Source organism: Mobula hypostoma, chromosome 9 (genome assembly GCF_963921235.1).
Source record: "Mobula hypostoma chromosome 9, sMobHyp1.1, whole genome shotgun sequence".
NCBI lineage: Eukaryota > Metazoa > Chordata > Chondrichthyes > Myliobatiformes > Myliobatidae > Mobula > Mobula hypostoma.
Genome location: NC_086105.1, coordinates 107,203,147 through 107,268,425, shown reverse-complemented (window position 1 = coordinate 107,268,425; position 65,279 = coordinate 107,203,147). Strand labels below are relative to the sequence as shown.

At 41.9% G+C, this 65,279-nt stretch overlaps 1 protein-coding gene across 2 annotated transcripts; it reads left to right on the top strand.

Annotated features, from left to right (window-relative positions):
* Nucleotides 1-13,923: 13,923 nt before the first annotated feature.
* On the top strand, nt 13,924-39,736 carry lfng (LFNG O-fucosylpeptide 3-beta-N-acetylglucosaminyltransferase). Of its 2 annotated transcripts, none has more exons than XM_063057422.1 (8): nt 13,924-14,468; nt 27,901-27,949; nt 29,050-29,149; nt 30,541-30,694; nt 31,954-32,039; nt 32,815-32,980; nt 33,076-33,161; nt 37,751-39,736. In XM_063057422.1, exons 1-8 carry the CDS (start codon nt 14,004-14,006, stop codon nt 37,815-37,817), a joined length of 1,173 nt encoding a protein of 390 aa, XP_062913492.1. In that variant the 5' UTR covers nt 13,924-14,003; the 3' UTR covers nt 37,818-39,736. The 2 variants fall into 2 exon arrangements, with proteins under 2 accessions (XP_062913492.1, XP_062913491.1); XM_063057421.1 differs by having other exon boundaries at nt 29,047-29,149.
* Nucleotides 39,737-65,279: the final 25,543 nt, after the last annotated feature.

The window sequence follows — 65,279 nt, the reverse complement described above, 5'->3', positions numbered from 1 at the left end:
AACAACTAACAGGACTTCAGCAAGTTGAGCACTCGCAGACCTGGTAACATCATTTGATACGACTAAAAGAAAGACTTGCATTTGTATGGTGTCTTTTATGACTTCAAAATGCCCCTGAGGGTTTTACAGACTTATGAACTGCAATCACTGCTGGAATATAAAAAGCTTGACAGCAAACCTAGTACAGCAAGGTCCAATAAACAACAGGACATTTGTGTCTGTGATGAATGAAGGTTTAAAATTAGCCATAACATTCAACAGAACTTCGAAACTCCTCTAAGAAATTGAGCGATGAAGTTTTTTGCATCTGCTAGAGAGGGCAAACAGGGCTTCAATTTCAGAGAATAAACATGGGAAAGTCTGCAGATGCTGGAAATCTGAAGCAACACACACAAAAGGCTGGAGGAACTCAGCAGGTTAGGCAGCATCTATGGAAATGAATTAACAGTGTTAATACATAGGGCCGCAAACTTTCTTCAGGACTGAGAGGGAAGGGGGAAGGTGCTAACATAAAAAGGTAGGGGGAGGGGAAGGAGGCTAGCTGGAAGGTTAAAATCTTTCCTAAAATCAGTGAATCAGTGTCTAATATATATATACAATGTACCTGGACCCGTTCCTGTTTTTTAATTTTGTGAAATCAGCCTGAATCCTCACCGTAGACTATTAAATAAGCCATTTTCCAGTGGGTCAATCCTCTGTTCATCATCTCTCTCCCCAACCAAACTAGAAACCTGCAAATACATGTGGGTACTTAGCACACAATCCAGCAGTTGTCACCGAAAAAAATGACCCAGATCTCAGTGGCTGGGAATAGTTCCCACCATCACCTGGTTAAAATCTAACCCATGGTCTCATTTAGTTAATCTTATTGTTCAGCAATTCATATGATGCACTACCAGACATTACCGTGCACCCCACAACATCTTACTGAAAGTTTCTTTATTGTATTTTCAAATGAAGCAAAGAATAGTAGAAGGAAACAATGTGGAAGTTTGGGTTTACTCTCATTTGACTTGAGATATTGTTTGCATCATAACCTATGTCTGAACTCAGATTAAATTACAATCTTTAATTTACTCCACACCATTTTATTAAAAAGTGCATATAACTACCATACGTAGTTTGTTCCCATTCTGCAGTATATTTAGCTATTTTCATTGAACATAAGCATGATACATACTGCAAAATATCTTAACAATGTTTTGACAATGGCAGTGGTTTTGATGAGTTTAAGACACTGTGGTTTAGCAGGCTTAGCAACTTCAGTAGACCATACAACGTGAAGCTCTTATATTTAACTTCTCTGCTTTTAGGCATTTTGTGAAACAGATGGATTGTGGTAGTTCCTAGGATCTAAATATGTGACCACAACAAATGAGACCATTGAAGAAACATACTTCCTGTTTGCATGCTCTTGATACAAAGTATTGTTGTTCGAAATAAGCAAGTTCTTCTTAAAATGTACTGTATTTATTTTAGTTCCTCCTTTCCATCTTCCCCCAGTGATGGATATTGACTGAGAGTAATATTGAGGACATAAAAACAGCAGTAAACCTGGGCAATGCAGCAGACAGTATCCCAGTTGCTGTGTCAGGCTACTTCGCATTCTTCAATGATGTAAGAATTTGTCCTTTAGTTTTCAACACGCTAAACATTTGTTTGCACCAAAATGGATTTATGATTTAGTTAGCATGAAATTCTTATTTGCCTTGTTCATAATCTTGTTTATCAATAAACTTTGGCCAATTTGTGTTATATTTTGGAATTTTTCTGACGTCAATTCTTGATATGAGAAATAAAAGTATCTGTGATTAATTCTATGGAAACTAAGACAACATGATATTATCAGCAATTAATATCTTCAATGACGTATGTTCTACGGTGAATATTTGTTGTGTTTAAATAAAATTTTAAAAAAACACTAATTTATCATTTGCAGACAAGTGTGGACATAACTCATCACAATGTGAAGTGTAGACATTTAGAGGTTAAGGTACTGAATGCGGTCACTGCGGGCTAACAAGCAGGTGAAAGCTTCAAGCAAATAAGGGCAAATAGACAATCCTCACAGCAGCGCATTCTTCAGAAGCGACAATTTTTCCATTGGATGCACTTGACTTGAATAACTATTTCACAGATCCACTTGGTCGGAAACATCGATAACAAAGATGTTTAAGCTATTCTGGGAAGAGAAGTGTCTTTCCTGAATAAGATGGGGAAGAAATGGAGATTCGTAGTGAGTTTTCCAATGACTAAATAGACTACACTGAAAAAACCAAAGCAAGTTTACCTTTATATCCTTTTCAGTTTTATGCCATTCACAACAATCCAATACCTTTTTTTCTAGCATAATTACTGCAGGAAACATAACCATATAATAATTACAGCACAGAAACAGCCATCTTGGCCCTTCTAGTCCATGCCGAACTCTTACTCTCACCTAGTCCCACCAACCTGCACTCAGCCCATAACCCTCCATTCCTTTCCTGTCCATATATCTATCCAATTTAACTTTAAATGACAACATCGAACCTGCCTCAACCACTTCTGCTGGAAGCTCTTTCACATGCAGCCACTTTTCACATTGTAAGCTCCCACTAATAATAATCCTGGTATAACATACATACAATTATATTGACCATGGCAACTTAATAATTAGGATACCTGTAAACTTGCTAATTAATGCAAATATCTAATCAGCCACAGTTCCTTAAGGTTGTCATACCTGAAGGAGATAGTGAGGATAAACTCCTACTAACTATTAAATGCTGTCTATGCCGTGCATCTCAAATAGCCTCTGACAATGAAGTCCAACTCCTGGCCTTCACATGTGGCTTAGCTACTAAGTCCAGTAGAACAATTTCTATTGATGGGAGAAGAGGCAAAGGCCAATTACAAGTGCCTTAAAACCTGTCGCTTTGGGCAGATGAGACTCACCTAGGAGACGGGGAACTCTGATCTCATACCTCCACTGCCTTGTGGCTATAGCCACACATGGGGAAGGTTTCGGGAGTAAACCCTAAAGAAATGTCCAGAGCTGAAGCCCCTGAGGTAGTCTCATGTTATGTTCAAAACTGGCAGGCAACTCCTGTGTGATACCACTGGTGCCAAACTAAATCCGTCTCAGCCGTTCCCTTGGATTCATCAGCTGCATGGACAGGGGGAGCGTGCTGCATGGGCAACAGCTTGTTTCCCATATTGTACTGCCCTGGCCTGTGTAACATGAATACAGCTACACATTGTACTGCCCTGGCCTGTGTAACATGTATACAGCTACACATTGTACTGCCCTGGCCTGTGTAACATGTATACAGCTACACGTTGTACTGCTCTGGCCTGTGTAACATGTATACAGCTATATATTGTACTGCTCTGGCCCGTGTAGCATGTATACAGCTACATATTGCACTGCCCTGGCCTGTGTAACATGTATACAGCTACATATTGTACTGCTCTGGCCTGTGTAACATGTATACAGCTACATATTGTACTGCCCTGGCCTGTGTAACATGTATACAGCTACATGTTGTACTGCCCTGGCCTGTGTAACATGTATACAGCTACATATTGTACTGCTCTGGCCCGTGTAGCATGTATACAGCTACATATTGCACTGCCCTGGCCTGTGTAACATATATACAGCTACATATTGTACTGCTCTGGCCCGTGTAGCATGTATACAGCTACATATTGCACTGCCCTGGCCTGTGTAACATATATACAGCTACATATTGTACTGCTCTGGCCCGTGTAGCATGTATACAGCTACATATTGCACTGCCCTGGCCTGTGTAACATGTACACAGCTACATGTTGTACTGCTCTGGCCTGTGTAACATGCATACAGCTACATATTGTACTGCTCTGGCCTGTGTAACATGTATACAGCTACATATTGTACTGCTCTGGCCCGTGTAACATGTATACAGCTACATGTTATACTGCTCTGGCCTGTGTAACATGTATACAGCTACATATTGCACTGCTCTGGCCTGTGTAACATGTATACAGCTACACGTTGTACTGCTCTGGCCTGTGTAACATGTATACAGCTACATATTGTACTGCTCTGGCCCGTGTAACATGTATACAGCTACATATTGCACTGCCCTGGCCTGTGTAACATGTATACAGCTACATGTTATACTGCTCTGGCCTGTGTAACATGTAGACAGCTAGGACACAACATCCATGGTCGACTCAACCTCAGAATCAGTTAATCATGTGGCAGCAACTCAATGTATAAAAGCATGCAGCCGTGGTCAGGAAGTTCATTTGTTGTTCAGACCAAACATCAGAATGGGGAAGAAATGCGATATAAGCGACTTTGATCGTGGAATGCTTGTTGGTGCCAGACGGGGGTGATTTAGATATCTTAAAAACTGCTGACCTCCTGGGGTTTTCATGCACAATAGTATCTGGAGTTTACAGAGAATGGGGCAAAAATTTAAAAAATCCAGTGAGCGGCAGTTCTACGGGCAAAAAGGCCCTGACAGTTAGAGAGGTCAGAGGGGAATGGCCAGATTAGTTCAAGCCAACGGGAAGGCAACAGTAACTCAAATAACCATGCATTAACAGCAGTGATATGCAGAAGAGCACCTTTGAACACACAGCATGTCGAATCTTGAAGCACCAGGCCATTTTGTTTGGGTACATGAGGTACTTAATAAAGTGGCCACTGGGTGTATATTTATTGTCGTATCAAGTGAGGCACAATAATTGCTAAAATTAACAGTATAATCCCTCAGTTCTTCTTCAAAATTGTGGCATATGATCTTTTACATTCACCTGGGGAAGCAGTTGGTGCCTCTGTTTAACACTTCATCTGAAAGACTGATTCTCCAACACATAATGTGGAGACACCAACTGCACCAACGTAATCTAGAGACACAAGAGATTGCAGATGCTGGAGAGTGGAGCAAAATGTTATCTGCTGGAGGAAATAAACAGGTCAGACAGCATCTGTGCCTGGAAATGGACGGTCAATGTTCGGATCAAGATTCAAGCACAGACTCGGCCACCACTTTTTCAAATACTTGTGCATGTTCTCCCATGGCTTTCTGGAGCTCCAAGTTGCCAGGGAAACTAGAATTCCCTTTCCCATTCCCATAATGTCATGTGTGCCCTCTGCCTCGTCTACTGTCAGGGTGAGGCCAAAAGCAAACTAGAGGAACAGTGTCTCGTATTCCCTATGAGTAGATTACAACTGACTGCAGGAATATTGAATTCTCCAGTTTCAGGTAACTTGCTTCCTCCACCCAGCCCCCACCCCCGCCATCCCATTTCTTTTCTCTCTCCTCTTGATCTATGCAGTTCCTCCTACATATACCACCATCTACACTCCTCAGCTCCCGCCCCCCCATTATCCTATTTCTTTCAATTCCTCCACCCACTTGATCTATCCAACAAGTACACAGTCTTTCCACTGGGACCCCTCCCATTACTGTTCCCATCTGCCTACCCCACCTCCCTTATTTAGTCTCATGCTCCACTTTCCTTTCCCATCAGATGACATCATCCATGACTCTTTGATGCCTCCACCTATCACCTCTCAGCCTTTCATTCCACACTTCCGTCCTCATCTGGATCCACTTGTCATTTGCCAGTTCTTGTTGCACCCCTTTATAATGGCTATCTCCTTTCTATTCTTTCAATCCAGATGAAAGGTCTTGACTTGAAAGGCCAACTGTGCATTTCCCTCCGCGGATGCTGCCTGACCCTCTGAGATACTGGAGTAGTTTGTATATAGCTCCATTGTTCCCCCTGTACCGCTGATGCTGAATGAACTCACAAGAAAGACCCCATGTACAAATCATTGTCCTAATAACCTCCTTGTTAGAGAAGTGTGTGTGTGTGTGTGTGTGTGTGCGTGTGTATGTGTGTGTGTGTGCGCGTGTGTGTTTGTTTGCATATCCGTACATGGGTTCAGAAAATCTCAGGATCTTCTCGGCCATTTTTCTATGGCAAGGTTATACCAAAGGAATACAGAGTTAGAGTTATTATGTTAAACACCAGAGAATTGGTGCTGCCAGCAGAAAAGAAACAAGGGAAGAGAATGCAAAATGAAAATAGCCTTGTTAATTGAATCACATGTCTGCCTCCTGATCTTTATTTCACATGACCGTAGTAGCAATCTGAATGTTGCAGTCCAGTCTTAGACCTAGGTTTAACCTGCCTGTTGTCGCTATATGAGTTCTGGCCATGTGTCCTAATAAAAATTAGATGGGAAGCCTTTGATGATATGTTTTATTATTTGGCTATCCTTGCAAGAGATGAAATCCAGTGACAACCCCACGCTGTTACATGCATGTATATACTTGAAGAGCATTTCCATAATTACAATGCCATTCAAATTTTTCAAAAGATTGGGCGTAAGTGCCTTGTTTATAGTAGATATTGTCAGGTTCACTTGTATCGATAACAGTCATTGTTCACAGCGTGTCTCTACATGTAGCTAACTAGAAAAGAACATAATAGCCTACCTCTCCTATAATGAACTGTACTTGTCCAGACTTAGGTAATAAATGTTTGCAATTTGCAGACACTTCTATCATTCATTTCTAGCCACAAAGATCTGTAGGTTGGAGCAATTACTACAATTTCTGATCAACTGGATGAGAAAGCAAAATATTTTGTTCTTGTCAAATTTCATCCTGTAATAAGAGATCACAAATGGTGAATTCATGTCTAATTTATAAATCACAAACTTGGTTCATAAAATCAACTAGGTCCAGTATTTCCAGGTTTACAACAGTGATTATACTACAAAAGTCACTCCAGCCCTTTGGAATGCCCTGAATTTGTAAAGCCTGCTAAATAAATTCATATTCATTTCTTTCTTTCTCATAAGTTTGGTTACATTTGGAGTACTGCGAATATTTAGCTCATATGAAGAATATCATTAAACTGGAGAGGGTGCAAAAAAGATTTATGAGGACATTACCGGATCTGGAGCCCCTGGGTTATGAGGAGAGGCTGGATAGGCCAGATTTTTTTCCATGAAACATAGGAGACTGAGGAGTGACCTTACAGAGGTTGATGAAATCATAAGTGGCATAGATAAGGTGAATAACTTTCTTTTCCCCCGGCTAGTGAAGCCCAAATCTGGAGTGCATAGCTTTAAAGTGAGATGGAAAAGATTTAAAAAGGCTTTTTTTTAAATACAGAAGGTGGTGAATGTATGAAACAAACAGCCAGCGAGAGTGACAAAGGTGAGCACCATTACTACTTTTAAAAGGCATTGGAATCGGTTAACTGGATATAAGGCAATGGAAAGTCTAGAGGGGCATTGACCAAACACTGGCAAATTGACTAACTCAGTAACTTGATCAGCATGGACAAGTTGGATCAAAGGGCCTATTTCTGTGCTGTATAGCTCTATGGCTAAGTATTCCCTACTTATTGAAAACTCGTAATGACTTACTTCTTTGTACTTACATTACACTGAGTATATGTGAATAAAAACAGTTTAAAATGACTAACAAATTTTGGAAAAATGTAATCCTTGCCTTGCCCTTCTCAGATATGTAGCTGTCATTGCATAACTGGAGCAATTTATATGAGCTGTGCCACTGAGGAAAAGCCATTTATCCTTCCCTTCGTCTGGTCAGGAAAAAATTCAGCAATGGCTTTTGGAAGATGCACATGATGTAAACTACACAGCAAATGAACAACCAACCTGTATGAGCTTTAACAAGAGCTATTGTCAACATACCGCAAGGATCAGTCGCTGATCACTATTCGGGGAGGGAGGAATTGGAATACAAAATAATAAGGATAAAACGTCCACTCATCCAAAAAAGACAAGGTAGCAGGGGGTGTTGCTTCCAGGCTGGTTTCTCATGCTTGTTTTTTTAACAGTTCTGGTAAACTCCTTGAAAGGAATGAATGAATCACATGCAGTGGAAGATTTATTACTTAAGACAAGCATTGTTGCTGTTCATCAACATATGTTTCACTGCCCTTTGAAACAGTTCTTCCACTGTTTAATAACATCTGTAGATATTTCAATGTAATTGCAATAAATTGGTATGCAGAAAATATAATTTAGGCTTGTCCTTCAATCTATTCTGCTCCTGCCCTGATGACAAGCATATGCACTACTGTGATGTTCTACAGTGGTTACCAGCCCCATACCTATTCAATTATGGAATCATAGCCAAGTCTATTCATGTCTTTGGTTGGTGTTTGAGTTTGTACATCTTTGAGCAGGAATTATAAAGTAGTGAACGGAGAGTGAAAACCTAATTGATTTTCAGCTTTATGTTCTCAGAGTCTGGGAGAGACTGAAGCCAGCAAAGCATTATTGTTGACACCCTCAACTAATTCAACTGCTTTTCTACTGGCGCATTACACTGATCAACTTCGGCTGCCAGAGGAAACATTAAGTTTGCAGCTAGAAACTTACAAGCTTCATTTGGTGCCCCTTTGCTGCTATGCTCGGCACCATTGTCAAGATTTCTCAGATTCAATGTTGGTATTAAAGAATCTTCACAGTTTCAGTAAAAGCAGCAGAGAGAAAACTAAGTGGAAGGCTCGTACCAAATGGAAGCAATAGTGGATTGGGTTTAACAACCTCCCTTGTATCCTTCTCCTTCTTCTTCTCTTCTTCGGCTGTCCATCGATTTCCATGTTGACTGAGGCCTGGGCAAGGTCGTATAAAAGACCTGCAAGTCTCCCCTCTCTACGCCACCGATGTTGGCCAAGGGAAGGGCCTAGGCCGAAACAGCTTGGCATCAGTGTCGTCGCAGAGCAATGTGTGGTTAAGTGCCTTGCTCAAGGACAGAACACGTTGCCTCAGCTGAGGCTTAAACTAGCGACCTTCAGATCACTAGACCAACGCCTTAGCCACTTGGCCACATGCCTCGTATCCACAATTGAAATGAAACGCAGAAGCACTAGGTAGTCTTTCATCCGTTCCATTCTTAGAGGTAGAAGACTAATTAGGAAGCTATTATGCATAAAAATGTCAGCTATGTCTCTGTCCCATCTCTGCTTTCATAGGTTGTGGCCCAAGTCCCAATCCAGGTCGAAATAAAAATGTCAGCTCCTACTCCAGTGCGGTCCTGCAGGACTGTCGTAGTGTTAGAGATGTTTTCATTCATCTGAGAAATTGAACAGTGACCTTGTCTGATTTTCAGGTTGATCCCATATGCTTATTCTAGATTCAAACAAATTAGGAGGAGGATGAGACATTTACCCATTCAAGGCCGCTTTCACATCTATCAAGATCGGGGCTGATCCTCCTTTCCTATCTGTTGATTCTCTTCACACTGGGCAGCACAGTTGTACAGTCAGCAGAGCTGCTACACCACAGCCCCAGTGACCAAGTTTCAATTTTCCTTTCCAGTGCTGACTGTGTGGAGTTTGCACGTTCTCCCTGTGACCACATGGGTTTTCCCCGGGTGTTCCGGTTTCTTCCCTCATCCCCAAGACATGACGGTTGGTAGGTTAATCGGTCACCATAACTTTCACCTTGTGTGTGAGGTAGGATCACGGGGGAATTGGCTGCAATGTGGGGAGGATAAATGGGATTAGGGTTTGATGGCTGACATGGACTCAGTGAGCAAAAGGACCCTTTTCTGTGTTGCATTACTCTGACTTCATCCAAAAAAAACCTATCAGTCTCAGTTTTAAGGGAATTCCATGGCTTAGCAGCTTCCTAAGACTCACCATCCTCTGCAGAGATTTCTCTTCTCGGTCTTTTAGTCTATCCTGGAATTTGAGACTGCATTCCCTAGCTCATCGCAGGGAAACAACTTCCCTGCATCCAGCCTGTTGAGTCCTGTAAGAATTTTGGAAGTTTCAATGAGATCTGGATTTCTTCTTCTAAACTGTAGTAAATACAGGTATGTGCCAGCCAATCTCTCCTCGTACAGCCAACCCACTAGCCCTGGAACTAGAAAAATTAATCTTCATTTTGCTCACTCCGTGGCAAGTATATCCTTTCTCAGGTCAGAAGACTAACACTGTACATAACATTACAATATTACAGAGCCAGTGGTCCAAGATAGATGCAGTAAGACATATTTCATAATAAAGCCCAGCATGCAATTTGCCTTCTAATCACTTACTGATCTTAACTTTTCTAGCCAATATTTACCCTTCAAACAATATTGCAAAAACAAATCTCCTTATCATTAACACACTGCAGTTTGTGGGAGCTTCCTGTAGGCACATTGATTGTATTTCCTATATTACAATAGAGACCACACTTCAAAAGTAATTGGTTACAAAGTGTTTTTAAATGACCTAAGAATATAAAAAGTCCAGCGTAAACCCAAACTTTTCTTCTACAAGCTTTACTAAGTGAAAGCTGTGAATAATGTATAAGTGTTTACAAAATTCTGTGACTACCACTATAAAAGTAATTTCCAAATTCCCCTACTGACTAAACAGGCTTTCCCAGTGATTAGCTGCTTCATAGATCATAAAACATGGGAACACAAATTAGGCAGGTGGCCCATAGAATGTGCTCCACCATTTGATCATAGCTGATTTACTTTCCATTTTTACTAGCCCATTTTTTCCTGCCTTCTCACTGTAACTTTACTAATCAAGAACGAATCAACATCCACTTTAAATATACCTATTGACTCAACCTCCGCAACCATCTGTGACAATGAAAATTCCATAGTTTCGCCACCCTATGGCTGAAGAAATTCCTCCTGATCTCTATTGTAAAGGGTGCTCTGGTCCTAAACTCTGCTCTCGGGTCCAGATTCTTCCAATATTGGAAACATTCTCTCCACATGCACTCTATCTAAGCTTTTCAATACTTAAAAGGTTTCAGTGAGATCCCTCTACCTCCCCCCCACCGCAAGAATGATCCCTCCAGGATCATTCTTGTAGTTCTTCTCTGGACCCTCCCCAATGCCAGCACATCCTTTCTTAGATATGGGGCCCAAAACTGCTCATAATACCTAAATTGCAGTCTGACCTATGCTTTATAAAGCTTCATCCACAAACTTGGCCACAAATTCTGTCGAACATATCATCAACATATAACATGAAAATCAGAGGACCCAACACTGACCCCTGCAGAACACCACTAGTTTAAAGTTCAAAGTAAATTTATTATCTAAGTGCAAATATATATATATATCCATATACTACACTGAGATTTATTTCCTTGGCACTGTCAGCCAACCAGAAAAGGCTCCCTTTATTTCCACTCTTTGCCTCCTGCCAGTCAGCTAATCATCTAACCATGCTAGTACCTTTCCTGTAATACCATGCACTCTTATCTTGTTTAGCACCTCGTGTGTGGCGCTTCATCAAACACCTTCTGAAAATCCAAGTAAATAACATTCACTGACTTTCCTTTATCTATCCTGCCTGTTATTTTCTCAAAGAATACCAACAGATTTGTCAGGCAAGATTTCCCCTTAGAGAAACCTCTGCCTATTTTATCATGTGCCTCCCTGTACCAGGTAACCTCATCCTTAATAATGGACTCTGCAAACTTGCCAACCACTGAAGTCAGGCTAACTGTTCTGAAGTTTCTGGTCCCGCTCTCTCTCTCTGCTTAAAGAATGGAGTGATATTTGTGATTTTCCATTCCAGAATCTAGTGATTCTTGAGGGATTACTATTATCTATCTCTTCAACTTCCTTTTCAGAACTCTCCAGCGTAGTTCATCTGGTCCAGATGACTTTTCTGCCTTCAGACCTTTCGGCATCCCAGCACCTTCTCCTTAGTAATCGCAACTACACTCACTTCTGCCTCTTGATACTCTCAAACTTTTGGCATGCTATTGGTATCTTCCACAGTGAAGAATGATGCAAAATACTTATTTATTTCATCTGCCATTTCATGTTCCCCATTACTATCACTTCAGTATTATTTTCCAGCTGTCTTTGTCCACTCTTCCCCCTCTTTTACTCTTTTTACATCTGAAAAATCATTCGGTATCCTCCTTTTATATTATTAGCTAGGTTACCCTCTTATTTCATCTTTTATTTCCTTATTGCTTTTTAAGTTGCCTTCTGGTGATTTTTCAAAGCTTCCCACTAAATGTTGCTGTATTGTATGCCCTATCTTTTGCTTTCATTCTTTTTTTGAATTGCCCTGCCCCATCTCTTGCTTACATGCTGTCTTTGAATTTCCCTGCGAAACACAGTTGCCTTACCCTCCCTTCAGAATGCTTCTTATTCTTTGAGATGAACCAATTCTGCACCTTCTGAATTACTCCTAGAAACTCCAGCTATTTCTGCTCTACTGTCATTCCTGCTGGTGTCCCCTTCCAATAAATTTTGGCCAGCTCCTCTCCCTTGCCTCTGTAGACACCTTTACTTAACTGTAATACTGATACATCTGATTTTAGCTTCTCCCTCACAAACTACAGTGTGAATTCTATCATATTATAATCATAGACTCCTAAGGGTTCCTTTACCTTAAGCTCCCTGTCAAATCTGGTTCTTACAACATTCAATCCAGGTTTGCCTTTTTGCTCTGGTGGTCTCGACTATAAGCTGCTCTAAAAAGCCATCGCATGGGCATTCTACAGAGTCCTTCCCTTGGGATCTAGCACTAACCTGACTCTCCCAATCTACCTGCATATTGAAATCCCCCATGATCAAGAAAACAAAATCAAATAATGAACAACTTATCCCAAAATGGTGCAGGTAATAATAGCTGGACAGCAAAAATAGAATAAAACTGGCACTGGAAATCTTGACATTGTCAGGGTTTCTCAGACTGTCAAACCGGCTGGAGGAGCATTTATTCAATATAACCGACATCTGTTGGTTGTCCGTTGTATCCAATGATAACAGGAGATTTACGTGGGAGAGTTTTTAAAATGGAAAAGCCATTGCACTGGGGCAGTTCCACTCTCTTAATCTTGTTAGTCCTGATCCAGTGGTACAGGTAGTTGTCACAACTGGGCCCTTCCTTGGTTGCAATGAATGATCTATGTTCCTTACTGTGCTGTTGGCTCTCCACAAAATGTTGCAGAACTGCTTTCCTGGCAGTTGAATCTCACTGTTCATCTCATCTGCCCATTCGCCAGAGTCGACTTCACATGCTAGGACAAGCATGTTCCTAACTCAATGGGGTCTGAGATCCCCCGGCTACCTCACCTGGTTTTGTCCGTCTGTCGAAGCAGTGTACCGGGGTTCGGCTGCTGTCAAATGCTACTTGAAGCCACAGATGAGAGTTGAGTGTCCAGTAGGACCAAAGGTGAGTGAGCTGCCCCAGAAGGGACATGGTAAGTCCTTCACCAGAGGTGCTAGCCCTCCCTGGACACCCCAAACAACCATAACTGAAACCTAAAGAGAGAAGAAAATACTAAATGTAATTGAGTAATCTCTATATTCCATACTTGGACCATTCCTGTTTGGATTCAGACTCAAAGTCAGAAGAGTTGTCATTAAATGAAGAGATAACAGACAACAACTGATACTAAAACAGGGCGGAAATAACCAGATGAAAACGTTGTGTAATGATACGCTTTGTACGTGCTGCTTCTACTTATACATAGTGAACTATATTGTAAGTAAAAACATCAAAACTTTAAAAAATATGGCATGGGCTGTCTCACGATTGCATCCTGTGCACATTTACTGAGCAAATTCCCTTCCACTACCTTCACTCACTGTGACTCAATTCCACTCACTGTCAGCGTATACGCAAGGCACACTCTCTTTGCGGGCTTTCACCAACCTCACGGCACACGTGTTACACTAACACGGTGCATTTGCCACCTGGCATTACAAACCTGCCCACTACCGCTTAGCTTTTCACTCTCTCGGTGTACAGCATCGCGCAGTGCCTGCTCTAAAGCGCTCTTGGGCTCGGGTTTTCCCGTTACTGGGCGCCGCAGTTACAGCGTCGTTAGCGACCGGGAGGCGGGGCTCCAGCGGCTGACATCAGCCGTATGTTTTATAAGGGACAGAGGAGTGGTGCGGAGAGCCAGTGACTGGGGAGTCACAGCGGGCTCCGTGTACGGATATCTCCCAGTGTGGTTGGTTTCCCCCAGCAGGTGCAAAGGATTCATCACGATGCCGCGGGGCTGCACCAGGAAGCTGCTGGCCTCGCTGCTGGGGGCTACGTTCACCTGGCTGCTGGTGCTGATGGTAGACCAGCGGCAGGAGCCTGTGCAACGGGGACTGGAGCTGCGGAGCCGCTCCCTCCAGAGCTGGCAAAGCCCAGGGGACAACGGGCAGGGCGAGGAGGAGGAAGAGGCTGCGACCGAGCGGTCCCAGCTGCCGAGCGGCGTCCATCCACTGGCCCGGAGCTACAAGGACTATTTCAGTGATCTGAGCCGGGCCAAAGCGCAGGGAGCCGGCGGCGGGCTGGAACTGAAGCCGAGGCGGCAACTCTCGGAGGAGGCCGTCACTCCCACACCTTTCCGGGACGACATCACTATGGGTGACCTGTTCATTGCGGTGAAGACCACCAAGAAATTCCACCGCTCCAGACTGGAGCTGCTGCTGGATACTTGGATATCCCGCAATCGAGATCAGGTGAGAGGGGAAGACCCGGGACATTCTGGGAGCGCTGCTGGGGTCAAAATGTAACCGGTTGGCTAATTCAGGCGAATTGGACGAAGTATGTTTTCCAAATCTGGCGCTGCTGTCTTTTAAGGTCAATATGTGTTGTAGGGTTTCCTTTAATTCAAATTAAACGGCGCCGGTGTCAGCTTCCCCGAGATGCATGGCAGTCATCTGTGGTCTCCCTCGCTTTGCTGCCCAGACAGGTACAGCTACAGAGCGGGTCTTGGCACTATCACTGCCACCTCTCCGTGGTGCCCAAGGTTTGAACCTGCCGGCTGCTCCCTGGGCGCAGGCGCTCTTCCAAATCGGCCTTACACACAAACACATGCACACGCACATGCATCTCTCTTTTCTTTGTATTTTCTTCCCGCACCCCCTCTGCTTTTGCCTCCTAACCAACAGCTTATTCGAGTTTCACATTTCTCCTTGCTCTGGTCATTATTATGATAATTGCAGCTGGTTCGACATACCCCGCTGTCTTAGCAAGTATTTATCTCTCAGTTAACAGATCATGATCACATTGCAGTTTGTGGACGCTTGCTTTGCTTTTCCCGCATTAAGGCAGTGACTGCGTTTCTGAAGACCTTCAATTCTGTAGTGGCATTTCAGCGCTCCTGAAGGGGCGGGTTAATAATCCGAGTTTTCGCACATTCTGATTTCATGCGGGTATCGATAACCACACTTTCTAGGCTATGCATGTCGGTCTAGGGCTAGGAGGTGCTTTTCCCGGTTTGGGGAATCAGGGCTATAAATATTTACTGATTGTATTCTCAGGGTTGAGATTTTTTCAGTGCTCTTGAATAGTAAACTGAAATGCTCGCGTTGCACAATTATAGGAGTATTGACTTCTTGTATCTTTATCATTTCGTAATTAGTATCTTTAAAGAGGAGTTATTCAGTCCTTTTTTAAAAAAAACTTTCAAGTTCAATTTTATGACTAAAATTCGCCAATATCCGTACAATTGTGAGGTATCGCTTTGATATATTGTTGACCTAATTAGAATTGTATCGTTAATTATAATTGCCTAATTAGAATTGTATCATTAATTATATTGCCTCATGGGTGTAGGGAAAGGAGTGACCATCTTCTATTTTTTTTGTTCTTGTTAATGTGATTGTGTGAAAAGAGAGCACAATATTTGCCTTTGCAAGACCTCTGGAGCCTTTTGAAACAAGGGCTTCCATGCTTTGTCAGCCCTAACCTGATTATATAGAGGGTTTAACAAAAACCAGAGGCTTTAACCAGCTTGCCTGAGCGGAATACAGAATTAGGCTGGGAGCACAGAGCTTGGGCATGTGTTCCCAGAGAGCAGGAGAGCGGTAACAAGACAACAGCGGGGGGGGGGGAGAAATGTTAAAGAAAGTGAGCGTTTCAAATAACTACACGGAACCATCAAACTTTCCAGGATTGAAGATTACATGAATGAAGCAGTTGAAAATAATTGGAGAATTTGGTATCCCAATGGTATGTCTAACTAGACTTTCTACAAAATGGTTTTGATTTTTCCCAATAAGATAAAATCAATATCCACTAGATAGTTTCATTGGGGTCAACCCTCCACATAGTGCAGTTCTGTTTCTCCCTGCTTCTACTTCTAGTTCTTCCCCTGCCCCCTTCATACACCTCCCGACTCCCTCCTCTCCCAGCCTCCTGGGAATTTGGAAAATCGAGCCATGTAATGTGATTAGTGATGGTGTTCACTCTTTGACTCGACCGCACTTGTCAGTTGTAAAACAGATTCTTGTTCATTGAGTCTGGTAGTATTTGTGGAAAAAGGCGGTAGAATTTGAACAGTTTCCATGCCGTGGGAAGATGTTGTGGGACAATTGTTCCCGTGAAGTCCAGGTACATTCAGAAACCATGCAGACTCAAAATCTTTAAAGCACGTTTCTTGAAAGGTGAAAGGAAATTGCTTGAATCACAGTCAATAGGAAGATGTATACCAAAGCCAGATAAGTCTTTAAGGATGGTAACAAAGGCTGTGTATCTCAGTAGCAAATTTGAATCCATTGTCTAGACAGTTGCTTTGAAGCACATCAAAAGGTGAATGGAACTCTTAATAACCAATAAGTATACCTAATATGAGTTTTTGCTTTCTGAATTGCTAATATATAAGCATTTAAATCTTTAATGCTAGCAAAATTTAGTCTTGAACTGGTATGGGATATGTGGGAATAGCTTGTTATATAGATGAAGCTTTTCTGTTAATTCACTATAAGTCATGTCAAAACCTGAAAAGTAATCACATTAGAATGTGTGATTTATTTATCAACTGAAGCTCACATAAAACAAATTATCACTGGGCATTTGGATCCAGACACCTGGTGACCAGGCTTCTTGTCAGGGTTAGTTAGTGACATATGTAGAGATGAACCATTTAGTCACAAAAATATTGCAGAATCCCACAAATGCTGATCTTGTAATTTCTGAAACTGTCACATTTTGATTTTCATTCATGATGTTGAAACTATCCAAGCATGCTAAATCAACCAAAAATTCACTCAAAGTAAGATTCTTTGCTTTGATATGACATCACCATTGAAAAGATTCTCTCTTAATCCTGTGATAGTTTTTTTTCTTGGTGTAAATAGTATCTGATGCTTGTAGCTTTGTAGTCGTTCAGCTTGTATCCCAAGCCTGAGCGACCGTAGTTCAGCTCTCACGCTGTCTCCTTGAAGGCTAACAAAGCCCTTTTCTGAAACCAGAGAATGGAGCCCCGGCCTCTTGTGCTGGGCTTTCCATGGGAACATAAGGGATGAAGCTATGGATTTGGAAAGAAGAGAAGCTGAGGTCAGGTTGCCTGGCGATGGGAAAGGTTTCCCAGCTTATGATCTTTAGAGTGACAGTCAACAATTTCCTCCTCTCCTCTTCACAGCCAGCCATTGCCTATGGCTTTAATATCAACAGTCATAAAAGATGCAAGCTACAGTATTATAGCCTGTAAGAGAAACACAAGGTTGTCAGGTCTTTTTACATACATTTTATTAGAGAAATTAAGAATATATAAATGTACCGAATGGTTATCAGTAGCACTTTAGTTTCCTGCACAGGCTGTACAAGGTACACTGGTCAAAATAAATCAACCTTCCTCTGGTTATTGTTTGAGATAATATTTATAGCTGCTATAAAATGAATTACACACATAACCCAGCTTGAGCTCAATATACAGTGCCATATAATATGCCAAATAAATATCTATTGTGCTGTGTGAAGTCGGTTAAAAAATGTATCATACTACTCACCTTAGCGATTTCCCCCCCACCCCCCAAATTAAAAAAAATGCTGCCAATACTGGAAATCTGAAATAAAGGCCGAAAATGACAAACACTCAGCAGATTGACAGGATTTGTGGAATGAGAATCAAAATTATAAGAACCATCAACCTGGAGCAGGGGTTCCCAACCTCATTTGTCATGGACTCCAACTATTAAGCGAGGGGTCAATGAACCCCAGGTTGTGAACCTCTGACATAAAGCATTAACTGTTGCTTCGCCTTCCACAGATGCTGCCTGATCATCTGAACCTTCCCAGCGTTTCCTGATAGCATTCGAGTCAACTTGTGAATTAATTGGATGATGCACATTTAAAATGACAAAAATAATAATGACAGCAATAAATGTTACATTAGTTCTGCAGAGTCGCCTTATTCCCAAGTGTTTAATGTTGCTCTGGTGTTAATTTATCAGTCTGTGGTTAGTAATCTACTTGTAATGCAATTTAGTCAATTAATTGAAATATTGAAAATTGATTGAGCAGTGAGGTAACTGAGTTAAAGATGTCATCTGCCTTTGCCACATATTTGCAGCATCCTGACCAACTCCATTCTGCTCAAGTTGTTCCCCTGCCAGGGGTCTGTGCTGACTGTGGTAGAACGATTTCCCATTGTCTATTCTGAGCACATTCAGTTTGGACCCAAGAAAGCGATAAGAAGGGCTTGTATATGATTAGCTAGGAAAGATAGAGGAGCAGAGGGACTTGCTGGGTTCAATACAGAATTTATTAAAACTTGTGGATGGTCACAAAATACAAGAGAGGACTAATGAAGTACTATCTTTATCTCAAGGGCAGGAGAATAAAGGAGGTTCTGTGCATATAACTTTGGTTTGACCTTTTACGAATTACTGCATTCAATTCAGAGTGCCACACCTCAGGAAGGATGTATTGGTCTAAAATGGATTGCGGTGTACATGCAGCAGAATGACAAAGGGACTGATAGGGTAATGGACTTGTATTTGCTTGGATTTAGGAACCCAATGCGTGTATTGTTCAAAATGAGATTTGAATTAGATAGGATAGATGGAAAGAGGAAGAAACTATTTCTTCTGGCATGTCCAGACCGGTGCAAATCTTAAATTTGGGAGTAAGGTACTGGAGGCAACTGTTGTCCTGGCAGCTGTAGGGCCTAAATGAATGGGTAGAAAAAGAAATAATAAGGGATGTGGAGCAACGCTGAGCCATGATTTAACTAAATTTTGACACAGGCTCAATAGCCTGAAATCGTATATAAACTTTGAGCATTGGTTGCCAATAAATGAAAGAGGTTAATTTCAAGTCTTATCACATGACTGTTTTCAGCCTGAGCAGCAGCACGGTGTTAACTACTGAACAACGTGAGTGGAGTGAATCCCAGTGAAATATTAGCATTGAGGCTAACTCTAAACATTCTTGCAGCTGCCACCTGTGGTCCCCTGTGTATCATCTGTACAGTGTCTGCAGCAGCTGAGTCACTGCTGTATTGTTTCTTTTGACTTCTGTTCAAAAATGTTTTTTTTTTCCTTTTTTTAAAAAAAGTAGTATTGGAGTCAAAAGGGGAATTAATAGGCAGGGGTCCAGGTTATTTTTAGCTATTGCTTTAAGCTAACCAGAAGTTCACTTTATTGAAAGTACAGGCAAAAAGCATGTTTTCTGTGCACCAGTGTTAAAAAGAACACTGCAGGAAGTGTGTGCTAACTGAGTTTGTTTTTTTGGAACAGCGGGCAGGTGTTGGGATGGAGTTTAGTTTTTGAGGGAACGCCTCCTCTGCTGTCTAACAATAAAGCATCTGTCAAGTATTTCTGCATTCTATTCATCAAACAAAATGTATTCCTCCCATTTTGGTTTCTGTTTCCTTCTTTCCCTTCTCCAGCCCCTACTCTGTAAAAGATGCTGTGGTCTGCACCTACCAAGTGGGTGGAGTGAGGAGATGGGGAGAGGATGGTGGAGGTTGGTTAGCTGAAAATCTATAGCTCTTTGCTCAGTGCTCCCCTTCCCCTTCAACAAGCAAACTCAATGGTCAGTTTAATACCAGAAGAGAGGTTGTGGCTGCATTGAATTTACTAATTGCACTGGATAATTTTAGCTTAGCCAACAGACAAAGGATTAAATTGCTGGGATGAAACAGCTGGTGGAAATAGCAGAGGACAAAGATTTGGGAGGGTAAAGAGGAGTGGCTATGAAAATAAGCAGTAGATGTCCAGGTGAATGCCCCTTTCCTTGCAGTGTTACACTATTCAGTGTCTCTGGCTTTCTTTATCTCTGCTTCCCTCCCTATTAGCATTTGATTTTTCTGCTCAGTTGGTAGCACACTTACCACTTGCCAATCAGCAAGTTATGAATTAAAATCCCTCTTCATTGGCAGGAGTATAAAAATCCAATCTAGTGCTCAAGTACAGAATTGTTTAAGTGCTTCACATGGAAATGCAACTTTTGTATCATAACATGAGCCAATTTTCCATTGTCAGGTGAATGGGAAAAAAAACAGTGGGGAAAAAACTGCAACGCTGCTTCCAAGAAGAACAAGGGATCGTTGGTGCCTTAGTCATTCTTTATCTTAAGACGATATGCCTAGACAGGTCATTATCAGATTTTTGTGGGAGCTTTCCTTGCACAAGTCAGCAAAACTCATTTCCTACCCTATTATGATAGCTGGTTCTTGATTAGCTCCAAAGAGCTTTATGGTGCCAGAAAGGAACATATGAAGTACTGAACACGCATTGTCCTTTCTCTCTATTTCTGCAGATTTATAGGATCCAGGAGTTCTGGAGTAACTCCCTAGGTGGCCTTAAGTGTGAGCCTAGACAAAGCTACTTTATTGTAGCAGGAAATTGGGATGGCATGAGAAAGGGTTGCTTGGTAAACTTATTTTTAAATCAGGATTCAATGGATAGTAAACAGGAGTTGCATCCCCTTAATTGTAGGTGTTTTACTATCTAAATTATCCCTGCAATATAGAGCATGAATAATTTGTATACCCTTATTGCAGAAAAGTCTCAAGGCTCTTGTGGGATCATAAGGAGCCCAAATGTGGGACTCGGAGGTAAAGGAGATTGTCAAGGGATATGTTACAGAGGTACATTTTAAAGGGAAACTGAGAAGATGGAGTTTCTGCTAGGAATTCTAGAGCTTAAATTAATGGTTTATGGGCCTGGTTATAAACTGAGGAGCAGGATAAATAAAGGGATTGGATCTTTTAGAAGGAATCATCCTTTGTTTATTCTTATAGTTGAGAAAAGTGACACAAGGAGTAAATGCATCCCAAAGAGGAACCTAGCAAAGACTTTGGGAACTCAGGCCTAAGAGCTGTCAGTGCTTGATCATAAAGTATGGGATACACAAGGCCGAGATGGAGGAAATTGTTTTGAGAGACTGTAGGACTGGCAGGAATGGCCAGTGCAGACAGATCAGTAATAGCTATTTGCGAAAGTTGTGGGGTTTTTAAAATTATTTTCCCCAAAAGGATCTGCAGTTTGAATATTTTTATTGCTCTGACCTCACACCACTTTTTTTCTCAAGATGTGCATCTGTAGCCCAACTGTATTTCTGTTGATATTGCATTCTTGTCTTGGTTTGTTCCTCAAAGTCTGGCTGCTGGACCACTGTATCCAGTTTACAGTATAAACACTGATCTGCTGTCTCAGGAGCCAAAATGCACCCTGGGCCAGTTCGAGCTGGTTCTAGCTCTGTTCCAACTGGTTAATCACAACAGATTTTTTTTGCTTGAGGGAGCAGGACAAAGGAAAGGCAACCTCTTTTCACTGTTTACCTTGTGGACTCTGGAATGTGCTAAACATGAGGGAATATTAGCTGACTGCTGTTTGAGTGAGAGTGGCAGCTTCTGGAGCCTCCCTTCTGGAGCTATCAATTCACCTGTCATGGATGGGGAAGAGGGGAGGCATGCAGCTCCAGGCTTGGCGTGTGCTGCACTGGGCTGGGATCGTCTCAGCTTTCAACAGGCACGCTCTCCACCCTGGGGCACACTGAAGTGTTAGCAAGTTGGGAACAGCAAGTGAAAGCAGCCACTGGTGCATATAATGTTTTGTCTTTTAAAGCACTCCACATTCTTTGAGACTCTGAAATCAGTTACAATAAATGATTCAGTTCAGCTCTCAAATGGTCACACACTTGAGCATGAATATTCATTTGAACTCCAGGTGGGCCTGCAACCTGTGCCGGGACAATTAGCTGTTTAGTTGACCATCTTCCCTGTGTCCTGTTATTTAACTTCGAGTTAGTTGTCCATCATTTGACTGGTAGCATTGCCATTACAAAACAAGAGCATAATTTTCATGTTAGAGTTTGGACTGGATATCATGGATGTTCAAAAATAAAGTTTGTAGGGTTGCAGTGAGGTCGATAGCCACCTGGTGCAATTTGAATTTTGGAATTATAGGTTTTCCACATCCTAAAACCTGATAGTTTATGGTAACCCATTACCATCAATGCTTAATTTACTGAATGGAGTAGCAGTTATCAGTCAGAATTACAAATCCGAACGGGGCTGAAAAATGTGGGTTTAGCCCAGTAAAAAGATATTGAATCGCTTTCCAACGTTAATGCATTGTTTCTAACCAATGCTGTAGTAGCCATTTAAAATAATATTTCAAATAAAAATTCTATACAAATTATTATTTTAACGTTACTAAGCTTCCTATATTCCTTTCCCGGCCTTGTGTTACTGAGCTTATCAATAGAAAATGGCTTCCTGCCTTTTTCTCAGATTTGGCGGACTTCATTGTTCATAGTTCCTCCAGCCTGCCTTCCTGTGTTGGTCAGAATGAATGCTGACAGAAAACAAAGACAATTCCCAGTTGAAAGAAAAGAATAGGTTTGGAGTGACAATGGGGCCAGAAAACAATGAGTGCTTAGTTCAAAAATTAGGTATCTTACAAATGGATTTGTGTGATACAAGAGGTTGATTTTGAAGCAGTTGGACTGGTGGAGCTGTGCTGAACTGAAACTACTTTCTGGATTAAAGTGATATTAGTCACAAATTGTAAAGATATTTATTACACAAAGGGCCAAGATAATGCGTGTGACTGCACTTCAGTGTAGTTGTTCTGTTCAATTTGAGATGTTCTAAAACATCCTTAGTTAATTCCTTTAGTAATGTAAGGTGTGTTTATAATTTTAATTTAATTGCTGGCAGTGTTGCATAATATGAAGAGGTCAGGACTCCTTAATGTTGATTAGTATTATAAGCACACAGATGTTCTAACGCTGGTGATTGATCAAGTGCTATATTTGAGAATCAGAACATGAAGTGTTAGAACAGAACAAAGCTCTGCACTAATCTGAAGTTGAGCTAATTACAGGCGATTAACTGGAGAGTTAACCGTACTGCTTTTGAGGTGGGTGTTTCACGAGGCGCAAGGCTGGACTGTATAGTATTGAACTGAGCTAAACTTGCAATGGTGGGTGGGTAGCTGAGGGGGGTGTACGTATCAATGGAAAAACCAAATGAGCTGGCAGGCTGTTATTTGTTGAGTTTTCTGGCTCAGCGCCTGAAGAGTCCGTGAAGCCTGAGCAGGAAGAAGGGTGGGAGTGTGCAAAGTGATAACTGTAGGACGCAGATGCAGGCTCCAGAGGGGCTGACTGTGCCTTTCCTGCTGAGTGTCCTTTCGAGGCAAAGACAGCCAGCCCGGCTGCTGGTTTCCGCAGTGGAGATTCAGAAAGTCAGTGCAAAATGGGCAGTGCAGAGAGCTGCATTGCACTCTAGCTGCAGTCTAGTGTCAGAGACCAGTGCTGCCTACAGCTTTAAACACATGGGTGAAAGTCATTATATTATTTGCTTGTGTGGATTAATTCTTTCTCATAGTTGAGTTACCTAGTTTACAGTGGTTATCCCACAATTTTAAATCTATTTTAAACCTAAATACCGCTCATCCTAGTATTCTGAATTGCAGTGGGAATGCATTCTCTGACAACTCATCCAAACTGAAGAGTGTTTAAATAAATTAGATTTTCTAAATTGTTTCCTTCCCTTACCCCTGCTGCCCACCCCCCCCGCCTCAAAGTGCCAGAATGCACACACGGGTGAGCCACTAGAAAACTTGCATCCATTAAAGATCTGGCTGAATTTTGACATTCTTTATGTGACTTCGAGCTGATGATTCAGCTTTGAAGTGCATCGCAATCTTGTCAGTTTTTTCAATTTGCAGTAGGAGTAGTGGGTTAGTATTTAGGAAGTGACTTATTTCTCCCACTTTTTCTCCCCCCCCCCCATTAAGGTGCATTGAGGCCTTGTCAGCCAACAGAGATCAGTTAATATAAACTGCTGGTTAAGCTGGATTCCTTTTTGCTCTGCATAATGCCATTGAAAGCCTTGCTTTATTTTTGCAGATTCAGCAGTTGGCTCAGTTGGCAGACATGATAAAGATGGTGACAGGCTAGAGCATTGGTCTGTGTGGTTTAATGCTAACAAATGCAAAATGTTAGATTTGATGTGAAGCATATAAACGAGTGAGCACATTTCCATAGGGGCAAAAATATCATTGAAAGTGGAAGGGGAGGTTGAGAGTGGCTTAGAAAATAAGTATCCTGATCTATATAAATAGAAGGCAAAAATATAAGAACAAAGAAATCACGATAAGCCTTTGTAGAATACCGGTTCACAACCCGAGAGTAGGGAGCCACGTTTCAGGAGAAATGTTTTAAGGGCAGAAGAGATTTGCCAAAATGATCTCCAAGGATGTGAGTCTTTTATGTGAATATGCCAAAGGAGCTGGGGTTACTTTCCTGGAACAAGTGAGGGGATCTGATGGAGATGTTCAAAGTCATGAAGGAAACAGAGTAAATGGAAAGGAAGTTGGAGGGTTCTGGAGGCAGGAGACATCAAGTGAAAGTGATGAAATAAACGTGAGAAACAATCATTTTAAGGTCTGGAATGTGCTGCTAGAGTAGAGGCATTTCTAATTTTGGTGTTCCCTTACATAGGGCCGAATAGTCTCCTGTGCTACTACGTGCCATGATCTTTTGAATGCCATTTTACCTCTAGAAGCCAGTAGGCATTTGGGAATTCTACTAGAGTTGCACTGGTTGATACTTAGAATATAGAACAGTTCAGTACAGGAACTGGCCCTTTGGCCCACAGTGTTGTGCTGAACCAGCTAAGAACCATCTCTGACACTAAACACTAATCTTTCCTACCTACGCAATGTCCATATCCCTCCCTCCATCTTCTTTGCGTCCAAGTGCTTATCCAAATGTCTCTTAAAAGCGTCTAATGTATTTGTCTCTACTACCGTACCAGGCAGTGCATTCCAGGCATCCACCACTCTTGAGTTTAAAAAAAAATTGCCCCTCACATCCCCCTTAAACCTAGCTCCAGCCCCTCACCTTCAAGGCATGCCCTCTGGTGTTAGACATTTCAACCCTGGGGAACAGATATTCCCTGATTTGAGAAACCTTCCCGAATACACTCAACAAATTCTGCCCCATCTGTTGCTGGATCCTGCAAGTTGTATGCAGCCAAACTGTTGGTAAGATGGATGTGGGCACAGTAATGATGTCCTTCATGCTGGTGTTGGTCACTTATCCTGGTTATCAGTCAATGACTGATGCTGTCTCACCGCATGTTTCCAAATTCTATGGAGACAGGCAAACAGTTGTGAAAAATAGTGAATTATTTTCCCTCTAGTGTAATCCAGTTCTTCTATGAGAAGATCTAGTTGCACAGTGCAACATTAATTTTGTTTAAATTATTATCCTGGAATATTTGTAAAAGACCAGCAAACATCTTGTATTCCTAAGTAATTCTGCAATTTTATGTCTGGTGTGAAAAGCTTAAAAGGCAACCCTTTATTTTGGAGGAGAAAAACTGGCAGCAGACATTTGGGTTATTTGGTGCACTTCAGGAATGAAAATGGACCATAAACAGCTAAATCTGTGCAGGCCTTCAAATTCCATCGGCCCCACCATTAAAGGAAGGCAGCTGAATGACATGATGATTCTTGCCCAGTTATTGACCAAAATAAAATGTGTTCTGGTTAATGAAGCCAGCAGGTGGTCAGGAGGAGTCTTTTTAACTAAAGACTGAGTTTACCCTTACCCCTACCCCTTCTTTGTTTAAATTGCTCAGCTGTATGCTAATTGGTTAAAACATTTTTTTAAAAGTTTCTTTGCTTGGCGACTTAATTCAAGCGCGGAATCCTTGCTATTGTGAGGAGCGCTTAACGCGGGTGGGTAGCAGCATGCCTTGAATACACAGACTTGTGCGGCAGTAGAGCAGAAATTATGCTTTTTGTTTTTTCCTGGGTAGTTCCTTCCTGCCTCCCTAATTGTTCTGTGCGTTGTTCTCGACAGCTGTTTCGATAACACAGGTTCTCCCTATTCTTCGCAAGCATTCTTCTCCGTTGGCGAGCTGAATCTTGGCCTGCCCTACCTTACTGCACCTTCTATTCTCTCCCCTTTCCCGCCTCCTGCAACATGGTAGCCGTCCGGATTGGGTTCACGCTCGCTCGAATGAAAGTTGGGCTCGGTTTAAAACTCAGTTTATAGCCTGCACTTGGAAGCTTCAGTAGCTGTGAAGGCCGTGTCACTGTGTAAATATGCATAGTGTTAGCTGTATAAACATGCCCGGCTTGACTGTAAGAAGCTGAGTGGCTGGCGGCCCGTGCCACTGCCTGAGGTGTTGGACTCCAGGTGCTGTTCCAAACACAGCCAAAGTAAATAGTTTCAAAGGAATGTGTTTCAAGGTTTAAGAAGCCCTAATGACATCAAAGTAATGGCAGGGCTCAAGTCGGCGTCGCCTTATTTTGAAGTAACTCAACCTTTTGTGTCTAGAATAAACAAAAATGATTGGACATTGTTTTTTCAAAAACTATATCTTTGAACAGAAGGTCTGATTGCAATTTATCGTTTGGCAGTTAACGTGCTTGCATTTTTAAACGGTGGTAGCAGGACTAGTTCTTGCTGAGTGGCATGGCTCCTTGGTGACAGGCTACCCTACAATGGCCCCAATGTAGAAGGAGCCCAAGGGTCACCCTCTTTGTCTCGCTACAGTTGTGAGGCTGGGATGCTGGGGAGATCAGAACCGGTTGCTATGGAAAGGCTGCGGTAAAATGCAGAAAGCAAGACAGCAGATCTTTTTGTGGTGAGGCTTGCTTTTTTTAACTTCCTCCCACCACTCCCACCCTTCACGTTTTAAGCTTGTTTGACTTGTTTAAGCGGCAGTTTGGAATAAGTTTTGCTTTAATCAGAGCCGATGGAAACTCTGCTGGTGCAGACAGTGAAAGAAAGTTTAGGAAGAGGAGGGGGTGGAGGGAAATGAGAAAAACCAAAGATGCTAAGAGTGCTAGTGTTGGGGGTGGGGTGAGGGAATCTAAGTTGCCTTGCACAGATTTTCTCTGGTGTAACATGCCCACTAAATAATGGAATTTTAGATTTCCATAGTATTGCTAGTGAAATGATAATTCATTGTGTAGATGGTCTAATTATCAGAATAGACACAAGATCTACATAATCAGAATGAAGTTTAATATCATTGGCAATCTAATCATATGTTGTGAAGTTTGTTGTTCTGCAAAGCAGTACATTGCAATACATAAAACTATAAATTACAATAGGTATATATACAGAATAAATTCAGTTAATGCAAAAGAGAGGGGAAAGATACTGAGGTAGTGTTCATAGATTCATTGTCCATTCAGAAACCTGATGGCAGAGTGGAAGAAGCTGTTCCTGAAAAGTTGAGTCTTAGGGCTGCGGTACTACCACCTTGATGGTAGCAGTGAGAAGAGGGCATTTCCTAGGTGATGGGCTGTTTGATAGATGCCACTTTTTGAAGCATCACCTTTTGAAGATGGCCTCAGTGTCATGGAGGCTAGTCCCCATGATGGAGTTGACTGAGTTAACAACTCTCTGCAGCTTTTTCTAATCGTGTGCAGTAGCCCCGCCATACCAGACAGTGATGCAACCAGTTAGAATGCTCTACACGGTACATCTGTTGAAATTTACAAGAGGCTTGGGTGTCATACCAATTCTTCTCAAACTCCTGATGAAATATAACTGCTGTAATACATTCTTTGTAATTGCTACTGATAAGTGATAACTATCTATATCAATAATATTCTACATGAAGCAATAAAGGAACTAGAAACAGCACTAAACTTGAACACTGAACCTTGTTTATTTTTCATTTCCCAGACATACATCTTCACTGATGGAGATGATGAAGAGTTAAAGAAAAAGTCAGGTGAGCCATGGGATCATTTTATGGGGTACATCAGGTCTCAGCTTTTCCCATATCCTTAGTCTAGAAGGAGTCCTTGAATCATTAATGAGTCTAGAAACCCAGAAATATTTATGTCCACACTGTTTTGGGTGTTAATCTGTTACCTGAGATTTCATGGCAATGTTGGCATAGATGACTCTTGATTTTTAAATGGGAATATCTAGTTTGCTAAGATTGTTAGCAACTATGCAACTAATACTTTAATTACTGAACTATTTCCAGGGTACACCTGTACTGAATTATCAAAAAAGAATAGATTGGAATGAGACTTTTTTGTTAAATAGGACCACTTCAAATAATCCACAAATAATTGTTGAGGGTTGATTAAATGTATGTGCACAGTTATTTCCGAAAATGAAGACTGTGGTTCGGTGAAGGAATCTGGATTATATTGCTGGATTACTGAGATTTCTGAATATCATCCAGTAAACTAGCAGATCACCAGCACTTGCAGCATTTGCCATTTGAAATTTGAAGTGTATTTGGTTGTCACTGCTTTGTAACTACTACTGCTTAGTCTCTATTCAATTAATACTTTCCCACTATCTGCCACCTGTTGCATGGGATGGCCTTGAATAAAATTGATTGAGAGAGAAGAGAGGGACTCGTTGCCATGGAGATTGTGGCTGACTTGACTCCAGGACTGAGGAAGAACATCAAAAGTGATTCAATGCACAGACCAGCTGAGCCCTGACCCAACCCCCTTACTACAAGGCTGCAGCTGTCTGCAAATTCAATTATGTTGTTATCAAAAGCTACAGCTTAAATACTTTTAAGCCCGTTAACCCCTGGGTCATTTTGTATGGATCCTGGAAATCCTTTTAAAAATGGTGGAGTAAGTTTTTCTTCTGTTTTGGGATGAGACTATTCTGAGTTTTTTTTGTAAAATGATCTGGTAAGCTTATTTTCATTTGTTCGAATGGGATTGTTGATTCCTTCTTTCCTTATGTGACCATGAAATCAATGCACATTTCAGATGTTTGTTTTCATTGTTCTGTAGCTCAGTGCCTGGTGCTTCCCAAGTGTGGTATTGCTTAAAGTGTTCACTTTCTCACCAGCAGGCCACATGATCAACACAAACTGCTCAGCTGCTCACAGTCGACAGGCGCTTTCCTGCAAGATGGCAGTGGAATATGACAAGTTTATTGAATCAGGGAAAAAGTGAGTACCAAACATAAAAGCAAGTCACATGGGTGGAGTGGGGGTGTGGTGGGGAGGTATAAAGTAACCCAATTGCTTTCATTTCTGGGCCATGTAGATTCGATGGCCCTAAAGTCACATTCTGTATGTGATTTCCAATCAGTAGTATATCTAGAATATTATTATTGGTTCTTGAAGGTAGAATGCTGCCACTGGAGATTCTTTATTTCTGTTTTTTTTTATAAAACCTGACTCCATTATGTACGGAAGATGAGAAACTCCTCAACTTATGCTAGAAGGGCTCCCAAGCAAGTGTGACTGGGGCCACATAAGTAACAACTTTCACTGCCAGAGTACTAAAGGGTTGAAGTCATCATGAAAATAGAGTCAGCAAGGGGAATGAAAGGGAAGAATGAAAATCTAGGCAAAGAATCTGAGAGTTTGAATCCTAAGTGATTTATATTTTTAAAAAATGCAGGTCGCACAACAGTTGTAGAGGCAAATGGTTGGTTGATGTTTCGTATTGAGATCCTGTATCAAGACTAAGAGTGGAGAGGGAAGAGAGCCAGTACCTAGAAGTAAAGAGGCAATTTTGTGGTTTTGCTTGTAGTGCAGCTGAGCACATTAAACCTCAATGCTAGAAATAACTTGCTTTGGTAACAAAGACATCACTGTCATGTTGGATGCTTTACAGTACAGCATCTACAATCTGCTGGAAACGATAACAGGATGAACGTTTTCATTTAGGTTACTCTTCCTGCCGTGCTCCTCCCCCACTTAGCGTCACAACCCTAAGAACACAATGAGTCCACAAATGGATTATCTTTCCATCCATCTCATGTGGTACTGGGGTTGGGTGGGTGGTGTGCCTTTGTATCCCAAATAAGCTTATTCACTGTGTTAGCAAGACTGCATCTGCAAGAAAACTTCTCCATGTGTGTACTTTCCATTATGAATCAATTAATGGGGGCTGGTACACCAATTTAATTTTGTGTATGCTAACCTTCGGGAGTTTTGGGCCAGTTGGACCCCTGATCAGCCAGCTCTGCCTGGGGCATCCAGTACCGATCATGATGAAAATGACACAGCATCACACAAAGATTTCTTGCTGAGCACTCTCAGGAAATGGTGAACATTGTTTAGTAGAAAATTATACACAGTATGGCTCTGATTAGAATTACATTTCCATTCTGTAACAATATTGTTTCAAAATCCAGAAACAATGCTTCATTACAGATCAGTTTTGTTTTGCGTCTCCAACGGAACATGGGGAGGGGGGGTGGGGGTGAGTTTGAATGTTTACAAATGAGTGTCGATGTGGCATCACCACAGGGTTTGTGTGATAGGTTCACTCCTTTTCTTTCTTAAATATTTGCTTGTTCTCTGAGCTGATGTTCACTTTCACCTTTTAGATGGTTTTGTCATGTGGATGATGATAATTATGTGAACACCCGCACCTTGGTGAAGCTATTGGCGCAGTACCCGCACACCCAGGATATCTACATTGGGAAGCCAAGCCTAGATCGCCCAATTGAGGCCACTGAAAGGATCAGTAATAATAAAGTGGTAGGTATAATGATGGACAGATTAATACCGGAGATTTGCAAAGATGTGTACTCACATAAATGGTTGCCGAAACTGACCATCATTATCTATGGAAGGTGAGAAACACCTCAACTCATGCTAAAAGAACTCCCAGGCAAGTGCTCTGTTGATCACTGTCTGGGGTCACATAAAAAAGACTTGCACTGCCAGAATGCTGAAGAGTTGAAGTCATCACTAGCATAGAGAGTCAACAAAGGGAATGAAAGGAAAGAAAGATGATCTAGGGAAACAGTTTGAGTCTGAAGCAAAAAAAAACACTGCAGGTGGCAGAGCAGTTGTCGAGGCAAATGGATGGTCATTGTATCAGACAGAGACCCAGTCATGACCAGTGGAAGTATTAACTTTACTTTTGAAAAGGAAGCTTTACATTTAAAGAATATATTTTCAAAACTTCAAGCTGTTATTGGCTACAGTCCAGCCAATGAATTGCGGTTATTGCAGAATATGTGGCAGCCAGTTCGTGCACAGCAAGTTTACACAAACATGAGCCCGAGGGTGAACAGATCTGTTTGTGATTTGTATTGGTTACAATTATGGATTGTTTTCCCCTGCCCTTTAAAATAGTGTGACAGTACATTAATCTAAGGTGGATATTGTTGGACCCCGATGTAACATCATATCCAAAAACAAGCACCTGGGTAGTGAAGTAATCAAAAAGACAAAATAGAATAGAGTGCAAATTTTGGCAGTCTTGTTCCAATGATGCCAGATGTTGGAACTTAAATAGCTATACAAGGACTGGCTTTCCTAGTTCAATGAAGCATATGTACATTGAGGGCGGTTCAGAAAAAATTCTCTAGTAGATTTCTGGAATGATAAGATTGCCTCTACTTATTGGAACATAGAGCAATGATAAGTGACCTTATTGAAACACAAGACTTTGAAATAGCTTGCTAAAGTAGATGGGGAAAAAAGAATATTTCCCTTCATGGTGGGGGGGGGGTTTGAACTATGGGGTATAGTTTCAAAATACGTGGTTGTCCATTTAAGATGGAATTTGTTGGAATTTCTTAGCATTGTGCATCTGTTACATGCTCTGCACCAGGTAGCTGTCAAAGCTGAGACTAGAAGGAAGTCCAGGGTTGCATCCTTCAGGCAAGAAGGTGGAATGAAGGTTGAGATCTAATGAGCGCTCTGGGACGGCAGATTAGACTTGAAGGGCCGTACAGCCAAAAGGATTCTTTTGATTAATGTTGTACCTGTAACTTGTTTCCTTTCAGCGGCCTGTACATTTCTGGTTTGCAACTGGAGGAGCTGGATTCTGCATCAGCCGAGGCCTGGCGCTGAAGATGAGTCCATGGGCAAGGTAAGGGTTATGACAGCAATGGACTTGTTTGATTATTATCATTGAACATAAGGGTGGCGAGTGACACAGCTGCTGGAGACATTTCTTTGCAGTGCAAGTTCAATCCTGACTTGTGGAGTTTTCACATTCTCCCTGTGACTACATGGTTTCATCCCACATCCCAAAAGAAGTGTTGACTGGTTGGTTAATTGGCAGCCTATTGTAGGTGAATGGTAGAATCTAGAAGGAGTTGATGAGAAAGTGGGGAGAATGAAAGGAGGTAAAATGTGATTGATTGTCAGCGTGGATTTGGAGGGGAAAAGAACCTGCTACTATGCTGAATTTTCTGACTATTATGTGTGAATTGGCTTTTTAACTGCAATTTCTTTTTTCCCTTGGGAGTCTTGTGTAATCAATTAGTCACCCTGTTTTATTAAATGAAATCAAACATGTATTGATTTGTTTAGAGTTCTCAAAGGCAAATCAGAATCGTGCGCCTCCTGTTAACAGATTAATTGGCCATTAGTGTGATGAGTGTTAGAATCCGATTGGATGTTGAAGGAATAAAGAGGGATTAGTGTAAGGTTTGTGTTATAGCTGATTGATGATGGGTAAAGCCGGTCTCCACTTTTAACTTACAAATATTCTGAAAGTTTCAAAGGTTTTAACCACAATGTAATCTAAATGGTTTTGTTAAATATAACGTACACTCATAAGCCTTTTAGTTTGAGCCAGATGCTGGCGTGTGCTGTATGAATAAAGCCCGGCACTCAGTTGCTGCTTGTTCTCTCCACAGCGGAGGTCACTTTATGAGCACTGCAGAGAAAATCCGTCTCCCTGATGACTGCACCATTGGTTACATTGTTGAGGCAGTACTGGGAGTGAAACTGATCCGGAGTAATCTGTTTCACTCACACTTGGAGAACCTGCAGCAAGTAATGAGATCTGACATTCCCAACCAGGTAAGTCGAATAAGTAGGAAACAGTTTGATGACATTTTAAAAATGAAACACACCTTGGATTAAGAGCAACTTGAATGTACTGGTCTTCCTTTCAGGTTACATTGAGCTATGGCACATTTGAAAATAAAAGGAATGCTATTAATCTGAAGGGGGGCTTCTCGGTTGAGGAGGATCCATCTAGGTAAGTGTTCTTCACATCCAGCACAGTCTAGGTGGACATATTCTTAACTAAGATTTCTGTGGGTCCATTTCTGATTTCTCAACAATGCAGCACAAACATGCACAAAAGAGTTAGGAAATTATTTTTCCAGTTTGCAACTTGTCTGAGAAGCTAATGAAAGGAAATGTAGAAATTGAATTAAACAATTTGTGATGTCATATATTTAGGGTTGGTCATGGGCTGTGTTTTTCACTCAATTGAGGCACTTATCAAGTGTGTGACTACTACTGTGTTTTATAGTCTGATTATGCAAGTTAATAGAAGAATAGGAAAGTGCTTTGGGGTAAATTACGTTCATTCTCTTGGATAAAAGCCCTAGAGAATGAAAACAAGATGCATTGGCCATGATTTTCCTGTTAAAATAAACAATCAAATATTTTTGTGGATAATGCTCTTATAATTTCTAATGTATGCACCCACTAGGCAGAGTTCTTTTCAAAGGTGCAGGCTTGTTTGAATTTGCTGTATGTAGGATCATAGATTGCTGCTTCAGGCAGTGAACATACAAGAGCCAAGAGTTGTTTTTGGTAATTTAATCAAATGTAATTTCCTTCAAAGCGCTTGGAGTACACAAGGCAACCTGATGCTGCAACACAATTTCCCTGGCACAGCAAACAATATTGACTGGCGAAAAGCTGTTTTTGGATAAAATCTTAAACATGTAGATAAAGTTTAATACGGCCAAATACACCCAATCTATTCCAGTGATCTGTTATGAAACAAAATCTAGCAGTCCCACAAGAAAATATTATGGCAGATATCTAAAACTTAATCTGATAAGATGTAATGTGTGTCTTCAAGGAAAGTGCTGAAGAACTTATGCAGAGGGAATTCCACAGGTTCAGACCTTGATAACTGAGATCAGGATGCAGCCAGGTTTGGGGGGGTGAGAAGCTGGACAAACTTGGGTTGTTTTCTCTGTAGTAGCAGAGGCTCAGGGGAGATCTGATAGAGGTTTATTAGATTGAGAGGGAGAGATGGAGTAGGCAGGGTGCATCTTTTCCCCCCATGGGTAGAAATGTCTAATACCAGAGGGCATGCATTGAAGGTGGGAGGGGACAGGTTCAAAGGGGATGGGTGCGTGCCTGGAACGCACTGCCTGGTATGGTGGTAAAGACAAATACATTAGAAGCTTTTAAGAGAGATTTAGATAGGCACATGAATGAGGATAATGGAGGGATGATGGATGCTGTATAGGTAGGAGGGATTAGTTTTTGTTTTTATTTAGCTGATTTTGCATAACATTGTGGGCCAAAGGGCCTGGTCTTGTGTTGTACTGTTCTATGTTCTAAAGCTCCCAGTGATGGTGGGATGTAACTGGAAATGAAAATGGCCAAGAGGAGGAACATGAAAGCTTATATTGGAGAGTAATTCAAAAACAACGCTTTGAATTTTAAAATGGGGATATTGCTTAACTAAAAGGAAATATATACTAATATGCAGAATAATAATGAATAATAACTGAGCAAGTACAAATAAAGATGAGGGCAGAAGTCTTTGGGTGACCTTGCACTGGAAACTAGATATGAGCACATGCAATGATCAAGCCTTGAAGCACTCTTGAAGATGCAAACTGTGGTCTGAATCTCATTTTGGGATCAAATAAGGTAACATAGATTGCTGGAGGAACTCAGCAGATCAGGCAGCATCTGCGGAAAGGAACAGTGTCTTGATGAAGGGTCTCGGCCTAAATCATCGAATCATTGTTATTGCTTTCTATAGATGCTGCAGTGTTTTGTCTGTGTTACTCTGGATTTCAGGCATCCATAGAATCTCTTCTGTTTATCAAATACAATATCCAAATTGCAAGTATTTTGAATCAGACAGTTTGTCAGGGAGAGGGATAGATCTGGAGATTTGAATGGAATACCTGTTGGGGAAGGGAGCCAAGGGTTTTGTTTTTTTTTCCCTGAATATTTAGAGAAATTTAAGCAGTCTGACTATTTGCAGTTGGTGATCAAGACAGGTGTGGTGGTTATGAACTTGAACCTGAGAAGGGAAGCAAAGGTCTTTGGGGTGGTATAGACTGACAGGAGGTATTCTCAGATTTGACTGGTTGGGTAAGGGTGTGTGCCTGACGATGGTAGGGTTGACAGAGTGTGTTGACAACAGGCTGCAGATTGTTCAGGCAGGATGAGTAGGAAACAAGTTGTCATTGTCATTACTGCAAAGCAAAGGGAAGAAGACACAAAGGTAATCTTCAAGGGCAAATGTAAAGTATTTGAGGATGGGGGTAATGGCAGATAAAGAGAAAGGGTCAGTATCTGAGGGGAGAGAACTTATCTTGGGAATCAGAAAGATTACAGTCTGAAGTTTGGGAAGCATGGCAGTGGAAAAGGTGAGATGTGGACAGACTGAGTTTGAGGAGCATGAAGGAAGAAAGGGAAGTAAGAAAACTGTAGCTTAGAACAGGAACCTTAGTAATTTGGCTTAGTTGATCTGAAGAAGGAAGTAGCAAATACAGCTGACCAGATGGCATCTCACTTGGTGGAGCTAAGGGTGGAGGAGAGGAAAGAAGTGAGTATGCCCTTTAAAAAGCAGCACAGAACATAACCCAGTGATTAACTTCTGACTACAGACTCACTTTAAAATGGTGACTCCGTGATAAAAGGTGAATGGCTAAGCTATTTGCCTGCTATTTTCATTCAAGACTTTGACAGCTCGAGTGAGTGTGGTTTTGATGGGGGCTCTAAGTTGGAAGGGGAAGACAGTAGTGTAGTGGGGCAGACTGGTGACTGCAGAACTGATGTGATTAGTACAGTTGGCTTTAGATTGCGGAAGTGTGACCAAATGAATTGGGAAGCTGCCTTACCGCGGAGTAGACTCGTAGCCTGAGGCAGTCCTCTCTGCAGTTAGGTGGAAGGAAGTAGTGGCATAGCAAGATCAAGTGAGATTTTAATATAGGTTGAGGTTTATATTCAGGAAGTCTTAAGAGCGAAGGAAATTGAACAGAGAACATAAATTGAGTTGGAGGTTGAAAATGTGGGTAAGAAGTAACTCAGTTTTCAGGAAGGGAAAGCAGAGAAGATGGAGAGCAAGGATTTCAAATGAGGCAAAATGTTCCTATCCTGAGGAATTTTTGATCAGACCATTTCCCAATTCTGTCGCTAGATGTTCAGGAGCTATAGGTAGAACTGTCTGTCTGCTCTCCGATTAGATCTGCAATCCACTCTTTAAGAAGAGAGGGAGGCAGAAGAAAGAAATTTGTAGGCCAGTTGGCCCAACTTCAGTGGTTGGGAAAATGTTGGAATCCATTATTAAGGATGTGATTTCAGGATACTTGGAGTCACATGATGAAATAGGTCAAAGTCAGCATGGTTTCCTTGAGGGAAAATCTTGTATGACACGTCCCAGGAATGAAAAGGTTAACATATGAGGAGTGTTTGATGGCTCTGAGCCTGTACCCACTAGAGTTTAGAAGAATGAGGGGGGATCTCATTGAAAACCTGTAGAAATATTGAAGGCCTAGATAGAGTGGATATGGACAGAATTCTTCCTCTAGTGGGTGAGTCTAGGACTGGTGGGCATAGCCTCAGAATAGAAGGATGTCCATTTAGAGAGATTAGAAGGAATTTCTTTAACAAGAGGAATTCATTGCCGTGTACATTTGTGGAGGCCAAGTCACTGAATATGTTTAAAGCAAAGGTTGATAGGTTCTTAATGAGTCAGGGAGTCAAAGGTTAGGGGGAGAAGGCAGGAGAATAGGATTGAGGGATAATAAATCAGCTAGGATGGAATGATGGGCTGAATGCCCTAATTCTGTGCCTGTGTCTTGTGGATTTGCGACATAGGGAAGGTGTGATGTGCATTTAAAAAGGAGGAATTACTTTCACTGGATGGTTAATGAGCTTATAGAACAATCTCATTTTTCTATATTGAATTTCGGCCATGTGCGGTGCTGATCCACTAATACGATAGAAATGTTTCAAAATGTCCCTTTTTAATAGATTTTACCCAAGGCAATATCAGTACCTGATATTATTATGTCAATTTTATATTATTTAGATGTTCTCTTTAACAGTATTAGAATAGAAGATAGAACTCCAGGTGATGTACATTAAGAGGACAGAGGCAGTTAAGTTTTCAATTAACTAAATATTGACATGAGTATGACTCACAAAGGGAGAGTAACAGTTATTCCAAAATGTAATTGTTTTATAACATGTGGAACCACAGTAGGAGGAATCCAGGGAGTGTCCTGTCCAGCCGTTGTCACAGTAACCAAGTTAAACATAAGTAGAGGAAGAAAACAAATACCTGTGCTGTGATAAGAACTTCAAGTAATGTTGCTGCCCATGTAACTGATCTTGATAACTAGTGTGATTGAAAACCTTGCTCCAATTGTTTAAAAGCATTGAAATGTTCATATTGCAACATGGGTTAAATAAACTCAAAGCTTTATTCCATTTGATTATAAAGCTCTGCATTCTTTTAGGACAACTTCATTGCTTAAAGTGGAAACAATACTGATATAACTACATATTATTTTACTCTGAAATTTATTTGACCCCAGTGCAACTAATCAAATAATTTATTTTTGTCTTCTCCAGGTTTCGATCGATTCATTGTCTCTTGTATCCTGATACGCCATGGTGTCCTCGGACTGTTGTTTACTAATTGCTAACCTCGTCCTAATAACCCCAGGTTCTGAAGGGGTTGTGGGTCCACTGTGCACCTGGCTCTTGTGTAGCTTGTTGCTGGGTGGTAAGGCTGCTGTGCGGCCTGGATGTATCAAATAGTCTCGTAGTATCTCCTCCTGTTCTTTGTCTTTTATGGGACAGAGCCATGTTTTAATTCTGATTCAGAACAGGAAGTGGCAGAAGACAAACAGACATCACAAAGAATGAACAATTCTTTCTGCCATGTAATTATTTTCCCCAAGTGTGAAATTAAGTGTTGCTGATATATCAGTGAATCTTTTAGAATGTAAGCTTCTCCTCTTCAAGCCAGTTTTAAACACTTGCTATTTTTTTCGTTGTGACTTTCAGACTGTGCATCAGGAAGGTATTGTTGAGCAAGCTGATGTGTTAAACCATAAATACAGATTCTATGCAATGTAATATTTAAAAGGTTCCATTTCAGCTAATTCCACAACAGACAGGATATGTTGGAACTGATTCAACATTCTTAAAACTTATAAATTTGGGAAAGTTTTTATTGCCTCAAAACTATCATGATGCCAGATAGGATTAAAAATAATTGAGATATCCTGTAAGGATTTCTAATCTTTTAACAACTGTGTTCATCAAACATTTCAGAATATTATGGATTAAGCTTGTGTTCAAGGCTGGCTGCTGGGGGCTCTTAGGCATGGCTTCTGATTCTTCCTGAGGCCTGTCTGTCTGTACATGAAAGCACTTTTCCTCCCTACTATTAAAATCCTGTGATTATTAATGGCACAAAGTAGCTGGCTACTCTTGAGACAATTCTGGGATTAATTTAGAAAATGTGCTAATACTTAATGCATGACTAGCTGATGAAAAAGTGTTTAATTCTATTGATAGTAATGATTAATATTTCAAACGGACATTTGAAAGTAGCTTTAAAACAGTGTTACTAACTGAAATACAGTGTTACAAACTGGAATACACATTCACACTTTAAGACTTAAAGATTAAGGCCACATTTTCTATACAAGACATTACAAAAGTTTAAGAAATTGTAGTGAATTTTAGCATTGTAATTGGAAAATATCTCTTACTCCTTTTCTCTGCTTTACCCCTCCAACTGAAATCAGTGGTTCTGCAGAAGACCATTTGCGAGATCTGGGTAAATTGTAGAGTACATGGTCATTGAGCTGCATTCTGAATACCACACTCGAAATTTTGCTAACTGTTTGGCTGGGGAGGCATCTCAGATGATCTCACTCCAGTTTTTGTACTTGCACTGGCTGGAGATCAGAAGCTGGAACCCTGGCAACATTTTCCCATCCAAATCTGAGGGCCTTGAGATTATTTGTAGCGATATCTCCTCCAGTTTGAGATAAATTCACAATTGAGCAATTAGTTCGCACAGATTAATCCTGAGTATTTTCCAGTGGGCAATCTATTCTCCAGGGAAGCATTGTTTAATATTTTCCTAACATTTTCACTCGCCCCTAATGGTGCATATTTTCAACCATCCATCTATCTTTCTTCCTTATTCAAGATGAAGGGAGGAAATGAAAGGCATAAAATTATCTGATCAAGTTTGTAGCACTTAGAGCAGGAGGTGTCAGTCATGTTATGCTCTGTGGCAGTGACCCATACTGGGTTATTTCTGATGTGTATATTTATATGGACAGTATTTTCTGTTCTCTTGTACTACTGTATATTTGAAATGGTTCCTTAATATTCAGAAATGGTTCTGATCTGTAAAAACGTAATGTTTGAATTTAGATTTCATTGCTTCTCTTATTTATATTCCAGCATCTGGAAACAATATTGTAAAGCACTGTAAATATAATCACTGATACTCAGGGATGGAACCTGAATGGTTACAGTGAAAGCTGATGGGGACCCATCCTTTCCTTTCTAATAAAGGATTTTATTGCTCAAAGTGAAACGTGCAGTAGTTGTGTGATTTTGTTTTTAAATTTCTCAGAGATGGTCACTAAAAGTTATCCTTGGACTTCCAGCGTGTTTACAACATCTCTGGAATAATGCAGGGGATAGTTTGTCTTCTCTCAGCATCTGGCTATATCAGGACACAATCTATACACAAATATGGTGTTTGCCATTTAGTGTTGTTTGAGATCCAGCATCTGTGGTTTATATAATACAGTTACACTTTGTGTGAGTAGAAATGAAGATTCCATATAACTGTGGGAAATCATTATAATTAAACATGACAGCAAAGAAATTATAAACAGATGTATTATTGCTGATGACATTGTTTAATGGGAAGGGCACCCATTCTCCTGACCAAGAGGAATTTCTTACATTTTCCAGTTAAAGCAATGCTCTGGAAGCTGGTTTTCCAACTGTCCTTCAAACTCTTATACTTAGTGGAATGGAATTGCATTGGAGCTCCTCCTACTGGTGTGACAGTATATAGTATTTCACCCACTGTGAGCGGTCCGAACTTGGAGGATAGTTTCAGGTTGAAATAGAAGGCTGATATACTGATATTTTTCCCAATGCTTTAATGTGCATAATTTACTGACTATTGCAGAGGCATCAAACAGTGTAGAATATTAACCTTGCGTTATTTGCACAATACAAAGATAAGTGGAGGGACAAGTAGTGTTGAGGAAGCAAGAAGTCTGCAGAAGGACGTGGACATATTAAGAGACTACGCAAAGAAGTGGCAGATGGAATACAATGTAGGAAATGGTCATGAAATTTGGTAGCAGGAATAAAGGTGTAAACTACTTTCTAAACTGAATGAATTCAGAAATCAAAAGGTGCAAAGGGACTTTGGTCAAAGTGTTCCCTAAATGTTAAAATGCAGGTGGAGTTGGTACGAGGGAAAAGAAATGCATTAACTTCAAGAGGACTAGAATATAAAAGCAAGTATGTAATGCTAAGGTTTTAAGGCATTGGGTATACCATATTAAAGTATTGTGAGCAGTTTTGGGACCCATACCCAAAAGGATATTTTTACATTGGAGAGGGGCCAGAAGAGATTTGAGAATTATCCAGGAATGAAATAGTTAATGTATGAAAAGGTTTTGATGGCTCTGGGCCTGTACTCGCTGGAGTTCAGAAGAGGTGATCTCATTGAAGCTTATTGAATATTGAAAACCCTAGATTGTGTATGTGGACAGGATTTTCCCATACTGAGTGTGTCTAGGACCAGAGGGCACAGCCTCAGAAAAGGACACCCCTTTAGAATGGAGATGGAGGAATTTCATTCACCATATTTCAGTCAGGTGATGGGGAGTACCCCAGTGGCTGTGCCCCTTAACAACAGGTACTCCTGTTTGAGTACTGTTGGGGGGGACAGTTTACCCAGGGGAAGCGACAGTGGCCGTGCCTCCGGCACAGAGTCTGGCCCTGTAGCTTAGAAGGGTAGGGCAAGGAAGAGGAGGGCAGTTGTGATAGGGGACTCGATAGTAAGGGGTCAGATAGGCGATTCTGTGGACGCAGTCCAGAGACCCGGATGGTAGTTTGCCTACCTGGTGCCAGGGTCCGGGATATTTCTGATCGTGTCCGAGATATCCTGAAGTGGGAGGGTGAGGAGCCAGAGGTCGTGGTACATATAGGTACCAATGACATAGGTAGGAAAAGGGATGAGGTCCTGAAAGGAGAATATAGGGAGCTAGGAAGGGAGTTGAGAAAAAGGACTGCAAAGGTAGTAATCTCGGGATTACTGCCTGTGCCACGCGACAGTGAGAGTAGGAATGCGATGAGGTGGAGGATAAATGCGTGGCTGAGGGATTGGAGCAGGGGGCAGGGATTCAAGTTTTTGGATCATTGGGACCTCTTTTGGCGCAGGCGTGACCTGTACAAAAAGGACGGGTTACACTTGAATCCTAGGGGGACCAATACCCTGGCAGGGAGATTAGCGGGGGCTTCTGAGGTGACTTTAAACTAGAATGGTTGGGGGGTGGAAATCAAATTAAAGAGGCTAGGCGTGAGGAGGTTAATTCACAAAAGAGGGATGGGAACCAGTGCAGAGAGACAGAGGGGTGTAAAGTGAGGGTAGTAGCAAAAAGTACAAAGGAGATAAGTAAAAGTGGCAGGCCGACAAATCCAGGGCAAGCATTAAAAAGGGCCATTTTTCAACATAATTGTATAAGGGCTAAGAGAGTTGTAAAAGAGCGCCTGAAGGCTTTATGTGTCAATGCAAGGAGCATTCGTAATAAGGTGGATGAATTGAAAGTGCAGATTGTTATTAATGATTATGATATAGTTGGGATCACAGAGACATGGCTCCAGGGTGACCAGGGATGGGAGCTCAATGTTCAGGGATATTCAATATTCAGGAGGGATAGACATGAAGGAAGGGGAGGTGGGGTGGCGTTGCTGGTTAAAGAAGAGATTAACGCAATAGAAAGGAAGGACATAAGCCAGGAAGATGTGGAATCGATATGGGTAGAGCTGCGTAACACCAAGGGGCAGAAGACGCTGGTGGGAGTTGTGTACAGGCCACCTAACAGTAGTAGTGAGGTCAGAGATGGTATTAAACAGGAAATTAGAAATGTGTGCAATAAAGGAACAGCAGTTATAATGGGTGACTTCAATCTACATGTAGACTGTGTGAACCAAATTGGTAAAGGTGCTGAGGAAGCGGATTTCTTGGAATGTATGCGGGATGGTTTTTTGAACCAACATGTCGAGGAACCAACTAGAGAGCAGGCTATTCTGGACTGGGTTTTGAGCAATGAGGAAGGGTTAATTAGCAATCTAGTCGTGAGAGGCCCCTTGGGTAAGAGTGACCATAACATGGTGGAATTCTTCATTAAGATGGAGAGTGACATAGTTAATTCAGAAACAAAGGTTCTGAACTTAAAGAGGGGTAACTTTGAAGGTATGAGACGTGAATTAGCTAAGATAGACTGGCAAATGACACTTAAAGGATTGACGGTGGATATGCAATGGCAAGCATTTAAAGGTTGCATGGATGAACTACAACAATTGTTCATCCCAGTTTGGCAAAAGAATAAATCAAGGAAGGTAGTGCACCCGTGGCTGACAAGAGAAATTAGGGATAGTATCAATTCCAAAGAAGAAGCATACAAATTAGCCAGAGAAAGTGGCTCACCTGAGGACTGGGAGAAATTCAGAGTTCAGCAGAGGAGGACAAAGGGCTTAATTAGGAAGGGGAAAAAAGATTATGAGAGAAAACTGGCAGGGAACATAAAAACGGACTGTAAAAGCTTTTATAGATATGTAAAAAGGAAAAGACTGGTAAAGACAAATGTAGGTCCCCTACAGACAGAAACAGGTGAATTGATTATGGGGAGCAAGGACATGGCAGACCAATTGAATAATTACTTTGGTTCTGTCTTCACTAAGGAGGACATAAATAATCTTCCAGAAATAGTAGGGGACAGAGGGTCCAGTGAGATGGAGGAACTGAGCGAAATACATGTTAGTAGAGAAGTGGTGTTAGGTAAGTTGAAGGGATTGAAGGCAGATAAATCCCCAGGGCCAGATGGTCTGCATCCTAGAGTGCTTAAGGAAGTAGCCCAAGAAATAGTGGATGCATTAGTGATAATTTTTCAAAACTTGTTAGATTCTGGACTAGTTCCTGAGGATTGGAGGGTGGCTAATGTAACCCCACTTTTTAAAAAAGGAGGGAGAGAGAAACCGGGGAATTATAGACCGGTTAGCCTAACTTCGGTGGTGGGGAAACTGCTGGAGTCAGTTATCAAGGATGTGATAACAGCACATTTGGAAAGCGGTGAAATGATCGGACAAAGTCAGCATGGATTTGTGAAAGGAAAATCATGTCTGAGGAATCTCATAGAATTTTTTGAGGATGTAACTAGTAGAGTGGATAGGGGAGAACCAGTGGATGTGGTATATTTGGATTTTCAAAAGGCTTTTGACAAGGTCCCACACAGGAGATTAGTGTGCAAACTTAAAGCACACGGTATTGGGGGTAAGGTATTGGTGTGGGTGGAGAATTGGTTGGCAGACAGAAAGCAAAGAGTGGGAATAAACGGGACCTTTTCAGAATGGCAGGCGTTGACTAGTGGGGTACCGCAAGGCTCAGTGCTGGGACCCCAGTTGTTTACAATATATATTAGTGACTTGGATGAGGGAATTAAATGCAGCATCTCCAAGTTTGCGGATGACACGAAGCTGGGTGGCAGTGTTAGCTGTGAGGAGGATGCTAAGAGGATGCAGGGTGACTTGGATAGGTTGGGTGAGTGGGCAAATTCATGGCAGATGCAATTTAATGTGGATAAATGTGAAGTTATCCACTTTGGCGGCAAAAATAGGAAAACAGATTATTATCTGAATGGTGGCTGATTAGGAAAAGGGGAGGTGCAACGAGACCTGGGTGTCATTATACACCAGTCATTGAAAGTGAGCATGCAGGTACAGCAGGCGGTGAAAAAGGCGAATGGTATGCTGGCATTTATAGCGAGAAGATTCGAGTACAGGAGCAGGGAGGTGCTACTGCAGTTGTACAAGGCCTTGGTGAGACCACACCTGGAGTATTGTGTGCAGTTTTGGTCCCCTAATCTGTAGGAAAGGCATCTTTGCCATAGAGGGAGTACAAAGAAGGTTCACCAGATTGATTCCTGGGATGGCAGGTCTTTCATATGAAGAAAGACTGGATGAACTGGGCTTGTACTCGTTGGAATTTAGAAGATTGAGGGGGGATCTGATTGAAACGTATAAGATCCTAAAGCGATTGGACAGGCTAGATGCGGGAAGATTGTTCCCGATGTTGGGGAAGTCCAGAACGAGGGGTCACAGTTTGAGGATAGAGGGGAAGCCTTTTAGGACCGAGATTAGGAGAAACTTCTTCACACAGAGAGTGGTGAATCTGTGGAATTCTCTGCCACAGGAAACTGTTGAGGCCACTTCATTGGCTATGTTTAAGAGGGAGTTAGATATGGCCCTTGTGGCTACGGGGGTCACGGGGTATGGAGGGAAGGCTGGGGCGGAGTTCTGAGTTGGATGATCAGCCATGATCATAATAAATGGCGGTGCAGGCTCGAAGGGCCGAATGGCCTACTCCTGCACCTATTTTCTATGTTTCTATGTTTCTATGTAATGAAACTCTGGAATTCATTGCCACAAGTGGCATGGAGATCAAGTCATTGGGTATATTCAAAGGTTGATAAGGGGCTTGATGTTATGGAGAGAAGGTAGGGAAATGGGGTTTAAAGATCTCAGATGTTACTATTGATGCCCCATGCTTACTAAAGTTTCAAGCTACGTCTGAGGGCCATAAACTTAATTATCTTTGATTCAGCTCTGTTAGAAACACCTTTCAAATTGATCCCTTTCACTTGAGGAGGGAAAGGTAGGATAGAGCAAAATGAGTGGATTTTATAACTAAACACTCAATGGCATCCCACTATAGCTGAGAGAGTATTTGGTACAGCATAGGATTATACCCATTTTGGCTGTTTTCAATTGCTTCATCCAGGAGAATGAACCGGGGACAAAATCCCCAAGTTATCGGCACAGATTTGAACAGCTGCCAATCTGTTTGTGACCAACAGGTCAGCGAGTGTCCATTAAAAAGCAGCACTCTGAGAGAGTTCCAGTACTTGAGCGGGGGCCAATCAGTGACCAGGATTCAAGAGGAAATGAAAATAAGGAGCCTTTGCTGGAATGGATAATGTTAAAGTGGAGATTTGAGGCTTGAGTGAGAGAAGGCAAAAAGCTGTAGGTAGATGTTTTTCAGTTCATTTACTGTTTCCTCCTCTATAATTGCACTGCTAGAGTTGTAGGGATGATAGATTTCCAGGCAGGATAGTTGAATAGTCCTCTTGTGAGATGTAGGAAGACTGGAGATTTTGTGTCCCTGAAGACTTCACCTGCAAGAAGTGCATCCAGCTGCAGCTTCTAACACTCCACATTAAGGAGTTGAAGGTGGAACTGGATGAACTCTGGGCCATTCAAGAAGCTGAGGCAGTCTTGGGACATGTAGAGAGATGGTTACACCCAAGGTCCAGGACGTAGGAAACTGGGTGACAGGATGGTAAAAGGGGTCAAACAAGCAGTGCAGATTTCTGCTGTGGCCATTCCTCTCAACAACAGGTACAGTATACCACTTTGGATGCTCTTAGGAGAGGGGGTGTGGTGGGGATGATCGAGCAGAGGAAGGTCATGGTGGTCAGATCTCTGGCTCTGACTCAGAAGGGATTGATGGTGAAGTGGTGAGCTGTGGTGATAGGTGATTCATTAGTTAAGGGAACAGAAAGGAGGTTCTGTGGACATGGATATTTCTGAATGCTCTTAGCTGCCAGGATCCAGGACATCTCGGATCAATTCCTCAGCATTCCTAACTGGTAGGGTGAGCAGCCAGAGGTCGTGGTCTATACAGGTACCAATGACATAGGCAGAAAGAGGGACAAGGTTCTGTAAAGTGAGTTCTGGGAGTACGTAGTTGCTAAGTTAAAGGACAGGATTGTGCTCTCAGGGCTGCTACCCATGCCACGTGCAAGTGAGGCCAAAAATGGGAATATCATTCAGTTTAACATATGTCTAAGAAGTTGGTGTAGGAGAGAGGGCTTCAGATTTTTGGATTGTTGGTCTCTCTTCCAGGGAGGGTGGGACCTGTACCTAAGAGATGGTTTGCACCTAAACTGCTTAGTGGAAAGGTTTGCTAGTATTGCATGGAATGGTGGTTAAACTGGATTGCAGAGGGATGAGAACCAGAGTGCCAGGAAAGAGCAGTGTGGTTGCAGAAACAAATGTTAAAACCTCAAACAATGTCAGGAATCAAAAGGTCGAGCGTGGAGAATAATGCTCTGCGTATATTTCAATGCAAATATTGTAGGAAAGGCAGATGATCAGGGCATGGATCAACACATGGAATTATGATATTGTAGCCATTAGTGAGACTTGGCTGCATGAGGGGCAGAACAGAGCGGGAGTGATGAAAGGGCAAGTGTTACTAGTCAGGAAAAATGTCACAGCAGTGCTCAGTCAGGGCAGACTAGAGAACTCATCTTGTAAAGCTTTATGGGTGAAACTGGGATAAGAAACATATGACCTCATTAATGGGGCTATATTATAGACCACCCAACAGTCTGGGGGATTTAGAGGAACAAATTTGTAGACAGTTTGCAGACTGTTGCAAGAAACATAAGGTTGTGATAGTAGGCGATTTTAACTTTCCATATATTGACTGGGACTCCCTTAATATAAGAGGACTTAATGGGATAGAATTTGTCAAATGCATTCAGAAAAGTTTCCTTAATCAGTACATAGAAGTCCCAATGAGAGAGTATACAATACTTGATCTCCTATTAGGGAATGAGACAGGGCAGGTGACAGATGTTTATGTAGGGGAATTCTTTGCATCTAGTGATCATAATGCCATTAGTTTGAAGGTAATTATAGAAAAGTATAGGCCTGGTCCTCGTGTTGAGATTCTAAAGTGGAGAAATGCCAATTTTGTTGGTATCAGAAAGGATCTGGCAAATATGGATTGGGACAGGCTGTTTTCTGGCAAAAGTGTACTTGGAAACCATAAGGCCTTCGAAAGCAAAATTTTAAGAGTACAAAGCTTATATATATCTGTCAGGGTAAAAGGCAAGGATAACAGAGTTAGGGAACCTTGACTTTCAAAAGATATTGAGGTCCTGGCTAAGGAAAAGAGAGGTGCATAGCAGGTATCGGCAGGGAGGAACAAATGAGGTACACGAGGAGTATAAGAAATGTAAGAGAATGCTTAGGAAGGAAATCAGGAGAGCTTAAAGAAGGCATGACGTTGCTCTAGCTGGCAAGGTGAAGGGGACTCCTAAGGGATTCTACAGATAGGTTAGAGTCAAAGGATTGCAAGGGACAAAATTGGCCTTCTGGAAGATCAGAATGGTAATCTATGCATGGAGCCAAAAGAGACGGGGATGATCTTAAATGGAGTTTTTGTATCTATATTTACTCAGGAGACAGACACGGATTCTAGAGAAGCAAGGTCACAGACCCTACACAGATTACAGAGGAGGAGGTAACGAGGCAAATTAGGGTGGACAAATCCCCAGGACCTGATGTTGTTCCCTCTGACTCTGTGGGAGGCAAGTGCAGTAAGTACAGAGGCCCTTGCAGAGTTATTTAAATCATGCTTAGTGATAGGTGAGGTACCAGAAGGTTGGAGGATAGCAAATGTTGTTCTGCTGTTTAAGAAAGGCTCTAAGAATAAACCAGAAAATTATATGCCAGTGAGTCTGACATAAGTAGTGGGAAATATTGGAAAGTATTCCCAGGACCAGATGGATCAGATAGTCAGCATGGCTTTGTGCATGGTAGGTCATGTCTACCCAATCTTAGAGACTTTTTTGAGGAGGTTACCAGGAAAGATGATGAAGGCAAGGCTGTGGATGTTCAGAACTTCAGCAAGGCATTTGACAAGGTCCTGCATGGGAGGTTGGTCAAGAAGGTTCAGCCACCAGGTATTCCAGATGAAGTAGTAAATTTGATTAGACATTGGCTTTGTGGAAGAAACTTGCGAGAGGTAGTAGATGGTTGCCTCTCTGAATGAAGGCCTGTAACTAGTGGAGTGCTGCAGGAATCAGTGCTGGGTCCATTGTTGTTTGTCATCTATATCAACAATCTGAATGATAATGTGGCTAACTGGATCAGCAAATTTGTGGATGGTGCCAAGATTTTGGGTGTAGCAGAGAGGGAAGAAGACTATCAAAGCTTGCAGCAGAAACCGGACCAGCTGGAAAAATGGGCTGAAAATGGCAGATGGTATTTAGTGCAGACAAGTGTGAGGTGTTGCACTTTGGGAGGACCAACCAGAGTAGGTCTTACACAGTGAGCAGTAGGGCAGGAGTGAGGAGTGCGGTAGAAAAAAGGGATCCGGGAATACAGATCCACATTTCATTGAAAGTAGCGTCACAGATGGATAGGGTCCTAAATAAATCTTTTAGCACATTGGTCTTCATAAATCAAAGTATTGAGTACAGAAGATGGGATGCTATGTTGAAGTTGTATAAGACACTGGTGAGGCCTGATTTGGAGTATTGTGCACAGTTTTGGTCATCTACCTACAGGAAAGAAATAAATAAGATTCAAAGAGTACAGAGAAAATTCACAAGGATGTTGCCAGTACTTGAGGACCTGAGTTATAAGGAATGATTGAATAGGTTAGACTTTATTCCCTAGAACATAGAAGATTGAGGGGAGATTTGATAGCGGTATACAAAATTATGAGGGGTATAGATATGGTAAATGCAAGCAGGCTTATTCCATTGAGGTTGGGTGAGACTACAAGTTCAGTCATGGGTTAAGGGTGAAAGGTGAAATGTCTAAGGGGAACATGAGGGGAAACTTCTTCACTCAGAGGGTGGTGAGCGTATGGAACAAGCTACCAGCACAAGTGGTGGATGCAATTTCGATTTCAACATTTAAGAGCAGTTTGGTTAGGAACATGAATGGGCGTGGTATGGAGGGGCTATGGTCCAGGTGCAGGTCGATGGGACTAGGCAGTTTAAGTGGTTCAACACAGATTGAATGAGCTTAAGGGCCTGTTTCTGTGCTGTAGCTTTCTATGACTCTATGACAAGGAGCAGGTGTAAGCTGTGACAGCCCTCAATCTTGCCCCATCAATTCAATATGATCATTGGTGATCTACGCTGGTCTTAAAATTTTCTGTGCCAGTTCCCCATTATACTTAATTCCTTGATCTTTAAAATAACGGGCAGGATAGACAAAGGAGAATCAGTGGATGGTGCTTACTTGGATTTTCAGGAGGCCTTTGACAAAGTGCTACACCTAAGGTTGCTTAACAAGTTAAGAACCCATTGTGTTACAAGAAATAAAATAGCATGATAGAAGATCAATTGACACGCAGGAGGCAACGAGTGGGAATAAAGGGGGCCTTTTCTGGTTGTCTGCCGGTAACTGTTGGTTTTCCACTGGGGTCAGTGTGGGATCACTTATTTTCACAATTTATGTCAATGATTTGCATGATGGAATTGATGACTTTGTGAACAATGTGAAGATAAGCAGAGGGACAGGTAGTGTTGCGCGAGCAGGGAGTCTACAAAAGAACTTGGGCAGAATGGAAGAACAGGCAAAAATGTGGCAGATAGGATATAGTGTAGAGAATTGTATGCTCATGGACTTTGGTAGAAGGAATAAAGGCATAGACTATTTTCTAAACAAGGAGAAAATTCACAATTCAGAGGTTCAAAGTGACTTGAGAGTCCTTGTGCAGGATTCCCTAAAGGTCAACTTGTAGTTTGAGTCAGTGGTAAGGAAGACAAATGCAATGTTAGCATTCATTTCAAGAGGACTTGAATATAAGAGCAAGGATGTAATGCTGAGACTTTATAAGGGAGTATCATTTCATTTTCACCACAGACGATCAATCCCTCCCCAATCAGGAGGGCCTTAGAGATCTCCAAATCTTTCTAGATAACAGACCCAACCCAACTTAGAGTATTGTGAGCAGTTTTGGGCTCCTTATACAAGAAACTTTATGTTGGCATTGAAGGAGGTCCAGATGAGGTTCACGAGAATGATTCTGGGAACGAAAAGAGTAACATATGAAGAGCATTGGATGGCACTGGGCCTGTACTCACTGGGATTTAGAAGGAAGAGGAGGGGATTTCACTGATACCTATTGAATATTAAAAGGCCTAGATAGAGTGAATGTGGGGAGGATGTTTCCTATAGTGGGGTCCAGAGGGCGTGGCCTCAGAATAGAGGGACATGCACTTAGAACAAAAATTAGGAGGGTTGGATGAATCTGTGGAATTCATTGCCATGAACGGCTGTGGAGGTAAGTCATTGAATATATTTAAAGCAGAGGTTGATAGGTTCTTGATTAGTCAAGGTGTCAGAGGTTATGGGGAAAGGCAGGAAAATGGGTTTGAAAGGGTTAATAAATGAGCCATGATGAAATGGCAGAGCAGATTCGATGGGCTGTATGGTCTAATTCTCCTCCTATGTTTTATGGTATAATGACAAAAATCTTTCCCTCAATGTCAGGAAAACAAAAGAGCTAGTGTTTGACTTCAAGAAAAGAAGCATTTGCACAGACTCCTACATCAAAGCCACTGAGGTTCCTAGGTTGAGAGCTTCGTTCCTAGGTGTGAACATCACTAATAACCTCTCTTGGTCCAACCACATAGACATCATGGCCAAGAAAGCTCACCAAGCCTCTACTTCCTCAGGAGGCTAAAGAAATCTGGCATGTCCCAGTTGACTATTTCCAATTTTATCAATGCACCATAGAAATGTTATCAATCCTCTCTAGATGCACAACAGTTGGTATAGTAAATGCTCTGCATGTGATCACAAGAAGCTGCAGACAGTTGTGAGCATAGCTCAGCACATCATGGACTCCAGACTCTTATTTGTGGACTCTGTCTATACTTCTGTAAAGCAGCCAGCATAATCAAAGACCTCAGGCAACCCAAACATTCTCTCTTCTCAACCTCCATTAAGCAGAAAATACCAAAGCCTGAAAGCATGTACCACCAGGCTCAAGGACTGCTTCTGACCTGCCATTATAAGGCTATTAAATGGTCCCTTAGTAGTATTGTAGCATAATATATTTGGGAGAAATGTATATAATTCACAACCACCAACATTGATTTGGGGTTGCACTTTAAGAGGCTGGTCTGACGTACGTAAAGAGTTTTGGCGCGGCGCTTTTATGTGTGGGCTTTGGAGTTCAACAAAACATGCTACAGGTGTCATTAAACATAAAATGCCTCACTTTGTTTTATTTGCGAAAACTTGCATTGGTGACCACGATGCTCCAGGACGATTCCAGAAGTTATTGAACATGTCAGCCGATGCAGTCACTTTGGAACTGCTGGAGTTTTGTGAACAAAATGCCGTCACTTGGTTTGTACAAGCTGAGGCCCCATTCACTTTGCGAGAAATCACCGGCGACGACACCAGATTTTACAACATGGTTGTGTCGCTCAGCAATTACACAGCAGTGAGAGTACTGAGTCTGCTTGAACACCTGCCTGAACATGATAAATACTAGTGGCTGAAAACTCATCTTTTACAAACTTTTGGCCTATCAGAGTCTGAGTGTGCCAAACAGTTGCTCTCCTTACCCGATCTCACCGATGCTAGGCCTTTGGAGCTAATGGACCCAGAGGAGCTGGTAACCATGCAGGCTAAGTTCGACAATATGGAAAGACTTGGAATTGTATGCTGGTTGAATATCCCCAGGGCTTCACCCCTCCATATGGTCCCTAAGTCCGATGGTAGTTGCTGCCCATGTGGTGATTACCGATGCTTTAACAAAGCCACCCCGCCCCCAATCATTACCCGGTCCCACACATTCAAGATTCTTCAGCACGTTTAGCCGCAAGGTTAATTTTTTCCAAAGTCGATTTAGTTAGGGGCTACCATCAGGTGCCTGGTGTGTTTGGAGAATATTCCCAAAACAGCTGTGATAACCCTGTTTCGCCTTTTTGAGTTTCTGCGCATGCCATTTAGGCTGGAAAATGCAGCACAGACTTTTCAACATCCCATGGACTCTGTATTAAAAGACTTAGATTTTCTTTTTGTTTATAAGGATGCAGAAACCTACCTGACCAGGTAGACACATTGTTTCTGCTTGTTGCTGCCCCACCAAACTTATATCTGCATACCTCAATTCTATTTTATCCCCCCTATTCACTCTTCCTACCTACATCCATGACACTTCACACACTCTAGATCTTTTCAATGAAAAAGATGATTTCATTCGCCCCGTTCGTCTTATTTTCACCATGGACGTCCAATCCCTATACACCTCCATCCCCCATCAGGAGGGCCTTAAAGCTCTCCAGATCTTTCTAGATAACAGACCCAACCTGTTCCCCTCCAACATTACTCTCCTCCATCTGGTGGAACTGGTCCTCACCTTCAATAATTTCTCCTTCATCTCCTCCCACTCCTCCAAACCAAAGGTATAGGCAAGGGCACTCATATGGGTTCCACCTGTACCTTTTTTTGTTGGCTACATGGAACAATCTACACTGGTATCACTCCCCAACTTTTCCTACTTTATATTAACAGCTGCATTGGTGCTGCTTCCTAAACCCATGTTGAGCTCATTGATTTCATCAGCTTTGCCTCCAACTTCCATCCTACCCACTGTTTCTCACAGCTACCTGGACAATACCTCTTCCGACCCTATCACTTGTAAAAATGCCATCCCATTCTCTCTGTTCCTATGTCTCCGCTGCATCTACTCTCAGAATGAGGCTTTTCATTCCAGAACTAATGAGATGTCCTCCTTCTTCAAAGAAAAGGGTGCTTCTTCCTCCACCATCAATGCTGCCCTCACCTGCATCTCTTCCACTTCGAGCACATCTACACTCACCCCATCCTCCAGACTACCCACCAAGGATAGGGTTCCTCTTGTCCTCACTACCACCCCAGTAGCCTCCACATCCAGTACATAATTCTCCACAACATTTGCCACCTCCAACAGGATCTCACCACCAAGCGCATCTTTCCCTCTCCCGCTCTTTGTGCTTTCCGCAGAGATTACTCCCTAGGTGATTCCCTTGTCCATTCATCCCTCCCCACTGATCTCCCTCCTGGCACTTACCCTTGCATGCAGAGCAAGTGACACACCTGCCCCTACACCGCCTCCTTCACTACCATTCAGGGCCCCAAACAGGTGAGCCGACATTTCACCTGTGAGCCTGTTGAGGTCATCTATTGTATCTGGTGCTCCCGGTGTGGCCTCCAGTATATCAGTGAGACCCAATGTAGATTGGGAGATTGCTTCACCAAGCACCCATGCTCCATCTGCCAGAAAAAGTGGGATATCCCAGTGGCGACCCGTTTCAATTCCACTTCCCATTCGCATTCTGACATGTCAGTCCATTGACTCCTCTACTCCCTCCACTTAAGCTGGAGGAGCAACACCTTATATTCCATCTCAGTAGCCTCCAACTTGATAACATGAACATCGATTTCTTGAACTTCTGGTAATTGTCCCCCCTTCACCATTCCCATTCCCCTCCTTACCTGCCCATCACCTCCCTCTGGTACTCCTACTCCTTCCCTTTCTTCCATTGTCTTCCATCCTCTCCAATCAGATTCCCCCTTCTCCAACCCTTTATCTCTTTCACATATCAGCTTCACTTCTCCACCTCTCCTGCTTTCACCTATCACCTACCACCTTGTACTTCTTCCTCTCTTCCCCCCACCTTCTTGCTCAAACTTATCATCTTTTTTTCCAGTCCTGGTGAAGAGTCTCGGCCTAAAACATTGACTCTTTTCTCTTTTCCATCGATGCCACCTGGCCTGCTGAGTTCCTCCAGCATTTTGTGTATGTTGCTTTTCTTTTTGTTTATCTGGATAATATCCTTGTCGCCAGCGCGTCCAAAGCCGAACACGTATCTCATCTCCGCACACTTTTCAAGCGCTTAAGCAAACACGGGTTCGGTATTAACACTGCTAAATGACAGTTTCAGTTGTCAACCATTGACTTCCTCAGCCATCGCACCTCCGCAGAAGGTGTGAAGCAGCTGCTGTTATGGATTTCCCAGTGCCCCACAGTACTAAAAAACTACAGGAGTTTTTAGGCATGGTGAATTCCATGAGCTGCTAAACTTGTGCTCCCCCATATAGTGCGCTTAAAGGCAATACCCCTGGTCAAGGGTTTGACTGGTCAGTGGGCATGACCAGGGCATATGATGATACCAAATGGACTCTTTCTAACATCACCCTACTGGAGCACTCACTTCCTCGATGCACCCATAGCCATTGCTGCTGATGGTTCAGACTATGCTGTGGATGCTGTGCATGAACAGTTGGTTGGAGGCGTGTGGTAGCCACTCACCTTCTTCAGACAGCAGCTCCATCCCCCCGAGAGAAAGTACAGCACCTTTGACTGTGAGTTTCCCAGACCCTATCTGGCTGTCCACCATTTTTGTTTCCCTCTACAGAGTCGCCATTTCACAGTGTTCATTGACCACAAACCCCTTATGCACGTGATGGCCAAAATATCAAGCCATCGCTCTGCACGGCAGCAATGCAACCTGGCCTACATATCAGAGTTCACAACTGATATACAATTTATCGGGGGGAAAATAATGCCATAGCTGATTTCCTGTTAAGGCTGTACACATAGGAGTTAACTATACCGGTGTGGCAGCCGGCCAAGTTACAGACCTAGAGGTCCAGGCTTACTGAACAGCAATTGGCCAACATTAAGTTCGAGGAAGCTGGGATTTCTCTCCTCTGCAATGTCTGAACTGGTCGCCCTTGCCCCATCATGCCTGCAAACTGGAGGCAGACTGCTTTCATCTCCATACATGGCCTCTCTCATCTGGGCCAGAAGGCCTCACAGAAACTGGTTGCACTGAAGTTTGTTTGGCACGGCCTCAGACAAGACATGCGTGATTGGACTGCAGCTTGTGTAGAGTGCCAGCAGGCAAAGATTAACCATCATGTTCAGGCACCATTGACATCTTTTGAGATCAGGCGTTCATCAACACCTGGGTTGCTCGGTTTGGCACTCAATCTGATATTTCCTCTGACCTCAGATGCCAATTCATTTCAGAACTCTGGGCTGCAATGGCCCAGAACCTCGGCGTTAGGCTACAGCACACCATAGTGTAACACCTACAGTACAACGGCCTATGCCAGCCGTATCACCGCTCCTTAAAGGCTGCTCTAAGGGCTTCTCTGATGGATGAATGTTGGCATGATCATCTCCCATGGGTCCTGCTGGGGCTCAGAACAGCTCGAAAAGACGACCTGCAGTCATCTGCAGCAGTGTCGGTATATGGGCAGCCATTACAAGTGCCAGGTGATTTCATTCCTGATGCCATGACCACCTGGTCAGCCTATCAACAACGCTCCACCCTCCTCAGTAAATTCGATTCCTTTTCATCTATTCCTACGTCCCATCATGGTGTACAGCACTGTTGGGTTCCTGTTGATCTACATTCCACCTCGTTTGTTTTCATCCACTATGACGCACACCAACATCCCCTTGCGGAGGCCCGTTCCGCATTTTGGAATGGGGAGAAAAGACCTTTACCGTAGATAAGAGGGGTAAACCGGAACATGTTTTGGTAGTTTGCCTCAAACTGGCCCACCAAGATTTGGAGGATTCTGCTACATGTCCCCGCCGTCATAGCATGACCATGAGTGTGTCAACACACCTCTGGACAAACCAGAGTCACCTGCTGTTCCTCCACCCATGGAACACAAGACCTGAGCAGGACAGCTCATCTGAGTTCCAGACAGGCTCACAATGCCGGTTTTAGTAAATTCTGCAGAGGGTGTGTAGGGTAACAAAACTGGGAGAATTTCACATAATTCACTACCACCGACACTGAGTTAGGGTTTGATGTGATGACATTATTAGATAAAGAGTTTTAGCGTGCTTTTGTGCTTAGGTTTTGGAGTTCAATAAAATATGTTATGGGCTTCATTAAACATAAAATGCCTCACTACATTTTATTTGTGAAAACCTACAGTATAAAATAGACTTTGACCTCACAAACTACCTTGTTATGATCTTGCACCTCATTGTTTATCTGCACTGCACCTTATCTGTAGCTGTTACATAGTATACCATGTTATTGTTTTACCTTATGTAGGAGCCATGTGTCTATTTTCTGTCTGTCTGTATTGTATTCTGCGCTGCACATTTATTATGGGTAATTTGTCACTTGGGTTGGGGTGCGGTGGTAGCAAAAAGTATAGTTACGTATTTATGCTTTGTCTTCAGTTCAGTTTTTAGTCTGGTTAGAATTAGAAGTAGCTGGAAAAGATTTGTTTTTGTTAACCACTTTGCTTAGTTACATTTTGCTTCATATATCATTTAAATACGTTCAAGAAGGCTTAGCTTAAGTACGTTTGAATACGCTTAGACTGCTTATTTTGTTATATTGCTAGTCTTAGATTCATTAGTTTTATCATTACAAGATAGTTCACCTTTGCTGGTTTCTCAATAAAGGATCGAACCTACTTTCTTTGTTATTTGACGGAGAGTGAATCACACAGAGTCCCCATGCTTAGTCTCTCAGTGGTTTTGATTTGTTTTAAAGTAACCGCTGCACTTTGTCTTACCTCAATGCACTGTGTAATAAATTGATCAGCATGCAAGACCAGATTTTCAGTGTAACTCGGTATACAAACAGTATGCAACAATAATAAACCGACTCCAATTCAAGTTAGGTTGAATTAACACGTTGGTAATCTCGTCACAAATAGGCCAGATCTGGTAAAGGTGGGAAATGTCCTCTAGTAGCAAGCCTGTGATTTCATGGTTATTATTACAGAGACTTATTTAATTAATTTGACTTTAAATTCCCTAGTTGCTATAGTGGGATTCGAACTGATGCCTCTGTATCAATGGACCTGTTCACTGAGTTCAGTAATATAACTACAATTCTGCCAAGGCCCACTCAAAGAGCAGATTTAGCCACTCCTATTCCAGTTATTATGTTCTTATAAAGCACGGCAAAGAACCAGCATTAGGAAAAGAAAGATAAATAGAAAATTATTTTCAAAAAGAGCTCTTGCTGCAAGAAATTTGAGGACAATTGATTTTAACATTGTGCCTAATGAGGCCTGACTAAGTACTGATTATTGCACAATTCAACTTTATTTTCTTTCTCCCATGTAAATGTGTATGGAGGATCAAAGAACCGGATATCCTGCAAAACTGAGATTGGAAGATAACTTCCATGTTTCACTCATTCCTGAGGGAAATCCTCTATTTGTTTAAGGATAGTTTAAACTCATTTAAGCCTGCAAAACTACCATTTATTTTTGGCTAGGGCGTAGCATTCCTATTAATAGGACTTAAACTGACTGTACGGAGTCAGGGTGTGGTTGCTCATCACGACTGATATAGGTGCATTCTTTAGAACTTGGTCTTTAGTCAAAGTGGGAGCTGGCTGATCATCACTTGAAAGTCTTATTTATGAAAGCATTTAGAAGATCACTTAAAATTGGTTACATGAACCCTGCCCTTCTAGTGCAAAAATAAAATTATAACTTCAATCATCTTTTTGCTCAAGATAGAAAATCAAGATTAGAATGATTAAAGTAACTTTGCTTGTGTGTTTACTTACTCAAAGAAGCAGCTCTGAAAATGACAAAATACAAGTGCAGATTTTTTCAAATTCTTTAAACTCAAATTCCTCATTTTGTAGTTCTCTAAAAATCCTGTAAAAATCTTTAAATCATGTACTACCTATATATAGTTTATTTTTAACAGTTAATGAAAGGATTTATGACTAGTCTCTGAAATACGTTTGAATATTGAAGTCTAGCGAACTTTAGCAACAATTCCTTGATCTCCAATTAATTTTTCCTTCAGTCATGTTATTTCTTTGTGAAGGGATTTGAGGGCACCGTAAGCTTTTACAGCAGGAGGAGGAGGATGTTTGCCCATCGTAATAGTACTGTCTCACAAGTTATTCACCCACCCTTCCTGTCAGTCACACATCAGTACTCTCAGATCTAGAGTGAAAGAAAGTAGTCTACAATCTGCAGAAGAAAGAGAACCAATGTTAGCTCCTTGGAAGAGTAAGTCCCCCCTCTTACTCACTTTTCCCATATTTTTGCAATTTTTTCCTGGTATTTATTCAATTGCATTAAGACCATATGATCATAAGACATAGGAGCAGAATTAGGCCATTCAGGTCATCAAGTCTGCTCCGCCATTCCATCATGGCCGATCCCGGATCCCACTCAGCCCCATGAAAGATGAAATACCTTGCTGTTTCCACCCATCAAAAGTGCATTGAAAATATAATAAGTCATTGCAAAAAAGATGTTTTATTTCACTTCTGACACTTTTTCTCATTACCTCCAAACAATCTCTTCTTCTTTCTGACTTTTATGTCTGTGGAAAAGTTTTGTCTTACATATACTATGACGGCTCTTGTAATTACAGAGATCTCTATTAAATTGGCTAATAACTTTTTCTGTCCTAAGGAGTACACCATGTTTTGTCTAGTTTCTCTTTACAACAGTCTCTCACCCCATGTATCAAGAGAATAAATCTCTTCAGCCTCATTCCCAAGTTTTGACATTTTTTCTAACGTGTAGTTCCTTGAACACAATACTCCATCAAAGACCCAATCAATAATTTTTAACAGTTTAGCTGAACTGCTTTCATGCTATGTGGTCCAATTTAGAGAAATCGAAGCAGCATCCATGCACTGCCAGGAGGATTTGCATTGATTTAGAATCTTTCATGACTGTAGCACTTTACAGTCAATTGAATACTTTTGCAGAACTGCCAAGTTTTGTCTTGGCTCAAGGGATGCTCATTGATAGGCATCCAACTGTTTGGAAGTAGGCAAGGTGAGGCAGTGCTGTTTTTCTGGCACCAGTTTCCTTTCTAATGTAGCTTAATGCCTTTATCAAGTTGACCTGCCACATAACAGGGTACAGCAGCATAGTGGTAAGCACAATGCTTTACTGGTTTATAAAGCACTGAATGGTCTAATTTCCTGCTGCATTATGAACCTTCCTGAGCTCTCAGGTCATCTGGGGTGGGTCTGCTTATTGCCCCCAGGGTCAAAACTAAACATGGTGAAGCAGCTTTTAGTTACTATGCTCCACATATCTGGAATAACCTTGCAGAGGATCTGAAGTCTTCCCCAACTTTAAGCTCTTTTAAATCGAGGCTTAAACCTTTTCGCTGTAGCTTTTAATTAGAATCTCCTGTACATTAACTTCTATTTATCATATCTATTTCTTGTGGTATTTTATTCTCTTATATCTTGTCTGAAACTTGATGTTTGATTTTTATATCTTGTTCTATGTAAAGCACTGCACTTTGAATTGCCTTGTGTTTGAAAAGTGCTATACAAATAAGCTTGCTTGTTTGCTTGCTTTATAGTACAGGCAACCCGGGTTCAATTCCCACCGCTGCCTGTAAGGAGTTTGTACGTTCTCCCCGTGACTGCGTTGATTTCCTCTGGGTGCTCCGGTTTCCTCCCACAGTCCAAAGGCAGACTGGTTGGTAGGTTAATTGTCTTTGTGTCCCATGATTATGCTAGGATTAAATTGGGGGATTGCTTAGCAGCGGAAAGGCTTACTTCAGGCTATAGATCAATAAAATAAATAAATTACTTTTGTATGAATACTTAGGCTCTGTGATCTTGCTCCAATTTAAAATTATACCCATTCATAGCTTTAATAACGTCTTTTCTTCAATTGCTTTATCAAGAAAAGCCCTTCTAGTTCTAAGGTGGCAGTATAGTGTCAGTGAGCTGTTAAACATAAGGTAGTCACAGCAAATTCTGCCCTCTGCAGTAGAACAATGATAAACTATGGCAGTCACAGCAGGTCCTGCCTTCTGCAGTTGAACAATGGTAAAATATTAGTTTGCAATAGTTCGATATAAATATTAACCATTATTGTTGGATACATTTGGAGACAGAAGTAGGAAGGATTGCTGTTTCAGGTGAAAATGGAACTGCTGTAAAATATCAGCTATTAGATCATAAGGATTTATAAACATTAACAATGGTAGCTCTTTGATACTGTAGGTATGCCAGTTTCTCCTGTAATGAGCTGGCAGAGAGGCACAACTAGTGTGTATGCATGCTTTTACTTTTCAGTAAAAATACAATTGAATCTAAAAGCAACCCCACTTGGGAGGTATTTTGGATACAGGAAACAATGGGTTTCTACTAAAAAAAAGTGAACAAAAACCAACGGTAAAGAATAACAAAATACTATAATAAAAACATAAGATTGATAAGGTGATTTTCAACTTGGATATTTGAAGACCAGATCGATGAAAGGGAACACTGGACAATTCATAACATGTCAAAACAAGCTTGCTTTTTGCTTTGACTCCCTTTGTTACATATATGAAAAATATAGTATTCTGTTCAATCACTTCATCGAACTGTTCCCAGTCTATAAGAAATTAATTGATCTAATCAGGGCCAGCCTGTGGCATTACAATTGACTTCAGACACTTGTTCGGTCCTGTGGACGAGTTGGTTCCTGGCCAGTGTCACTGACTGAAGCATTGCGGAAGAAAACAGATTATTGGGAACAGCGTATCTGCTATCAGAAGTCTCAATACTCGGTGATTCACTCTCGCATGCGCGCGCGCTCTCTCTCTCCCTCTCTCTCATTGGTGGGGGAGAGCTTGCTGCTGATTCTCGAGTCAGAGAACTCGAGAAAAAGCGATGCAGCAGACTTAAACATCGTAATCGGCGGGTTCTTTTGTTTTGTCTCCCCTTGTGCTGAGTGACAACTCTTTGCCCCTTTATTAGGGAAAGAGGGAGAGCCTGTGGAATGTCGAATTGTCAGGTGAATGATTAGTTTTTGTTGGACTGCAGATTACGGTCTCTCTTGGGGGGGCTTTGCTATTGTTTGCTTGGTGGGTGGAGAATGCTGATGCTTTTGCTGAAATAAAAGGGGGAGAGGGAGGGTAGAGTTGATGCTTTGCTATTACTTGTGCATGGGAGGGAGAGGAGAGCTTTGGGTTTCTAACATTTTTACTGTCACTCATTCTTTGCGGTACCCTTCTCCTCGCGTGGATGTCTGTGAGGATCAAGAATTTCAAGTTATATATTATATACATTCTCTGATATTAAATGGAACTATTGAACTATTGGTTATGGAGGAGTAAAGTGAACCATGCTCCGTATTCCTTCAATAAAAACAGAAAATATTGAAAAAAATCCAGCAAGCCAGTCAGCATCAATATGAAGAGAAACACGGTTAATTAGGTCCATAGAAGACTACAGCACAGAAGTGGACCCTTCAGCCCACCTAGTGCATGTCACCCTGGTCCTGGGCCTAGTTCCATGTGCCTGCACGCTGACCTCTCTTTCTACCTCTCTCATCCATATATCTATCTTAAATTTCTCTTAGATGTTACAATTTCTTTTTCAATATTTTCATTGATTTCTTACATAAAAGAATACGGAGTACAGTAGGATATATAATATATATCGATTACAATATATTGGAATCACAAATATAGTCTCATTACCCCACATCTGTATACATTAAATTTAAAAGTAATATTGAAAAGAGATTGTAGCCTGGGAAAAAGCACACACTCAGGACAACAAAGACTTTTTCGGGTTTTAATTCCTTTATCTGTTTTAGATGCTTAAGTGCCAGGAGAGGGTCGCGAAACAAAACGAATGAATTTACAACCAGTTCTTGCCGTGACAATCTCAGTTTAACTTTCGATCCACACCCTTGTGTATGGACAGAATTGTGTATGCAGTATAAAAATGCCAGAACTAATACGGTACTAATATGGTAGTGGCAATCCTACTTGGATGATGAGGAACTTGGTATAAGCCACACTACCCAGCGTCGATTCCTTTACTCGTGGAAATCTTTCCTCACCATGTCCAGCCTCGGGAGGAACCCAATTCCAACACCTTACCACGTCTTCAGCAGAAAGCAAAATGATCTCCCCACTATCCCGCGTGTGCGTGATGACATTACCGTCTCCCTTAAAGGTACAGACAACTAGTCCAGCATTATCCGGATGGATGCCTAAGTACATTTTTAATGACACTGAATAAGATCCGATGGTCACCTGGTTACAAGATAATTTTATTAGATGTTACAATTTAACTTGCATTTACCATTTTCATTGGCGACTCCTTCCACATCCGCACCACCCTCTGAGTGAAGAAGATCCCCCTCAGAACCCCGTAAATATTTCCCCTTTCATCATAAATCTATGGCCTCTAGTTCCAGTCTTATCCAGCCTGAAGGGAAAGAGTCTGCAGGCGTTCACCCTGTCCATAACTCTCATCATTTTGGACATCTCTGTGAGATTCCCCTCTTTCGCCTGCACTCCAATAAAAAACCTCTGAGTCTCTTCAATCTTTCTCCTTAACTCAGCTTCTCGCATCCTGAAAACATCCTTGTACATTGTTTCTGAGCTCTTTCATGCTTATTGTTACCTTTCCTGTGGGCTGGTGACTAGAACTGTGCAGAATACTCCAAATTCACCCTTTACCAACATCGTGTGCAACTTCAGCATAACTGCCCAACTCCTTTACTCAATGCAGCACACACAAGCTGCTGGAGGAACAGATTGCAGGCTGATGTTGCCGACTGAGGCATCGTGGGAGAAGGAACATCGGGATTTTGCTACAGTGGATGTACGGACGGAGGTCTCTGTAGTCAAGCGATCACACTCTCTCTCTCTGTTTCTCTCGATGCTGGGAAGTGTTTGCTGCTGATTCTCGAGTCAGAGAATCTCGGAATAAAAAGCAACGTGGAAGACTGTAATATTGTCACAACTGTTAGTCTCCCCATTTTCGCTGTGAAAATGGGTGATATCTCTCTGTGTCTTGGTATTGACAGAGAGAGAGAGAGAGAGAGAGAGAGAGAGAGAGAGAGAGAGAGAAAGAGAGAGCCTGTGACATGTTGAACTGCTGGGTAAACAGTAGTTTTTGTTGACTGCAGATCATGGTCTCTCTTTGGGTGCTCTGCTGTTGCTTGGTGGGTGGTGGGCACGAACGCTTTTCGCTGAAATGGGCAGGGGAAGGGGGAGGTTGATGCATGGATGCATGCTGCACCTTGTGTGGGTGAGGGGGAGAGAGGGTTTTGGGGTTCTAATGTTTTTCTGTCATTCATTCTTTTGGGGCTCTGTTTACATGGATGTCTGCAGGTTGTATACATTCTCTGACAATAAACCCAACCATTTGAACCATTTGAACTCAACAGATCAGGCAGCATCTATGGAAAAGAACAAACATTCGATATTTTGAGCCAAAACTCTTCTTCAACACTTTTGCTGAATGTGCTGATTAATTTTGGCACCCACCAGAACTGGGAAAGAGATAAAAAAATTTAACCTAGGGAACAGAGAAGGTGAAGGAGGGAGATGAGTGGAACAAGGGGAATGGCTGTAAAAGGGTGCAGCCGTTAAGTGATCAGAAAGGATAATATGAACCACATTGTATAATGTTGTATAGACTAATATACTAGGGCATGCCCATTAAGATAGCATAGACAGATAGATACATTATTGGTCACAAAGGAAATTATAAGTGCACAGATATACAAAAATACAATTATTAGAAGAGAAGTAAGAAAGAATAAAAAGTAAGTTACCTCAAACAGTCCAACAGGAGGGGGACATCGCTTCCCCGGCCATAGGTTGTCTCATTATAGAACCCAATGGCCGAGGGTAACAATGACTTCAAATAGTGCTCTTTGGAGCAGTGCAGTTGTTTCACTCTATTACTAACAGTGCTCCTCTGTTCAGCCAAGCTGCCATATAGGGGGTGGGAAACATTATCCAGATTTGCCAGGATTTCCTGTGGGGTCTTTTGTTCTACCGCAGCCTCCAGTGTGTCCAGTTTGATTCCTATAACAGAGCCAGCCTTTCTAATCAGTTTATTGAGCCTGTTGGCATCACCCATGTGGATGCCATTGCCTCAGCACACCACCGCATAGAAGACTGTACTGGCGACAAGAGACTGATGGAACATGTGAAGGAGAGGCCTGCATACTCTCAGGAAATATATCAAGGAAAAGAAGAAAATGGCCAGTCCTGAGACAAACAGAAGGAAAGGGGCAGTTATCCATATTCCTTTCCCTTATAGGGGCCACTATTTAAAAGCGTATGTTGCGTGAAATTACAATCAAACGCACCTATAAGGATCTCACACAATCAGAATGATCACTAGAAGGTATGCTGGGGTGTTGCCTGTACCTCCAGATGGAGACAAAGTTCAGGTGAAACTATTATGGAATCTACCTGACTTCTCTCCACCATGGACAGGGCTGTCTTTTCCAGACTAGTGAGCACCTCGACCATCCTCACAGACAGATATGTAGGGAGCCCCAATTCTTACGCTTACAATTCTGCACTTGCATAGCGTGCACTTGTGCTGTAGATTCTGGTCAAGTACCATGAGCAACTTCGCAGGAGTATTCAAGGGCACTCCGTGGAATTTTATTAGTTCTTAGCACGTAGCACAAGGATGGCATTAAAAGGAAATCGTCCTCTAATGCAGTTTTGGAGCTGTTAAACAGATTCAGCAATGTTAACAATCAGAGCCTTGTTTGAGTGCTCAGCAGCAGTAGACTCAAAGCAGAATTGATGCTGGCGACCTTCAAGCGTAAATAATTCCCATTCAGTTTCTTACTGAAGCACGATATAAACTGGTCAAAGGAAATTCCGGCGTCTGTTTATCTGTGAGGTAATAAATTCAGGCCAGGTTGCCAGAGTTTACTTTTCGTACAATGCAGTCCAGTGTGTGTGCACAGTGAAAGCAACAATTTTCTTAATTTGCAGATTTACGTTTCAATGTTGAATGAAAAAAACTTAACAGATTCAGGTTCTTAATAGTCCTAAAGAGTAAAAGCAGTTACCAAGGCGATGAAGAGTGAAAATTGTTAAAAAAAAGATAAATGGTTCTTTCCTTTCCCTCCCCCGTGTTTTGTATTCTTTGCAGTTAAGTTTCTCTGCAATAGAACTATCTGAGTGTAAGTAAGCAGAACACGGGTGAAAGAATTAAGCAGTGACTTCCGTGACAACTTGGAACCTTCCTCAGGAAAGTCC

Coding starts and splice junctions, on each gene's coding strand:
- lfng (XM_063057421.1), top strand. CDS start 14,004: ATGCCGCGGGGCTGCACCAGGAAGCTGCTGGCCTCGCTGCTGGGGGCT. Junction 32,040..32,814: donor AAGATGAGTCCATGGGCAAG/GTAAGGGTTATG, acceptor TTCTCTCCACAG/CGGAGGTCACTTTATGAGCA. Junction 32,981..33,075: donor GATCTGACATTCCCAACCAG/GTAAGTCGAATA, acceptor TCTTCCTTTCAG/GTTACATTGAGCTATGGCAC.